General features: G+C 37.9%; 2 protein-coding genes and 2 long non-coding RNA genes across 4 annotated transcripts; all 4 read left to right on the forward strand.

Annotated features, from left to right (window-relative positions):
- Positions 1-5614: 5614 nt before the first annotated feature.
- Positions 5615-7081, forward strand: LOC110889092 (probable xyloglucan endotransglucosylase/hydrolase protein 33). The gene is made up of 4 exons (XM_022136597.2): positions 5615-5846; positions 5966-6066; positions 6195-6403; positions 6605-7081. Exons 1-4 carry the CDS (start codon positions 5615-5617, stop codon positions 7017-7019), a joined length of 957 nt encoding a protein of 318 aa, XP_021992289.1. The 3' UTR covers positions 7020-7081.
- Positions 7082-22962: 15881 nt separating this feature from the next.
- LOC110889095 lies at positions 22963-25746 on the forward strand. Its single transcript, XR_002563394.2, has 3 exons — positions 22963-23091; positions 24325-24408; positions 25641-25746. It is a non-coding gene; the product is annotated as an uncharacterized LOC110889095 (long non-coding RNA).
- Positions 25747-28845: 3099 nt separating this feature from the next.
- LOC110889096 lies at positions 28846-31621 on the forward strand. Its single transcript, XR_002563395.2, has 3 exons — positions 28846-28974; positions 30208-30291; positions 31516-31621. It is a non-coding gene; the product is annotated as an uncharacterized LOC110889096 (long non-coding RNA).
- A 23610-nt stretch (positions 31622-55231) lies between these two features.
- Positions 55232-56818, forward strand: LOC110889093 (probable xyloglucan endotransglucosylase/hydrolase protein 33). Its single transcript, XM_022136598.2, has 4 exons — positions 55232-55511; positions 55638-55738; positions 55837-56045; positions 56318-56818. The coding sequence occupies exons 1-4, from the start codon at positions 55280-55282 to the stop codon at positions 56730-56732; spliced, it is 957 nt and encodes a 318-aa protein (XP_021992290.1). The 5' UTR covers positions 55232-55279; the 3' UTR covers positions 56733-56818.
- Positions 56819-65852: the final 9034 nt, after the last annotated feature.

Raw genomic sequence — 65852 nt, forward strand, 5'->3', positions numbered from 1 at the left:
CTATAAAAAAAGTTTACGTCGGAATGTAGAAGAAATCATATTTACACATACCCGTACATAAAATATGCACGTAAAAAATAGTTTTTAAGTAAAGAAGTATAGGGGTAAACCGAAACAAAAAATTAGTAAAAAAATTTAATAGGTTAAAAACGTTCGTAAAACCGTGCCAAGTAGCACCAATGCCACAACCACATCGAATCTCAACATCGTAAAAATAAAATAGATAAAATGGTAAAAATTACACTGAACGAACAGACTAAAATCGTTGAACCACACACACCCGTTACAGTGTCTTAATACGAAGAAATTAACCAGAAACGTAAAACGTAGAAAATAATAACTTAGTCGATCTACGACTCACCCTTTGCAGCGAACTTTTCAAAATGGGAAAAATGGACGCGTTGCGACGGGTCTGTCAAATATGAAAAATAAAGCAAAAACGTTGAACCTCACATGAACGCTACGATATGTTAACTCGCAAAATTTCGAACGAAACGTAAAACGAAAAACTTGCGAAAGATAAAAAGCATGGGATACGAAAGTTGTAAATAATAAAGTGTTGTGTTAAATTATCAAAGATGAAAAACTTTGGGTTAAAAGTAAAAAAAATGAAAAGGGGTTAAAATGTAAAATATGAAAGGTTTGGGTTAAAAGTAAAAAAATCAAGTTTTTTTTGAAACACTCCCTAAGCACAAGGTACAACTAATGATGCACATAGTTTATTATAATTGGACTTTTGAGATGCAGATTACTGGTTTAGCATTTGATGTAGATTACTGGTTTATCAGGGATGAAGATGACAATATTTGTGGTTTTTATGAACAACATTAAAATGATAATTGAAATGACATTAATACCCTCACATGCAATGTATGTGAGGGCAGTTAACTAAGAAAACAAACGTCGTTTATGTTAAAGGTTATATTCTGTACCAAAACATGAACATAAAGGTTGGGTTTTGTCGATTTCATAGTGAAAGCTATGAAATACAAGTTGGGTATAACATAAAGGTTGATTTGTGTAATTTGGTCTTTTATCAATATACCATCCTTGGGAACAACCACCACATAGTGTAACCATATGTAAACCCATCTTATATATGTGATAAAGTAACAAGAGAGAATTCAAATAATATTGATAAATGATATTTTCAGTAATTATAAACGTAAAATTATATAAATATAATAATTCAACTATATTCAAGGGTGGGGTTCGGCTATAAAGTTCATTTTTCCTACAAAGTGTACAAAGTCATAAAACACCACAATTTCAGCCATAAAACACACTCAAAACCCACAAATAACAGAGTGAAGATCACTAAAACATAGTATCCAAACCCTAACAGTTCATAAAAACTTCAAACACACCATCGTAGGGGTGAATAATCATTATGTTGATGGGTTACACGTGATGAACCAAAAAATAATATACATCTATTGGCGTTGAACACATCGATCATAATTAACCCTAACACACATAAAATCATGTAATTCGAAGACAACTTGATCGTGTAAAGTGTTTAAGTAAATGGGTTGGCATTTTCTAAATGGTTAGATGAGTTGTAATTAAATTGTAAATTGGTCTCTTACACTAGTTGGCAAACTGTAAAAAGTTGTGAATGGGTCGTAAATTGGTTGATAGATTGGTTTATATATTAAACATATTTTATCCTATTTTAAAAGAGTTGACAAGTGAACCATCTGTTTATTAAATGAATTAAACAAGTTTAGCCAATAACCATTTGTTTCTTAAACAAGTCAAACCGATTAACTCAAAATCTCTTTATAGGACTTTGCCATTGGAAAAAAGTTAATTAGGTTAACAACTATTGCAAATGTTAAATCACAATACTCTTTTTAAACATTTTATTATTCTATATAGTACATCCCAAAATCCTTAATTATTCAGTGGATATGGTTAACGAATCCAACAAGAGAATTTTAGGCACCCTAAGTCACCATAGACGTTAACCTAAAACACGATATATTTACAAATGCAAGCAAGGTGTCTGGTTATGTTCGTTTCTACTTCAAATTATTTAAAACAGAGATGATTACAGACTAATTAATGGCAGGTAGATAAGCAACAAGTTGCGCCGCGACCTACCTAAACACAAAATTCTGCCCCTTAACATGCGCGGTGTTACTGCTTACCACCTGCTGAACCCGCTTGAGGAACCATACCGCGTCAGGGGCGAGAGCGCCAAAGGTATCAAAAGCGAACGGGACGAACACGTGCTGATTCTCGATGCAAGCTTTTTCGTGCTTAGCTACTTTGCCCGCCTCTGCCTTGATTATCGCCTGATTCTACTTTTTCGTGCTTAGCTACTTTTTCGTGCTGATTCTACTTTGATTTACAAATATTTTTATTATCTTTAACTCATATTCTTGATGTCGACGTACAGTGCAAACGTGATGATATATTCATATCTTGCCTTAATTTGCCCATTTCTAGCCACCAAAAAACAGAATGTGCAAATCGTTTAAGTGTCTACAATTTAAACCTTAATGATTTAGAATAACAAAATAGTAACAAAGATTCATTTTCATTTCATCTAGAATAACTAAAAAAACTATTTGAGTTTCAAATTTCAATACTGCTTTATCGTTATGATTTTTTTATATAATGTAACAGTTCTGAAAGTTCGTTAATATATATTGACTTGCTTTTTTCGCATTTATCAGTAACAAAAGCACTGACGTCTCTGATAATTCACGTACCCTGTTTGAACCTGAAAAATGTGTCATTCCGTAATGTTTTATTATTATTTTTTTTAATTCAAATTAGTATTGAGCCCAGTAAACCTAATGTCAAGTGGGTTAAATTCTAAACGATAAGAAATGATTTGTAAATGGGCCTATATTGGAATTGTTATGTGTTTACTATTAAAAAAATTGAACATCGTACAATGCCCCTTAGCGTACGCTGCGTACGCGATGACAAAATCACACATTATGTTACGAAAAAAATGAAAATCGTATGTTACAGAAAAGATGAAAATCACATACATTAAGAAACTAGAAATCGCATGATAAATTTTTTTTATACAAATCACATGTATATCAAAAAAACTGAAATCACATGTATATAAAAAGATAAAAGTCGCATGTTATAAACCAAATTCGCATGTTGATACTGCCTCGCGTACGCAATGTACGTTAAGGCATTTTGTACGTTAACCGGCCTCTATATATATATATATATATATATATATATATATATATATATATATATATATATATATATATATATATATATATATCGGATTTTTTTTACAAATCACGTTCCCCTCGAAATCACGGGCCTTATGCGGAAGTCCTCCCCGCCTATGCAGTTAATAGCGGCGTTATAGCGGTGCTATAGCGGTTAGCGGACACCTGAGCTTGTAGCGGTCCAAATAGTGGTTGGTTATAGCGGAACCGCTATTAGCGGCGCTATAGCCCGCTATTTGAAGACCTGTATAGTGTCTACTGGACCGATTTTAGCGGTCAGCCCAAATTTAATGTAAAGCCCACTTTTATTAATTAAACCCATAACAATAAAAGGCCCAAATGTTTTATCAAACCTAGATACGACCAATTAAACCTAAATTAATGATGTACGATGACCAATGTTCTGGAGCGCACACTGGTTTGAGGTCGCTGGAAGCACTTCATCATCATAAAGCTTGTTCATAATCCGAATTGAAGCTAAATCTTTCAATTGAAATGATAAAACTATGAATTTTGATATTACTATTAATATTTTTCAAAGACGTATATATATATATATATATATATATATATATATATATATATATATATATATATATATATATATATATATATATAGGGGGCTGCTAGAATGAGAACCACCTCGAGTTGTAAGAACCGCGAGAACTACACCCCACGGGTGGGCGTTCACCATGATTTTTTTTTACAACTAGATGTGTGTATTATAAACACAGCCGTAAAAAAAAATTTTAAACGCCGCGGCCGAGGGGGTAGTTTTTTACACCACAAGTTTGGTGTTTTTATTTTTTTTCTTTTTCTTTTTTTTTTTCACCAAACTTGTGGTGTAAAAAACTACCCCCTCGGCCGCGGCGTTTAAATTTTTTTTTTTACGGCTGTGTTTATAATACACACATCTAGTTGTAAAAAAAATCATGGTGAACGCCCACCCGTGGGGTGTAGTTCTCGCGGTTCTTACAACTCGGGGTGGTTTTCATTCTAGCGGCTCCCTATATCCCTATATATATATATATAAGTACATAAATTAAGCATGGTATAAAAATTACCGCTATATCACCGCTATACCACCGCTATAACCTATATATCGTATAGCAGACCTTGACCGCTATCCGCTATTTTACCGCTTTAACTACTTAGCTCCTCGCACACCATCAAAGACGTCACTGTTGAAAAGATTAACCAACTAAATAATAATCAAGGTTTAGACCATTTAATTAGAGTCATTTAGAAGTATATCCACAACAATAAAATAGATCTGAAATTTAAGTGATTTTTATTGTTAAGAAACGTATGACTTTACTAGAATAATTTTTTTTAATGAGATAACTTAATTACTTCTAAATTACACCAAATTATTTCTAATCTACATCTTGTTTAAGATTGAACTCAAAACCTTCCACAAAGAGAAAATAGCCTCTAACAATTTAGCTAACCCCATATAAACTTGTTTCCTAGAGGAGATATTCCATGATGGAGTTGTTTCTAAAATAAAAATAAAGCTTACACATAATTATACATATATTAAAAAATGAACCTTATGAACAGTACCCGTCTCTCCCTGGCACATATCTATTGGGCCGCACAATATACACAAAAGACACACGTACTCTTCTATCCCTCCCCAACCTCCTCTCATCAGTTTTTCACCTTCAAATTCATCAGAGAGACAGAAACGTTTGAAGGAGCCGGAGAGCAGTACGGGAGTTCTATTGAAAAGTAAAGTATATTAAATTAAATTAAATTAAATAATTTCATAAAATACTGTTAAAAAACCTTCATAAAATAAAATCTTTATTTATATTTATGTGTGTGTTCGATTGTCTTAACTAAAACAATGATAATCTCTTACTGTCAGATCATCTCCAGATTCTACGATCTGGACATCTGGTTACATTCGAAGCCAAATATTTTAAGTACATAATTAGGGCAACTTGAAGCTCAATTCATCATGAACTAATGGTCAAGTATCTTTTTTGGTATATATTTAGTTTAAATTATTTTTTCGATGATTCATTCTCAACATGATTGAAGTTTATTTATTTATTACTGTATTATTTTTTTTTAACATGAGTACCCACAACTCAGAAGTTTTTTTTGTTACATGGATATTTGAGAGAGAACATTCCTTATGCATGTCTCCTACATACAAAATAAAATATGAGTTTTTCAAGGTGTCGCATATCAAGTAAAACATAATCTCCAATCACCTAACATTAATCAATTAAGGGATTCACTATCTTTAGAAAGATACATCCAGCTTTGCAACAACCAAACAATAATTACCAAACAATTTTATCACTCCATGCACTATATAAACCTAATCCAGACTTCTAAAAATACACACATCTTATACCTTCTTCTATCTACTCCCCTAATAACCTTCCATGGCTTTTCTGCAAGAAATGTTTCTTCTTTCATGTCTTGTTATCTTTAATAGTTTGCTCTCCCCGGTTTTGTCTCGAGGTCCAGTTTATCGGCCACCGCCAGTTGAGCAATTAACAGATCGTTTCCCTCTTGTACCCTTCACCCAAGGGATGTCCATATTATTTGGTGCATCAAATGTTCATTTGAAAAACAATGGATCATATGCTGATATTATTTTAGACAAAACCTCAGGTAAGAACTAGTTTTTATAATCACTTATTAATTTCTATTACTTAACTTATGAAGCTATACAAGTTATGTGTGTGTGTCTATGCTGTAGACTTGATTCTTATAGTGTCTTATGTACATAGGTTCTGGATTAGTTTCAAAAAACAGATACTACCATGGATTCTTTAGTGCTGCAATAAAGCTGCCAGCAGGTTTTACCTCAGGAGTAGTACTAGCTTTCTATGTAAGTCATATTCCTATTCTTTTTCATTTGCAAATTAACATGGTTTGTAATTAAACTATGCATGTAAACTAGTACTTCTCTCAAGATGGCATGATTTAATTTTCTGGCATGCATGCATGCCTTTTCAGATGTCAAATGCGGATGTATTCCCCCATAACCATGACGAAATCGACTTCGAATTGCTTGGATATGCGAAAAGAAGGCAATGGGTTCTTCAAACTAATATGTATGGAAATGGAAGTGTCCATACTGGAAGAGAAGAAAAAGTTTATCTCTGGTTTGACCCCACACAAGAGTTTCATCAATACACCATCCTTTGGAACAACCACCACATTGTGTAAGTTTTTTGTAAACCTAAACACTTCCGATAATGATGAATAATATTATGTATGTGTTGAATTACTCCTACGAATAATAACCTGTTTAAACAGAGAAATTACAACCAAATAATTATATAAGTAAAATATATACATATTTTAATGTACAATCATATCCAAATATTTCTCTAATATTATAGATGTCATGTAACATATTTCAGGTTTCTAGTAGATAATATACCTGTGCGAGAGGTAATCCACAACCAAGCGATTTCGTCTGTGTACCCATCGAAGCCAATGTCTCTTTACGCAACCATTTGGGACGCTTCGGAGTGGGCAACCAATGGAGGAAAGTACCCAGTTGACTATAAGCATGCGCCATTTGTGGGATCATTGGGAGAACTGGAAATTGTTGGCTGCTCAATGCAGAAAACAAACTCAACAAAAGCTCCGGCTGGGTGCTTAAAGAATACAACGGTTTCAAGCTTGGATCCTGTGGATGGGGAAGAGTATGCAAGACTATCGAAGCAACAGATGGCTGGCTTGAACTGGGTGAGGAGTAAACATATGTATTACTCGTATTGTAAGGACACAACACGATATAAAGTGATGCCGGCAGAGTGCAATGCTCATTAATATTTTGTAACTGCATAGTCATTTTATTTGTTTCTGTAATTATTTCAAAGATATATATTGAAAGGTGCATAAATAAACAGAACCTTGGATCATGGGGTTGGGACATAAACGAACTCTTAGCATAATAATATTGTCATATATTTAGAAGATATTGTATAGTATTATAGATAGAGATTAATTTCCATTCTTATCATGTATTCTTTCCCCTATAAATAGGGTATTGTGTTCCTTTGAAAGATCATCAATAATATCAAACCATAAACCACTTTTATGGTATCAGAGCTACGGCTCAAACCCTAAATCTCTTTTTTTCGATCGGCAGCCTATCGCTTGCATCCGATCTCTGTTCTTTTTTTTCTTCGATCATGAATAAAGATGCAGCAGCCTCTGACTTGTCGGCCAAACCCACACCCCTCCATCCCGCTTACACCGTAACCAATATCAACACCAAAATCCGAACCCTAGATGGAACCAAAGTGACCTACACTGCCTGGGTCAAACTCTTTCGTTTACACGCGCGAGCCTACAAAGTTTTACATCACATCGATGGCAGTGACCCTCTGGTCCAGACCGATGCCGAGTACCCCATGTGGCTCGAACTTGACGCGTTGGTGCTACAATGGATCATCGGCACTGTCTCAGATGGCCATCTGCCTCGTTTAATGGGTCAGGTTTCGACCGCCCGTGCCGCGTGGCTCAAACTAGAGAAGATGTACCTGAGTAACAAAAAGGCTCGGGCAGCCGCCTTAGAAACACAGTTCTGTAATCTGACTCTTGCAAGTTGTTCGTCTGTGGATGATTATTGTGAGCGGCTCAGTGATTTGGCAAACCAACTGGAGGATGTCGACCAACAGGTCACCGAGTCTCGTCTCGTGCTACAGCTTGTCAGGGGACTCCCACAAGAATACGACACCACCGCGTCTCTCATCCACCAAAACAACGCGGATTGGGATACCGCTCGGACAATGTTACAGGATGAAGTTATACGCATGGAAGCTCGTAAGTCCGCTGCCTCCTCTGTCCTTCTTACTCAACAACAACAACAACAGCCCATTAACGCCTCTTTGGCCACAAACCACCCGAGCCCCAACCCAAACCCGAATTCGTATCCTACTTCTCATGGGACGCGAGGTAGGGGGAGGGGACGGGGTCCGGGATATCGATCCAATAGAGGCGGACGTGGACGCGGGACAGGGAGAGCACAATCCGGATGGGTTCAACAAATGCAGAATTATCCTAACTGGGCTTGGTGGGCTCCTCCGCCTTGTCCGTACCCTACTCAACCCGCCTGGCAGCAGTCTAATTTCAGCCCACCGCAGCCCATGGCCCAGCAACCCTTCGGATCAGCCTTCTCAGGCCCGTCACAGCCCAACAGTAGCCCGCAGCAGACTGTTCAGGCCCAGTACAGCGGCTTTATTCCTGCTCAGCCTTCGGACCCTTCCGGTTATGGGTATAATGCCCTCTGTCCGTCCGAATTAAGTGCAGCACTTTCCTCTTTGCAGGTTAATTCACAAGATCCAACAAAATATATGGATACCGGAGCCGAGGCACATGTTACACAAGATCAAGGTATGATTCAAATCCCTTCATCATCTACTGCAAACACTAAAATTTTGGTCGGTAATGGTTAATGTGTTCCAATTGTTCAGTCCGGTACTGGTTTTTACCCACTCCCAAACCGAACCTATATTTTACCAAACCTTCTTTATAGCCCCCAAATTATTAAAAATCTTATTTCGGTAAGACGTTTTACTTGTGATAATCAAGTTTCTATAGAATTTGATCCGTTTGGTTTTTCTTTGAAGGACCTTCACAATGGAAGAATTCTATCCCGCCACAATAGCACCGGAGACCTTTATCCAGTCACACCACTGCAACTTCCTCCTCAAGCTTGCTACCTCACCACTGTCTCTCTTCCCTGGCATGACCGTTTAGGACATCCAGGCTCTCAAGTTTTAGACATTCTTAGTCGTAATTTTAATTTCTCATGTAATAAAGACCATGTGTCTAGATTTTGCAACTCTTGTCATATTTCTAATAGCAAGCGTTTACCATTTTATGCTTCTAATTCTTATACCTTTGCACCTTTTGATATTGTCCATTGCGATTTATGGACCTCACCTGTCACGAGTAAAACTGGCTATAAATATTATATGGTCTTAATTGACAATTTTTCCTATTTTGTTTGGGTCTACCCCCTTAAATTCAAATCCGAAACTTTCCCCACATTTGTTAAATTTCACCACTTAATTGCCACTCAATTTAACCGCCAAATCAAAACTTTCAATGTGATCTTGGGGGCGAGTTCGACGATAATGCATTTAAAAACTTTGCTACACAAAATGGCCTTCTTTTCCGCTTCTCATGCCCCCAAACGTCCTCTCAGAACGGACGTGCGGAACGTATGATTCGTCGCCTAAACGACGTCATACGAGCCCTTCTCATCCATGCAAACCTGCCTCCTTCATTTTGGGTGGAGGCCCTTCACACCGCCACATACCTTCACAACATCCTACCCACCAAACGCCTTAATTTCTTCACCCCTACCTTCGCACTATACCTTCGCCACCCAACTTATGAACACTTACGAGTGTTTGGGTGCGCCTGCTATCCAAACACCTCCTCAACCCAACCGCTCAAACTGCACCCTCGGGCTATTCGATGCATTTTTTTGGGTACCCACCGGACTTTCGGGGGTACCGCTGCTTTGACCCGTCTACGGGCAAAGTGCACATATCTCGTCACGTCACCTTTGACGAGTCTTCCTTTCCATACACTATCCCAAACACCATCTCCTCATATGGCTTCTTAGACGATGACCTCCCACCCTCCTTCACATTTTCTCAAAACCCGACCATGCCTAGACCCACACAGACTGCCGGCCCAGCCCCTTCTCCTGGCCCAGCCTTCCCTCCGCCCCACCCATTACCCACCTCACGTCGAGCCCCTTCTCTGACTTACTCTAGACGCCCTAAACCAACCCAGCCATTGGCCCACATACCACAATCCTCCACTGTCCCACCCGGCTTTCCACCTCGGCCCAACCCACCCACTACAGCCCAACCTCATACACCCACTAACACTCACCCAATGACTACCCACTCAAAAACCGGCTCACTTAAACCTCAAACACCATTAAATTTACACACTTCTACCATCTCTCTTATTCCCGATACCTATGCCAAAGCCTTAACCGACCCTCATTGGACACATGCTATGCAGGCCAAATTTAATGCTTTGCAGGAAAATGATACTTGGGATTTGGTCCCAAGGCCTTCTGACTGACCCGTTATTCGCTGCATGTGGCTATTTCGCCACAAATTTCGGTCAGATGGATCCTTGGAGCGCTATAAAGCGCGTTTGGTGGTTAATGGGAAGTCACAGACTGTCGGGGTTGACTGTGAAGACGCGTTTAGCCTAGTTGTTAAACCGGCTACTATTAGAACAGTTTTGTCTTTGGCTGTTTCGCGCTCTTGGCCTATCCATCAGTTGGATGTCAAGAATGCCTTCTTACATGGTCATTTGCAGGAGACAGTGTTCATGCATCAGCCTCCGGGATTCGTTGATAAACATTTCCTGAATTTTGTGTGACGTCTGAAGAAATCCCTTTATGGTTTAAAGCAGGCACCACGTGCGTGGTATACTCGATTTGCCACTTATATTTTGTCACAGGGGTTTCAAAGCAGTGCTTGCGACAACTCACTATTTATTTTTACAAAAGGCCCACATACCGCTTACTTGTTACTATATGTGGACGACATCATTCTTACGGCGTCTACGGATGCTCTTCTTCAGGAGATTATTAGTGCACTCTCTCAAGAGTTTGCCATGACAGATCTTGGGCGTTCGCATCATTTTTTGGGCATTACGATTACTCACACGTTGAATGGATTGTTTTTATCACAGTCTCAATACACTAAAGACATCATTCAACGGGCTTCGATGACTTCTTGTAAGCCTTGTACCACACCTGTGGACTTATCCGCGAAATTGAGTGCCACAGACGGCCCCCTATTTCACGACCCTACTTTGTACCGGAGCTTGGCAGGTGCCTTACAATATTTAACTTTCACTCGGCCTGATATTTCTTATGCAATTCAACAGGTGTGCCTATTCATGCACGAGCCTCGTGACTCACATTTTTCTTTCATGAAGAGGATCATTCGGTATTTACAGGGGACCATTCATTATGGTATTCGGCTTACCAAATCACCTGTCAACTCTCTTGTGGCTTATTCTGATGCCGACTGGGGCGGTTGTCCAGACTCGCGCCGTTCCACCAGTGGTTACTGTGTTTTTCTCGGTGATAATTTAATCTCCTGGTCTTCCAAGCGTCAACCCACTGTTTCACGATCAAGTGCGGAAGCAGAGTACAGGGGCGTTGCAAATGCCGTGGCCGAAGCAACATGGATTCGAAATCTCTTACTTGAGCTGCACGTCCCTTTTTTGCAGGCATCCGTGGTTTATTGTGATAATGTGTCTGCAGTTTACTTGTCTAATAATCTGGTTCAGCATCAACGGACGAAACATGTAGAGATTGACATTCACTTTGTTCGCGAAAAGGTCCGCATTGGTCATATCCGTGTTTTACATGTCCCTTCCACTTCTCAGTATGCTGATATCTTCACAAAGGGATTGTCTCGCGAGTTATTTCAGTCTTTTGGGTCCAGTTTAACCGTTTGCTCCGCGCCCGATCAAACTGAGGGGGAATCTTAGCATAATAATATTGTCATATATTTAGAAGATATTGTATAGTATTATAGATAGAGATTAATTTCCATTCTTATCATGTATTGTTTCCCCTATAAATAGGGTATTGTATTCCTTTGAAAGATCATCAATAAATAGGGATTGCCATCGTATTTCGTTTTGCAACTGCAAAGTAAAATGATAATTTCATCCTTCTTGTTTTAAAATACAGATGAATATAGATTGTTTCAACTTACAACCACATCTCCTTCCTCAATGATATATGGAATCTGGCAATCCGCTGTTGGATTATTCGGGTTTGTTTACGGGTCACGGGTCGGTGCGTTATCGGGTCGTGGTTTAACGGATTACGGGTCGAAGTTTAATGGGTCACGTTTCATCAATAATTTGCATGTGAAATGAGTTGGTCAAGAGTTTGACCAGCATGTTTACATTGGAGATCATGGATGTGAATGTTTCTAATTTGTTGCTGATTTCATGGAGATTTTATTGAGACGTGGACTAAGTTATTTGCATGTGATGTTATTGTTTTATTATAAATAGTGATAGTTTATTTAATGTACACCCCATCATTTTCTTTCGTAACAGAATACAAAGAAACCTTCTTCAGTTTTACCTTCTTCAACTGTTACATTCATATAATTTTGTGTCTTGTGTGAGTGTTTAGGGACCTGAACCAACATTTGGTATCAGAGCCTGGGCTCGTCGAGAGGCGGGTTTGAAGATCGGGAGAAGCCTTGTAACACCTCGAAAATTCATGCCCAATAAAATAAAGACACGTGTCATGTGAGATAAACGTGTCAGGAACCCGGATCAAATAAAGATGTATGGTAGGATTTAAAAAGGGGCGTCATGTTATTAAAATACCTCTGAACGACCCAAGGGCGACATGTTATTAAAACACCTCTGAGCGACCCAAATTAGAAATCCCAAGATCCTTAAATCATTATGATAAACATCGAATATATATATTTAGTCGGTTGTTTCTAAATAAATAAAAATTCCATTCTTATGGAAATCGGATCCTTAAAATATCTCTACTTCAATCAGGAAATTAGGCTCTTGATTAAGAGAATTGAATTTAAATTGATGCATGTCCAAACAAATCGTCTTGAAATTTCCGTCACTACAAGACTTGCCATAAGGTGCCAAAAGGGTGTAAGTGCATGCAAAGCATGCAAGGTCTGAGTATCTAGTCCCACAACTGAAAAGCATTGCATAAGATTCGGATTGGAAAGAAGTGCATGGTCAAAGCTTAAAGTTTACAAAGTTTTGTCCTCAGTCCATCGGTTACGAACCGTATGGAATAAGGCTTACGGTCCGCAAGGATCGGTTACGGACCGCAACCAGATTAAGCATACGGCCCGCAAGGAGCATATCTAGGCGTATCAGACCAGGGTCGGTTACGGACCGTAACCGTATAAGCATACGGTCCGCAAGAGAGGCATACGGACCGCAAGGGTTTTGGCTTACGGTCCGTAAGCCTGTCGCTGGCAGCAGAAAATGGACAGCTGCCTGTTCAGCCTGTTACACCGCCTTAGTAATATGGTTTTAGAAATCAGGGACATGATAGGCAGTATATAGCATCTTAGGGACACCTGGGATGATCTTGTAACCATCATAGACTACTTGGGCATAATCTTGAGCAATGGGGTTCACTATATAAGGAGTTGAAGTTGTGACATCTTTACTTGCTCACTTGGAAATTTTGTTCAAGACTTCTCTGGAGCTCCTGGACAGCAACCAACTCTTCTTAGGCTCCATAAGCATACTTAGGACTCTTGTAAGTGTCCTTAACCTCCCTTAATCTGGTTTAACTTAGTTAATTAGCTAAAAGTCAAACCATCGTAATTAAGGTTTGACTTCGAGATTAAACAATAATTACTCAGTCAAATCTCGAATTAAAAATACCTATAAGTAGGTAATTATGTGGCTAACAAACCCTTAAAAGGGTATTTCCAGATTCCCACTCTAACTATGCAAATTGTCGAGTCAAAGCTTACTTTAAAAAGTCAACAGAATGCTTAATTCCAAATTAATACATAATTAGCAATGTAGGATATATGAAACCTGTTTGATCATTAATATAACTTGGTAATTAATGTAAGAACATGTCTAAACATGTTCAAACTCGACAATTTTTAGTTTAGACCCGGTTTGGAACCGAAAGTCGCATAGTTTGACTTTCGCTTTGACTTTCAGTTCTGACCCGTTTAAGCCAAGTTTAGGATTGCCTTAGAGCTTCTTTTGGACCTAGTTACATTTTAGTATAACCCTCTGTGTTTATACGACTTGGTTCACTAGTTGTCTAATTATTATGCAAGTTTCCGTTAAATGCTCATATGTTGACCATTATGCCCAAATGACCTTACAATATGATTTTTGAAAATATAAAAGAGTAGACATCTTAGTTACTGAATTATGAACTTGTACCCAAACTTTGACATCAGTTTTAGGTTTAGATTAAGAGTTATGCTCCTTAGCATAATTAGAAGCATTCTTAGTAATTAATTGGCATAATTAGCATATAGCCTATCTAAACCCAAATTTTAATATCAAACTTTATACCCACTGATATATAATAATATTTTGGGATTTTTGGAGATTTTTATTTATTTTTAGGCGGAGCATAACTTAGAGTTTTAAACTTATTTCGGTTATTGCCGGTTTTACCCTTTTTGGCTATAAAATGAGTTTTATAAATCCTTTTGACCTCAAACCTTTTTCTACTGATTTATTATGTTAAAATAATTATTTTGAGCCTTCTGGAATATTAAAAATATCAGCATTTGATACAAAACCCGGAAATGGCTCCAAATCGCCTTTTTAGGTATTTTTACGACATAATATGTATCAAAACTAGTTTATATGTATAAGGGTTGATACCTACTGATATATTCAGTAAATTTTTATATTATAACAGTAGACTAAAGTTTTAAACTCAGGTTTCCAGTTTTGACCTTTTAGGCTTATGTGAAATTACCAAAAATGCCCTTTCGGTGCATATGATGGTTATATTTAATAAAAATTCACATATATATGATACCCTACTGTTATAACATAATAGATTAAGTATATTTACTGATTTATTCAGATATGTAACTCAGGTTACTAGTTTAACTCTGTTATACCCTTTAAGATGATTAAAATACCCTTTCGGGGCATAGTTTGAGTTAAAAACCACTCTGGGCATAATAGGAGATACCTTACTGATATCACAACATATTTAGTGCATATAATCCCAGGAAACTTGTATATGATTATTATGGTTACTCGTTACGCACTTTCGCGTTCGGATCGGCTTATGTAACTAGTTTACACATATTAGCCGAAACGGGTCAAACCATATCATTTTTGTCTCAAAATCCAGAATGCGTTTGAGTTACCCATATTAAACAAGCATGCAAGCTTGTCGGGTCAAAACCACATTCTAAACCGGTCTTCGCCTTTCATGCGATTAAACCGTATTCATCCTTGAAAACTAACCGGTCTAAGCTTAGGCTAAATTAAAGACCCGTTAGGATTCTAATAGGTTATTATAAACCTTCGTTCCAGAATAGGAGATCCAGTAAAAGATACTTGCACTTGCTTGTTGTGGTTTGTACTTGCTCAGGTAAATACTTTTAACTTATTTTCCCTTATACGGGCTTGGGGTACGGTATATAAAATACCGCTTGGCCGGGCATTTGACCTTAATCGATTAGTGGTTAAGTATTATCAAGATGACCCGTTTGAAAATTTGTTTTGTTTGTTTTACGCCTTTGGGAGTTTAATGACCATGTCCCGGATATCCTTGGCATCATTCATGAAATGGCCATGACCTTGACACGCGGGTGTAGGCGTACACCCGCCAATGTGTCCATATTTATTAAGGTATAACCGTTGGTTTCCCGCCGCGGGTTTATACTATGTGGTGTGTCTATTAATCTTAAACCCGACACGAACCAGGCGACTAAACGCATAACAAACATGTAATTCTTTTACAAGTTTAAATTTGATTAATTATCCCAAGTTATAAAAAGTTTTGTGCCATGTGCATTCAAATCAATTTTTAAAACGTTTTCAAAATGAGTCGATTAAATTGTATTTACCAGGGTTCGGATACCACATGGGAATCCGAGGAGGAGATGCAACGGCTCTACCCCACATTATTTGGTACGTAATTCGGTTTCGGGGACGAAAGCCTCTTTAAGGGGGTGGACTTGTAATAGCCCAGAAATATAAAACCTTATAATTAGAATGATAAATTATATAATCAATTAACCAGGAATTTATAACCTAGTTAAATACAAGACTTGAGGTGGCATACAATAAGGTTAAATCACTTCGATTATAAATTAAACAAGGTTTAGGGACCAATCCTGCCAAACTTGAAACTTAATTACTAATTAGTAAAGAATCACACCCAAACACACACTCTTGTGTGTGCTTGGATCGAACAGAAGGCAGGGGCGACCAGGGGTTCTTTCAAACCCTAGTTTTCACACAAAATCCCTAAATTGAAGCCTCAAATCTGTCCTAAATCAAGTCTTGAACATAAATTAGTGATCACCTCGTTGTAGGGATCAAAAGGTATGTAAAATTTTGGTATTTTGTTTCATCTTGAATTCTAGGTTAAATGTGAGAAACTGAAATTGAGCTTAAATATGTGATGCATGAATGAATCTGAAGTAATATGATGTCTAGAGTTAAACCCTAGATGATTTCTTGTAAAATCTTTGCATGATACTTGAGAAGTTTATAATCACCATTGTAGGTGATTAATGAAATTGTAGAAACTAGATAAACACTAGGATTATGATTTCTATTCTAGTGAAGACTGAATTTATATGATAAAATTCAGTAACTTGATGCAAAAAGTGTGTAAATTGCTTAATTGAAGTGAATTTAGATGTAAATAACATGTCAAGAACCTAGCAATGATTATGTAGAAATCTGACCCGCTAGGTGTTCGTAGAAACGCCTAAGTGAAGATCAAAGTATTAATAATCGGACAAAAACGCAGATTAGATTACCATAATAAATTGTCCGTTATTGATTATAAAAGAGTTCTAAATTGATTGCAAATGGAACTCGTTAGGTAAAGAATCCGGGTCGTCAAGTGGACAAGCCGGGGGTGATACACGCTTAAAGGGTGTGCCTTGAAGGTACGAAATTTACCGTTTCGTTACATTAAGTTATTTGTTAGTCTTATGTCATCATTTTGAAACATGGAAAACAAGATAGACCAATATGTCACGGATGTGACTAAGTGTCTTAAACAAGTAAAACGGGTCAAAACAAGTGACAAAGATGGATTTTTGAAATGTCCTGAAAGGTGCTTAATTTCAGCGCCCAACCGTGTCAAAACAAGTCGTGTAGTAAACTTTGAAGCTAGATACCATTACTTGATGTATGGTTATAAACAATGCGTAAGCCGCGTAGCGGACACGCTGAATTAGTTGAGAAATTTAACCCCTAATACAGGAGTTAAAGTTCTAAATTTTAAGCATGTCAAGTAGTATAAAAAGGGCAAGCTCGATATCTTGAAAACAAGCATGTGGATTATGGCGTATGCAATCCCTTAAGAGGGAAGCGAATGTCATAGTTGGTAAAGATCTAGACATGAGTAATTAGCCTTGGTTATGTGATAAACGTGTTCGAAATGAAATTAAGGTGACATAGGAGAGGAATCGGCAAAACTGCAAAAACAAGAAAAGAAGTACAGCAACTACCGTAAATTACGGTGGCTACCGTAATTTACGGTAGCGAGTAAAACATTACGGTGGTTTCCTACTGAGTTATGGCAGACCACAATTTCCCAGGGGCCACCGTAACTTATGGTGACTACCGTAAGTTACGGTAGCGCCCAGTCACAAAAGTTGATTTTTTATATTTTCGGTTACTTGAATTTGTTTTTGAACATGGTTTCGATTATGTTAATATCCAAGGACTTTAATACTAACGTTTATCTAAAATTTCAGTTTCTAGGTAATACATGTATGGGGGATGCTGATCAAGCGAAAACAATCGAACCGAACACACCAATCAACGCTTCCGCACTTGATCTATTTTGTTTTATGACTATGTAAACACTTTTAATTGTGTCATGAATGTTTGATTGTAGAATTTTTAGTTGAATATTGGGATCATATATGGTCCTGAAAACACAAAGTCTTTTGTAAACTCTAAATTTTTGTACTAAATGCAAGTTACTTATCATTAATCCTGTTAGTTAAAGTTGGGTGTTACAATACGGGCTTGGGGTACGGTATATAAAATACCGCTTGGTCGGGCATTTGACCTTAATTGATTAGTGGTTAAGTATTATCAAGATGACCCGTTTGAAAATTTGTTTTGTTTGTTTTACGCCTTTGGGAGTTTAATGACCATGTCCCAGATATCCTTGGCATCATTCATGAAATGGCCACGACCTTGACACGCGGGTGTAGGCGTACACCCGATAATGTGTCCATATTTATTAAGGTATAACCGTTGGTTTCCCGCCGCGGGTTTATACTATGTGGTGTGTCTATTAATCTTAAACCCGACACGAACCGGGCGACTAAACGCATAACAAACATGTAATTCTTTTACAAGTTTAAATTTGATTAATTATCCCAAGTTATAAAAAGTTTTGTGCCATGTGCATTCAAATCAATTTTTAAAACGTTTTCAAAATGAGTCAGTTAAATTGTATTTACCAGTGTAAACTGACGAATTTTCCCCAAAAAGATTAAGTGCAGGTTCTACACGTAATAGGCTGGCCTCTCCTTAGCATCGTTTAGAGTCTCGCAAGCTTGCATGCAATAAATCTGTTGAACAATTTTCCTTTTGCTTGATCCGCCTGTGGATCTATTTCAGCTACATTGTGATACTTGAATATTACAATTTGTTTGGTTGAAATAAATCTATCTTTTTTGCTTCCGCTGTGCATTTATATTTTGTGTTGTTTGACTATGACGATATCAACTACGTCACGGAACCCCCACCGGGCCCACCGGTGACACGTGGAAAATAGGGGTGTGACAGGTTGGTATCAGAGCTAACACTGAGTGAATTAAACACTAGCCTTTTGTGTTTAATCTCAGTGCACAAATTGCACATTCCTCGAATTCCGAGTCTAGACAAAGAACATAGGACAAACTCTGTTTTGTTTTTGTTTTATTTGGTCTTTTATTTTTATATATGTTGGTTGTTATCTTAACCATGCTTGAAGGTAAGAATGCCGCCAAGGTTTTTGAGAGGAAGAGGCAAGGGCCCAATTACGGGCCATGACCATGAAGCCGGGCCTTCACACCGGCGTACCCCATCTATCACAATGAGCACTAGCCCCCAGGAGCCGTGGAGGGTTTACGTTGAACCAGGGAGGCGATCAGTCTCCTTAAGTTCCTCACCGTCCTATTTGCATCCTTTCGGGCCGCAATCCGAAAACGAGCCCGACCACCCTCCGCCTTCCTTCATACCGTTGCAGCGGCCAAACTCACACCATTCTTTTGGTGACCCTACCCCTGTTTTCCAGAGCCGGTTCAACCCGACTAACTTTATTCAAGAACCCATGGGTTTTAACCCACTAGGACCCGAGGATCACTTCTCGGGTGAAAATGACATGGATGAAGATACGGATCCCATGGAGCCTGCCACTGGGACCCCGGACCACCCCATCGAAATCACCGATGGGTCATCTTTTCATGGATCACCTTACCGTGGTCCTGACAGCTACGAGGCGAGGTTCAGGCAGATTGACTGGTATTTCACTCCCTCTCACCACTCGTCTCCTTACCAGCAGCAGCAGCAACAGCAGTAGGATCCTTCCGAAGATTCTCGATTTGTGGCAGTCACTCCGCCACCACCACCACCAGTGGAACAGTAACCGCCTCCAGAGCCACCGAGGCGGAGAAGGTCAAACGCACGGATGTCCGTGCAAGGAGGAGTCCGCATCAGCACTCCTCAGCCCTCGAGTGGCAGTCATTATCCGCCATTCCAAGAAGAAGAAGACCCGCAGATGGGGGGTCCATCAAACCCCATCCCAGAGATCAACTCTGCGCCTATGGCGCCACTATTGGGTTTTGATAACCCAATCCCTGCCTACGCCGGTTCAGCGGCGTATAACCCTTTTGAGCAGCCGGCTCATACCCATTACGACTATGCCAATGTAGACCCATACCAGGAGGCATGGGACTACAATGCTCGTCACCCAGAGGGACCCTATGGTGGTCTTTGGACCACCGGTTACCCAACTTATGGATACCAACGTCCGCTACCCCCTCAACCTCTGTATCAGCCGCCGCAGCCGCAATTGATCCCGCCAGAGCGCCAACTAGAGGTCCTTGAAAGATTGGACCGATGTGAACAGGAAATTCAAACAGAGCGCAGTAACACTCGAGGCTTCTTCAAGGGGTTGTCAGACTTGATCAAAGGGAAGTCCAAGAGAAGGGGTCATTGAAGACCTTTTGTTGTTTACTTAGTTGTAATCAAGTCCCTGCGTGGACTTTTTGTTTCTGTACTCAGCCTCTGCGTAGGTTTGTCTTTTTATACTCTGCCTCTGCGTGGGTCTTTTGTTAACCCCTGCGTAGGTTTGTTATTTGTTTCGCCCCTGCGTGGGCATTTTATGTTATTTTTTTTTTGTAGAAGTCCCGTTTAGGGCAAAAGTTGTACTTGTTTGAACCTTTATGAGATGTTTTAGTTTAAATTTTCATTTTATTTATTATTAATTATGTGCATGAGACATAAAATAAATAAAAATAATTAAAGGATCTACCATTATATTAAAATGGCAAAAATCTAAAAAGGACAAAACCTAGCCATATGTCATCTCAAGACAAGGCTAAGATAGTAGTTCCATAATTTGATTAAGATCCAATTTAACATCTCAAATTAGGACTATTCTGCGTTAATTATTAAAAGAATCTTAGAGGTAAAACCTAGCCAATGTGTCGTTGCAGACCTGGCCAAGATGGTAGAATCCACACAAAAGATTCCAATTCTTGTTAACATCTGTAAGTATGTTAGCATTCTTGGCAAACTGTGAATCGTTAAAGTCACACAGGCCATCCTTTAAAAAGGGTTAATTTAAATTCCCTCAATTATATAACCGCCCCTTGTGGACGAAGTGCCTGTGGGCAATAATTAAATGTCCTCTGGGACTAAGGACAGTGGTAGCTTACGACTCCCTGTCAAGAAAAGGTGATGAACTGTGGTTCAAACCTAAATACCTGGATACTGTAAAAATCCTGGTTTATAATTAAATTAAATTGTCTGCGTGACTAGGCCTTATGTGCTATTATTAACTTAAAATTTAGGATATTAATAAAGATCCTACATTTATAGCAAATTAACCTAAATTGGCAATTTAAAACCATGGTTAATAGAATATAAAATATTGTAAAAGCTTCTAAATAAAACCTTGCCCATTGTTTCTATATGTAGCAATTGAAGCTACATGGCTGGGTCGGATGAAGTAAATAGTCATCCGGTGGAAAACCACGATAACGCTAGAATACAGTTAACTGGTGCGGAGCTGCAAGCGCTAGTAGATAATGCCGTTACAAAAGCTTTGGATAGGCAGAACAGTGAGTCCTCTGGGACCCGAAGTAGAACCCTGTCTACACCACATTCCAAGCCTAAGACCCATTCTGAGGCTCTTAGCAAACCACCCTCTGTCCAGCCTAAACCTAAGAAAGATGATGATCGACATTCTTCAAATGAGAACAGTGTTCACCCCAAGAAGATAGTGTTCGATAATGTACCTCGCGCTAAGGGATGCACGTACAAGTACTTTGTTTCATGCAAGCCCCGAGATTTTACTGGGGAGAAGGGTGCGGTGGATTGCATGACTTGGTTGGATGAAATGGACACTGTTGTGGACATTAGTGGTTGTGCTGAAAGGGACATTGTAAAGTTTGTATCCCAGTCATTTAAGGGTGAAGCCCTAGCATGGTGGAGATCATTGATTCAAGCTTCTGGAAAAGTTCCATTGTACAACATGTCTTGGGAGCAATTTGTTGCTCTTATCAAAGAAAATTACTGCCCTCAGCATGAGGTTGAAAAGATAGAATCTGATTTTCTATCTCTAGTCATGAAGAACCTGGATTGTCAGGCTTATCTCACGAGCTTCAACACTATGTCAAGGTTGGTTCCTTACCTTGTGACCCCGGAACCCAAAAGAATCGCACGTTTCATTGGGGGTTTGGCCCCAGAAATAAAAGCAAGCGTGAAGGCCTCTCGGCCCGCTATGTTCAGGTCCGCAGCTGATATTTCCCTGTCCCTTACGTTGGACGCGGTCAGGCAAAGATCACTAAGGAACTCGGACGCTGAGAAGAGAAAGCAAAATGATGACAATTCACGCCGATCAAACAAGAAGCATAAAGGAAATCAGGATCACAAAAAGGGGTCGGGATCTAAGAAAGGTGATCAACAATCGGGTGATAGACCCAAGTGCAAGATTTGCAAGAAGCACCATTTTGGGAGGTGCAGGTATGAGCAGAAATCCCAATCCCAGCCGAAGGCATGTGGAATTTGCAAATCCTCTGAGCACAGGACCCTTGATTGCAAAAAGTTGAAGGATGCAACTTGCTATAGTTGCAATGAAAAAGGGCATATCAAGACCAACTGCCCAAAACTGGCAAAGAAAGCTGAGGAAGGGAAAAAGACCAACGCCAGGGTCTTTCAAATGAATGCACAGAAGGCTATCCAGAACGACAATGTCATAACCGATACGTTTCTCATTAATGATGTTTACGCAAGAGTATTGTTTGATTCTGGAGCAGATAAATCTTTTGTAGATAATAAGTTTTGTGAGTTGCTAAGATTGCCTGTTAAAACCTTAAGTGTGAATTATCAGGTGGAATTAGCTGATGGGTCCATGGAAACAGTTTCGACTATGTTGGATGGATGTGTCATATCCATTAGGAACCACTCTTTTCCCTTGTCCCTCCTTCCATTTAAGTTAGCCGGTTTCGATGTAGTGATAGGTATGGATTGGTTATCGCATAACCAAGCTCAGATTGTGTGCAACATGTAACGCCCCAAAAATCTGAATGTTAATAATTGTTGTATGTTATTACATGACACGTCAGGAAATAAATAACTAGGCTATTTAACCTAGTTAAGAGTATGGTTGAAAGTATTAAATGATTTTAGTAGTGTCAGTTATGTTTTAAAAGTAAACCCGAGGGGCTAAAATGGAACAAATGAAAGATTAAGTTATAAAATAACTTAATAATACACAAACACACACATACGTGCGTGTTCAAGAAGGTTCAGGAGACTCCATGGAGCCTCAAACCCTAGATCGACTTTAAGCTCAAATTGGAAGGAAAGATGAGGCTGAAATCCATAACCGAGCATGAATTAATGATCACCAACACGAGGGGATCATAAGGTATGTCTTAAATCTAAGTTTGGTGATCATGGGTGAAGTGGGTTATGTCCTAATCCGTGAGTTATTATGAAATTGATCATGTACAAGGGTTAGAATCCTTGTGTAGAACATGGGTTATGAATGGTTTGCGTTAATTTGATGTTTAGAGGTGACACCCATTAGTTAGGGTGAAGATGATGACTAAAATCACCTCCTATGTTCAAGTTTTGTTGAATGATTGATGTATTATGTGGGTATGATGAACTATTGTTAGAAGAAAGTATAGGAATATGATGATGTTATGTTAATGTTCATTTGGAATGATACATGATGATTAGTAGTTGTTTTTAATGGATTATGTATGAGATTAGAAGAATATGTATAAATTAGTTGTACATTGTGCATTAAAGGGTGTACGCACACCAAGTGTTTGACGAAATGTCTAGGCGAAGCTAGAAAGTAAAATTATTGCAAGAATTTGGTAATTTGGTGTAGAATGTGATAATGTTATGTTAGATAGTTAAGTTAGCATGAGATACGTGTTTTGGATGGCATACATGTGAGTAGTTAGTTGATGAGATGGTTCCGTGAAAGTATGCATTAGGAACAAGTATCCGATGCTTGAAAAGTGGTACACACCATGAGACGGACTAGTAGCTTAATGGTAATTTAGGATGAGCATGTACTAAGCGAAGAAGTTGTGAGCTACTAGTTAAGTATGATGTTACGTTTCATTAAAATGGTTAACTTGGTATGTAGTTGTCAAATGTAGGATTATGGAAATGTAAGTATGTGTAACTTGATTTTTGTGTAACTAGGTGATTGTGTGTTTGATGTGTCATATAACATCATATAAGTTGGAGGTTATATGCTAGAAGGTTGACTTTCTGAAAGTCAACCGATGATTTATAACATGATAAAGTATTTGACACAAATATAGGAGGTCAAGTCGAAAGATCATATATAAACCATTGACTTCTGAAAGTCAACTAAGCATAAGAAGCGTAACTAGACATGTTGCCATAATTGTAAGCTTTTAGGAAGTCATATGGTCTATGTTATATCAATACTTGCTATATAGAATGACATGATGAATTATATGAGCTTAAAAAGGATGTGATTTTGAATATATGCATATGTTTGTTAGAATTGACTAATGAAGGTCAAATGTGAGATATGCATTTGTTATGATCATTGATATGTAATATCTCGTATGCTAACAAGAATGTAAATGTGGTGACATGTATGGATAAGCATTTAGTCAAGGAGACGTAAGCTCGGAAGGCACAAGGGTTAAAAAGGACACAAGGAAGCGATCGCGAATGCGGACGCAAAAAGGTAAGTGATTCCGACTCACTTCTTAGTGTAAATGTAGAATCCTAATATTTTTATGTGTGGATAAGAATGGTGCAAGGGATATGTAATGATTGTGAGTTTTAAGTTAAGTGTTATTTATAACGAAGGAATTGTTATAACAAAGGAGATTTGATGGTACTAAACGGGTCGAATAATCATGTATACGTATAGTAGCAATGATGAAGTTCGTAAAGATTAAGGACCCGGGGTAAGGATTCTTAGTATAAGATGTAGGGAAATGTTTTACGGACAATTAGAAACAAGTTCCAAGTGATTCGGACGCAAAACGAATGAGTTACGCGAGTTTTAGTATTTTAAAAAGGAAGGCTGATTCAGGGGCCACCGTAAGCTACGGTAGCCACCGTAGCTTACGGTGGGAGCTGGGAATGTTGTTCTGCCGTAAGACAGGTTAGGGCCGCCGTAAGGAATTGGAGGCCACCGTAAGCTACGGTAGCCACCGTAGCTTACGGTGGAGGTCTGATGTAATTGTTTTGTTTGTGTAGTTTCTTCGTTTTGCTTCGAACGCGGACCCCATGAACCCATTCCAAGCCTTGTTAAGTCTTTATAATGTTCCTTAACCCTACCAAATGGCTTGGTTAGTTACGGATGAGTATGAAACTCATCTTTAAGATCCGAGACATATCTGAAAGATATATTAAAATGCGTTGTGACATGTGATTCAGTTCGGAATGTGTGAGCATGTACGCAGGGTAATGAATTAAGTATGTGAGTAGGTATGCTTGTAGGGATTAGTGTATGTATGTATGTATGTATGTATGTATGTATGTATGTATGTATGTATGTATGTATGTATGTATGTATGTATGTATGTATGTATGTATGTATGTATGTATGTATGTATGTATGTATGTATGTATGTATGTAGGTATGTAATCACCTAAGTAGGCAAGTCGTATGCCGTATCGTATGCATGTATGTAAGTATGCGAGTAGGTAAGTTTATATGTATGTAATGCATACGTAGCTTCAATACCCTTAAGTATTGACGATATTAACAGTGTGCCTCGAGAATGAAATGTGGTGCAGGTTCTCCATCGAGGTTCGCTAAGGATTAGGCACCCGGAGGGAATGACTACATCTAGAAAGTTAACGGATGGAGAGTATATGTGGATAGAACAAATCAAGACCACACAATTAAGAATCTTGTTTGTAAATAATATATGCTAATGTTTTGATTGTATGTGATGGGTGCAGGTGGTACGAGTCACAGATTTTCATTCCAAGGAGTAACGATCAAAGACCGAGTCACAAGTCGGATTGTACGGGAATACTTGATTATGTAAAATGATAGTTTTAAGTTATTCTTTTATGTTGCAATATGTACGAAAGATAGTTTTGTTGTAAGAAGGTATTTTATATTGAAAGAAATTTTATAGTACGAATTTCCGCTGCGTCTTTTCAGTTAAAGCGTGTTAGGGTGTTACAAGTTGGTATCAGAGCCCTGGTTTGAGAGAATCAAGTAGAAGGAGGTAAATGCTTGAACTCAAACCGGTGTGCTCTCGTGACTAAGGACCCGTACAATCTAAGACTCGATCAAGATCTAAGGGCAAGAACCAAGGTAAGTATGTGCTTAAGTATGTGTTTGAAGATAACTAACAGTATGCTATGTGTAAGGTCAGCATGATTGCTTGGAAAGGATGGGTTGTAAATGCGGTCTAACGATAGCACCAAGGTATATATAATATGACATATTGACCGAGGTACGTGGATTTAACTTATTGGTGCATGAAATGGTATGTTTAAGCAAGTAAAAGAAAATTTCAAATAAAATATAATAATGACAGAGTAAGGAAATTTTGAAAATGTTACACGTGCCGAAACTTAATTCTGCGGACGTAAGGTGGCGATTACGCGAAGGCACGAAACTAGTATGTGGATTGTGTACCTGGCCAGTACACAAGAAACATATGACGTTCGTGAGACCGTGATAATTGTACAGGTATGTCCGTTAGAATTAGGTATTAGGTGGACGTGGGTGGGGAGATGAAAGGAAATGTAAGACTTTCAGGAATGAAGGAATGAATGATATGATGGGATCCGCGAGACGGATTTGAGGCATGAAAGGAATGAAGTATGAATGATCTGTTGAATCCGCGAGACGGATTCAACGCGTGTAGGAATGAAAGATATGAATAGAATGTTTGAATCCGTGAGACGGATTCAAGAAATAAAAGGCTCGAATAGAATGTTTGAATCCGCAAGACGGATTCAAGGAATGAAATGCAGGAATGATATGCTTGAATCTGCGAGACGGATTCAAATCGTAAAAAAAAAAAAGAAGAAAGAAAAAGTATGAATGGTAGGTTAGAAACCGCTAGACGAATTCAAAATATACAAGTAGTAAAGGCTAAGTTTTAAAATGAAAGAAAGAAGTTTTAAAACCCGTTATGTGTTAAATGTGTTAGTGATCGACCTGTAGGAGTCATAATGTAAAGCGGGCTATGACCCAGACAATAATTTAAGTATGAATGAAAAGGGTAAGCTTGGTCATGAGTACCGAAACAACGTAATGACTGATTTTGTAAGTAAGCATGAATGGAAAGAAGTATGAACGTATACCTCAATACATATACAATAAATAAGAAATGTTAGTTGGCCTTGAAAGATTAAATTATGAAGGGTGGCGAACTAAGTAACTAGAATGAAAAGTTTCGTGTAAGAAATGAAAAGTACTAACTGATAAATTTCTTGATGGTAATGTTAGAATCTTTGGTGTGAAGAAACCAACAAAATTGATGAAGGGATGTGTTCGAATGAAGGCACGCTACATGGATGAATGGAATCTAGCCTGGTTTGGCTAGTACTCGCGAAGAAGGCGGACAGATCTGATTTATAGATCGTTGTAGTATGGAACGAAATCGAGGTAAGTAAAGTGTTTTAATTTATGACGGATAAGTATGAATTAGCAAATCGAAATCGTCCTGCAAATTTAGTGGTGAAAGGAGTATGGGGTAGTATGGAATAGTTAATTCCTTATAATTAATATAAGGAGAGAATCATGTCATTGAGAATTAGGTTCTATAAGTTATGAGCGAAACCCTCGGGTATGGGGTAGACTCTCGTATAAAGAACCTATATGATGCGCTTGTGTAGGCAACTTTAGTGATGCGTGAATTGAGAAGAATAGAATGTAGGACAAATGAGGTAAGTGGAAGATAAAGTATGAGAAATATGAACTTACTAGTAAGGAATGGTAATGAGGTTATGTCAAATTTTTAGTTTTTGAATATGATTGTCAACTATAGTATTTCGAATATGTTAGTGTGAGTTGAAATGGTGATACATGTGCATCTATGTAATTAGTTGATCATGTACTTATGTACATGTGTGTCTTTCACCATGATTATGAAATGTAAATAATATCATTGGTGTGGCCGACTAGGTTAGATGAGTACATGATCATATGATGAAAGTATGTAGGCAAGATGATTGACTTTCTGAAAAGTCAACAATGTATGAAATTATACGACATGTTTACTTAAGTAGATTAAGTAATGCAGGAATTAAGGATAGTTGTAATGTCAGATGAATGGGATAATCTGAAGGTAACATAAAGGTACGTATGATACAAATAACTACAGAAAGATAAAAATGATGCCAAGCTGGTAGCTAAAATATGTATAGGTGACTATGACATAATAGTTTTGTTGCGATAACAAAACAAGAACTAAACGTTATAGGATATACGTATAGAATGTAATTTTAAGAAATGAAATGAAGGTATTAGACCCGTCATGAACGGATCATATGAATGAAAGTGTTAGTATAAGTCAAGCAAATATGAATATTGGCCTGTTACAAACGGCCAAGGAAATGAGAATGTTATGTGAAAGTATTGTATGGATAGTAAGAGCTTATTAGGAATAAGTCAGTTATATGAATGATTTATGAAACAAGGACGGGTAGTTACCTATCATAATGAGGTACCAGTCAAAGTTAGACATATATGTGTGTGTATAAATTGCGAAATAAGGTTGTATAGTTGACGAAAGTAATAAGAATGTTGTAGTAAACAAGGAGATATATAGTGCACATGAAATATGGGTATTAGAATGATGAACGAACCAATAGCTAAGAAATGGGTTGGAAGCTAGCACTGTTAGTGTTTAATAGAAATGAGAAAAAGGTTTCGGGGACGAAACCTTGTTTAAGGGGGGTAGACTTGTAACGCCCCAAAAATCTGAATGTTAATAATTGTTGTATGTTATTACATGACACGTCAGGAAATAAATAACTAGGCTATTTAACCTAGTTAAGAGTATGGTTGAAAGTATTAAATGATTTTAGTAGTGTCAGTTATGTTTTAAAAGTAAACCCGAGGGGCTAAAATGGAACAAATGAAAGATTAAGTTATAAAATAACTTAATAATACACAAACACACACATACGTGCGTGTTCAAGAAGGTTCAGGAGACTCCATGGAGCCTCAAACCCTAGATCGACTTTAAGCTCAAATTGGAAGGAAAGATGAGGCTGAAATCCATAACCGAGCATGAATTAATGATCACCAACACGAGGGGATCATAAGGTATGTCTTAAATCTAAGTTTGGTGATCATGGGTGAAGTGGGTTATGTCCTAATCCGTGAGTTATTATGAAATTGATCATGTACAAGGGTTAGAATCCTTGTGTAGAACATGGGTTATGAATGGTTTGCGTTAATTTGATGTTTAGAGGTGACACCCATTAGTTAGGGTGAAGATGATGACTAAAATCACCTCCTATGTTCAAGTTTTGTTGAATGATTGATGTATTATGTGGGTATGATGAACTATTGTTAGAAGAAAGTATAGGAATATGATGATGTTATGTTAATGTTCATTTGGAATGATACATGATGATTAGTAGTTGTTTTTAATGGATTATGTATGAGATTAGAAGAATATGTATAAATTAGTTGTACATTGTGCATTAAAGGGTGTACGCACACCAAGTGTTTGACGAAATGTCTAGGCGCAGCTAGAAAGTAAAATTATTGCAAGAATTTGGTAATTTGGTGTAGAATGTGATAATGTTATGTTAGATAGTTAAGTTAGCATGAGATACGTGTTTTGGATGGCATACATGTGAGTAGTTAGTTGATGAGATGGTTCCGTGAAAGTATGCATTAGGAACAAGTATCCGATGCTTGAAAAGTGGTACACACCATGAGACGGACTAGTAGCTTAATGGTAATTTAGGATGAGCATGTACTAAGCGAAGAAGTTGTGAGCTACTAGTTAAGTATGATGTTACGTTTCATTAAAATGGTTAACTTGGTATGTAGTTGTCAAATGTAGGATTATGGAAATGTAAGTATGTGTAACTTGATTTTTGTGTAACTAGGTGATTGTGTGTTTGATGTGTCATATAACATCATATAAGTTGGAGGTTATATGCTAGAAGGTTGACTTTCTGAAAGTCAACCGATGATTTATAACATGATAAAGTATTTGACACAAATATAGGAGGTCAAGTCGAAAGATCATATATAAACCATTGACTTCTGAAAGTCAACTAAGCATAAGAAGCGTAACTAGACATGTTGCCATAATTGTAAGCTTTTAGGAAGTCATATGGTCTATGTTATATCAATACTTGCTATATAGAATGACATGATGAATTATATGAGCTTAAAAAGGATGTGATTTTGAATATATGCATATGTTTGTTAGAATTGACTAATGAAGGTCAAATGTGAGATATGCATTTGTTATGATCATTGATATGTAATATCTCGTATGCTAACAAGAATGTAAATGTGGTGACATGTATGGATAAGCATTTAGTCAAGGAGACGTAAGCTCGGAAGGCACAAGGGTTAAAAAGGACACAAGGAAGCGATCGCGAATGCGGACGCAAAAAGGTAAGTGATTCCGACTCACTTCTTAGTGTAAATGTAGAATCCTAATATTTTTATGTGTGGATAAGAATGGTGCAAGGGATATGTAATGATTGTGAGTTTTAAGTTAAGTGTTATTTATAACGAAGGAATTGTTATAACAAAGGAGATTTGATGGTACTAAACGGGTCGAATAATCATGTATACGTATAGTAGCAATGATGAAGTTCGTAAAGATTAAGGACCCGGGGTAAGGATTCTTAGTATAAGATGTAGGGAAATGTTTTACGGACAATTAGAAACAAGTTCCAAGTGATTCGGACGCAAAACGAATGAGTTACGCGAGTTTTAGTATTTTAAAAAGGAAGGCTGATTCAGGGGCCACCGTAAGCTACGGTAGCCACCGTAGCTTACGGTGGGAGCTGGGAATGTTGTTCTGCCGTAAGACAGGTTAGGGCCGCCGTAAGGAATTGGAGGCCACCGTAAGCTACGGTAGCCACCGTAGCTTACGGTGGAGGTCTGATGTAATTGTTTTGTTTGTGTAGTTTCTTCGTTTTGCTTCGAACGCGGACCCCATGAACCCATTCCAAGCCTTGTTAAGTCTTTATAATGTTCCTTAACCCTACCAAATGGCTTGGTTAGTTACGGATGAGTATGAAACTCATCTTTAAGATCCGAGACATATCTGAAAGATATATTAAAATGCGTTGTGACATGTGATTCAGTTCGGAATGTGTGAGCATGTACGCAGGGTAATGAATTAAGTATGTGAGTAGGTATGCTTGTAGGGATTAGTGTATGTATGTATGTATGTATGTATGTATGTATGTATGTATGTATGTATGTATGTATGTATGTATGTATGTATGTATGTATGTATGTATGTATGTATGTATGTATGTATGTATGTATGTATGTAGGTATGTAATCACCTAAGTAGGCAAGTCGTATGCCGTATCGTATGCATGTATGTAAGTATGCGAGTAGGTAAGTTTATATGTATGTAATGCATACGTAGCTTCAATACCCTTAAGTATTGACGATATTAACAGTGTGCCTCGAGAATGAAATGTGGTGCAGGTTCTCCATCGAGGTTCGCTAAGGATTAGGCACCCGGAGGGAATGACTACATCTAGAAAGTTAACGGATGGAGAGTATATGTGGATAGAACAAATCAAGACCACACAATTAAGAATCTTGTTTGTAAATAATATATGCTAATGTTTTGATTGTATGTGATGGGTGCAGGTGGTACGAGTCACAGATTTTCATTCCAAGGAGTAACGATCAAAGACCGAGTCACAAGTCGGATTGTACGGGAATACTTGATTATGTAAAATGATAGTTTTAAGTTATTCTTTTATGTTGCAATATGTACGAAAGATAGTTTTGTTGTAAGAAGGTATTTTATATTGAAAGAAATTTTATAGTACGAATTTCCGCTGCGTCTTTTCAGTTAAAGCGTGTTAGGGTGTTACACAACAAGAGGCAAGTGGTGATCAAGACTCCATCTGGTGAACCACTTACCATTCAAGGAGATACTCCGCATGGATTGCCTGAGCAAGTGGCTATGCTAAAGGCATCCAGATGTTTGAAGAAGGGTTGTGTCATTTATATGGCACAGGTGACCATTGATGAGCAGAAGCCCAAGATTGAAGATATCCCCGTTATTTCTGAATACCCCGAAGTTATCCCGGAAGAACTACCTGGTTTGCCACCGGATAGACAAGTAGGGTTTAGAATCGACATCATTCCAGGAGCAGCGCCTATTGTAAGAGCACCATATAGGTTAGCACCAACAGAAATGAAGGAATTAAGGACACAGTTAGATGACTTGCTAGCCAAAGGTTTTATTAGACCTAGCTCGTCTCCATGGGGAGCACCAATCTTGTTTGTCAAGAAGAAAGATGGGTCGATGCGTTTGTGCATTGATTACCGTGAGCTTAATAAGGTCACTATCAAGAATAGGTATCTTTTGCCTAGGATCGACGATCTGTTCGATCAGCTACAAGGAGCAAGCTACTTTTCCAAGATTGATCTGAGGTCAGGCTACCATCAGTTGAAAGTTAAAGATGAAGATGTACACAAAACTGCATTTAGGACTCGTTATGGTCATTACGAGTTCCTAGTGATGCCTTTTGGGCTCACTAATGCACCTGCCGCATTCATGGATCTCATGAATCGTGTCTACAAGCCCTATTTGGATAAATTTGTCATTGTCTTCATCGATGACATTCTCATCTACTCAAAGAACCAAGCTGATCACGAAAAGCATCTTCGATGTATTCTTAAGCTGCTTCATCAGGAAAAGCTCTATGCCAAATTTTCCAAGTGTGAATTTTGGCTTCGAGAAGTCCAATTTCTTGGACATGTTGTAAGCAAGCATGGTATCCAAGTAGATCCCGCTAAGGTGGAAGCTGTCATGAATTGGCAGGAGCCGAAGACGCCTACGGAGATTCGCAGTTTCTTAGGATTGGCAGGATACTACGTACGCTTTATTGAAAACTTCTCAAGAATTGCAACACCCCTGACTTTGCTGACTCGCAAGAATAGCAAGTTCGAATGGGGGCCTAAGCAGCAAGAGTCATTCGATATTTTGAAGCAAAAGCTGAGTAACGCTCTAGTGTTGACGTTACCTGAAGTAATTGATGAGTTTGTGGTTTATTGTGATGCATCACACACCGGTATGGGATGTGTGCTTATGCAGAAAGGCAAAGTCATTGCCTACGCTTCACGACAGTTAAAAGTGCATGAAAAGAATTACACCACCCATGATTTGGAGTTGGGTGCCGTTGTATTTGCACTAAAACTTTGGAGGCACTACTTGTATGGAACCAAGTGTGTGATCTATCCTGATCACAAAAGCCTTCAGCATCTGTTCAATCAGAAAGATTTAAATATGAGGCAGCGACGTTGGATGGAAACTTTAAATAATTATGATTGTGAAATAAGATACCATCCACGCAAGGCCAATGTAGTCGCAAATGCCTTGAGCAGAAAAGAAAGAGTGAAGCCGATAAGAATTAATGCCAAGAGCATTGAGATCAAGCACAGTTTAAATGAAAGGTTGTTAGCTGCACAGAAGGAGGCTGTGTTGGAAGCTAACTACCCTGATGAAAAGCTAGGGGTGACTGAAGAGCAGTTATCATATGGCAAGGACGGAATCCTGAGATTAAATGGAAGAATATGGGTTCCTGTTTATGGAGGATTTCGAGACGTCATCCTTCAGGAAGCCCACAGTTCCAAATATTCCGTTCATCCTGGAGCTGACAAGATGTACCAGGATTTAAAGGCAAATTATTGATGGATAGGCTTGAAGAAGTCTATAGCTGCCTATGTAGCTAAATGTCTGACGTGTGCTCAAGTCAAGGCTGAGCATCAAAAGCCGTCAGGTTTGCTACAACAGCCAGAAATTCCCACTTGGAAATGGGAAATGGTGATGATGGATTTCATCACCAAGTTGCCAAAGATGCAGAAGGGAAATGATACTATATGGGTCATAGTTGACAGACTGACTAAGTCAGCACATTTCCTACCCATTAAGGAGACTTATAGCTCCGACATGTTAGCCCAACTGTACGTGGATAAGATTGTATCGTTGCATGGCGTACCAGTATCTATTATCTCTGATAGGGATACTAGATACACATCTCATTTTTGGAAAAGTTTCCAACAGTCTCTGGGCACGCAGTTGAATTTTAGTACGGCTTACCATCCTCAGACGGATGGGCAGAGTGAGCGTACTATTCAGACTTTGGAAGACATGCTTCATGCATGTGTAATTGATTTAGGTGGTAGTTGGGATAAGCATTTGCCATTGGTCGAGTTCTCCTACAATAACAGCTATCATACCAGCATTCAGGCTGCACCTTTTGAGGCACTATATGGTAGGAAGTGCAGAACGCCCATCTGTTGCGCAAAAGTAGGAGACACTCAATTATCAGGTCCTGAAATAGTCTTTGAGACGACGGACAAGATTGTCCAGATTCGTGACTGCCTGAAAGCTGCCCGGGATAGGTAGAAAAGTTATGCCGATAAAAGGCGAAAACCTCTCAAGTTTGAGGTTGGTGATAAAGTTCTGCTTAAGGTATCACCTTGGAAAGGGGTGATGCGATTTGGTAAGGAAGGTAAGTTAAGCCCAAGGTATATAGGACCATTTGAAATTATCGAATGTGTAGGATCAGTGGCTTATAAGTTAAACTTACCTGAAGAGCTCAGTGGTATTCACAATGTGTTCCACATCTGGAATCTGAAGAAATGTCTAACTGATGAATCACTAGTCATACCAGACACAGATGTGCACATAGATGAGAGCTTGAAATTTGTGGAAAAACCTGTGTCGATTGAGGATCGACAGGTAAAGAAGCTTCAAAGGAAGCATGTGCCTATTGTCAAGGTCAAATGGGATGCCCATAGAGGTCCCGAATATACGTGGGAGTTAGAATCCACGATGAAAGAAAAATACCCTCAATTGTTTCAGTAAATCTCGAGGTCGAGATTTCTTTTAAGGGGGTGAGGATGTAACACCTCGAAAATTCATGCCCAATAAAATAAAGACACGTGTCATGTGAGACAAACGTGTCAGGAACCCGGATCAAATAAAGATGTATGGTAGGATTTAAAAAGGGGCGTCATGTTATTAAAATACCTCTGAACGACCCAAGGGCGACATGTTATTAAAACACCTCTGAGCGACCCAAATTATAAATCCCAAGATCCTTAAATCATTATGATAAACATCGAATATATATATTTAGCCGGTTGTTTCTAAATAAATTAAAATTCCATTCTTATGGAAATTGGATCCTTAAAATATCTCTACTACAATTAGGAAATTAGGCTCTTGATTAAGAGAATTGAATTTAAATTGATGCATGTCCAAACAAATCCTCTTGAAATTTCCGTCACTACAAGACTTGCCATAAGGTGCCAAAAGGGTGTAAGTGCATGCAAAGCATGCAAGGTCTGAGTATCTGGTCCCACAACTGAAAAGCATTGCATAAGATTCGGATTGGATAGAAGTGCATGGTCAAAGCTTAAAGTTTACAAAGTTTTGTCCTCAGTCCATCGGTTACGGACCGCATGGAATAAGGCTTACGGTCCGCAAGGATCGGTTACGGACCGCAACCAGATTAAGCATACGGCCCGCAAGGAGCATATCTGGGCGTATCAGACCAGGGTCGGTTACGGACCGTAACCGTATAAGCATACGGTCCGCAAGAGAGGCATACGAACCGCAAGGGTTTTGGCTTACGGTCCGTAAGCCTGTCGATGGCAGCAGAAAATGGACAGCTGCCTGTTCAGCCTGTTACACCGCCTTAGTAATATGGTTTTCGAAATCAGGGGCATGATAGACAGTATATAGCATCTTAGGGACACCTGGGATGATCTTGTAACCATCATAGACTACTTTGGCATAATCTTGAGCAATGGGGTTCACTATATAAGGAGTTGAAGTTGTGATATCTTTACTTGCTCACTTGGAAATTTTGTTCAAGACTTCTCTGGAGCTCCTGGACAGCAACCAACTCTTCTTAGGCTCCATAAGCATACTTAGGACTCTTGTAAGTGTCCTTAACCTCCCTTAATCCGGTTTAACTTAGTTAATTAGCTAAAAGTCAAACCATCGTAATTAAGGTTTGACTTCGAGATTAAACAATAATTACTGAGTCAAATCTCGAATTAAAAATACCTATTAGTAGGTAATTATGTGGCTAACAAACCCTTAAAAGGGTATTTCCAGATTCCCACTCTAACTATGCAAATTGTCGAGTCAAAGCTTACTTTAAAAAGTCAACAGAATGCTTAATTCCAAATTAGTACATAATTAGCAATGTAGGATATATGCAACCTGTTTGATCATTAATATAACTTGGTAATTAATGTAAGAACATGTCTAAACATGTTCAAACTCGACAATTTTCAGTTTAGACCCGGTTTGGAACCGAAAGTCGCATAGTTTGACTTTCGCTTTGACTTTCAGTTCTGACCCGTTTAAGCCAAGCTTAGGATTGCCTTAGAGCTTCTTTTGGACCTAGTTACATGTTAGTATAACCCTCTGTGTTTATACGACTTGGTTCACTAGTTGTCTAATTATTATGCAAGTTTCCGTTAAATGCTCATATGTTGACCATTATGCCCAAATGACCTTAAAATATGATTTTTGAAAATATAAAAGAGTAGACATCTTAGTTACTGAATTATGAACTTGTACCCAAACTTTGACATCAGTTTGAGGTCTAGATTAAGAGTTATGCTCCTTAGCGTAATTAGAAACATTCTTAGTAATTAATTGGCGTAATTAGCATATAGCCTATCTAAACCCAAATTTTAATATCAAACTTTATACCCACTGATATATAATAATATTTTTGGATTTTTGGAGATTTTTATTTATTTTTAGGCGGAGCATAACTTAGAGTTTTAAGCTTATTTCGGTTATTGCCGGTTTTACCCTTTTTGGCTATAAAATGAGTTTTATAAATCCTTTTGACCTCAAACCTTTTTATACTGATTTATTATGTTAAAATAATTATTTTGAGCCTTCTGGAATATTAAAAATATCAGCTTTTTATACAAAACCCGGAAATGGCTCCAAATCGCCTTTTTAGGCATTTTTACGACATAGTATGTATCAAAACTAGTTTATATGTATAAGGGTTGATACCTACTGATATATTCAGTAAATTTTTATATTATAACAGTAGACTAAAGTTTTAAACTCAGGTTTCCAGTTTTGACATTTTAGGCTTATGTGAAATTACCAAAAATGCCCTTTCGGTGCATAGGATGGTTATAATTAATAAAAATTCACATATATATGCTACCCTACTGTTATAACATAATAGATTAAGTTTATTTACTGATTTATTCAGATATGTAACTCAGGTTACTAGTTTAACTCTATTATACCCTTTAAGATGACTAAAATACCCTTTCGGGGCATAGTTTGAGTTAAAAACCACTTTGGGCATAATAGGAGATACCTTACTGATATCACAACATATTTATTGCATATAATCCCAGGAAACTTGTATATGATTATTATGGTTACTCGTTACGCACTTTCGCGTTCGGATCGGCTTATGTAACTAGTTTACACATATTAGCCAAAACGGGTCAAACCATATCATTTTTGTCTCAAAATCCAGAATGCGTTTGAGTTACCCATATTAAACAAGCATGCAAGCTTGTCGGGTCAAAACCACATTCTAAACCGGTCTTCGCCTTTCATGCGATTAAACCGTATTCATCCTTGAAAACTAACCGGTCTAAGCTTAGGCTAAATTAAAGACCCGTTAGGATTCTAATAGGTTATTATAAACCTTCGTTCCATAATAGGAGATCCAGTAAAAGATACTTGCACTTGCTTGTTGTGGTTTGTACTTGCTCAGGTAAATACTTTTAACTTATTTTCCCTTATACGGGCTTGGGGTACGGCATATAAAATACCGCTTGGCCGGGCATTTGACCTTAATCGATTAGTGGTTAAGTATTATCAAGATGACCCGTTTGAAAATTTGTTTAGTTTGTTTTACGCCTTTGGGAGTTTAATGACCATGTCCCGGATATCCTTGGCATCATTCATGAAATGGCCACGACCTTGACATGCGGGTGTAGGCGTACACCCGACAATGTGTCCATATTTATTAAGGTATAACCGTTGGTTTCCCACCGCGAGTTTATACTATGTGGTGTGTCTATTAATCTTAAACCCGGCACGAACCAGGCGACTAAACGCATAACAAACATGTAATTCTTTTAAAAGTTTAAATTTGATTAATTATCCCAAGTTATAAAAAGTTTTGTGCCATGTGCATTCAAATCAATTTTTAAAACGTTTTCAAAATGAGTCAGTTAAATTGTATTTACCAGTGTAAACTGATGTATTTTCCCCAAAAAGATTAAGTGCAGGTTCTACACGTAATAGGATGGCCTCTCCTTAGCATCGTTTAGAATCTCGCAAGCTTGGATGCAATAAATCTGTTGAACACTTTTCCTTTTCCTTGATCCGCCTGTGGATCTATTTAAGCTATATTGTGATACTTGAATATTACAATTTGTTTGATTGAAATAAATCTATCTTTTTTGCTTCCGCTGTGCATTTATATTTTGTGTTGTTTGACTATGACGATATCAACTACGTCACAGAACCCCCACCGGGCCCACCGGTGACACGTGGAAAATAGGGGTGTGACAAGCCTCCGCCGTCGGCGGGTGTGTCGGTTGGTGGAGGGCAGGAGCGAAAAAAGGTGACGAAGGTTCGAGACGGCAGGTGGCTGTTTTCGGATCGATTAACAGCAGAAGACCGAGGCGTTATGGTGTTTTCGGTAGGCCGTTGTTGAGGTAGACGTACCGGTTAAGACGACGGTGGTGACCGGTGATAAACACTTGTGTCCAGTGGCTGTTAGTTGTGATGAAAGGAGGAAGAACGTGGCTGTTTTGGTTGATGGTTGCGGGTTTGCACAGTGGGAGTACAACCAGTGACAACAGCGGAAGTGTTATGATGGTGCCTTGATCGTGTTGTTTCGTGATAAGAGGAGACCGACGTGTTGCGTGAAAAACGGGCGTAAGGGATTCGTCAAAGCAGGTGGCTTTGGATTCGGTTCGTTTGGCAGTTGAAAGAAAACGTTATAAGTGGGTGGCTTTGTTTTCTTGGTTGGTGGAGAGGCCTCTTGGAACAAGTTTGATCGTGAAAATGTATGGGTGTCAAGATATTAGCGTTGGAGTTCAAATCGGGTGACTCGGATGTGACCGGGTAGAGGTCGTTGATCCGTGATGAGTCAAGATGTTAGTGAACTTTTCCAGCGGGATGCCATGTGAGATGTTGCAAGTGTAGAGAGTTTTATACGGGTTGCACCGAGACATTGGACGTGATCATGGTGAAGATCGGGTGTCCGTTAGATGTCATAGTAGTTCGAAACCGAGGTAATTCGGTGCTGCGGTGAAGGCGTAAACAAACACCGATTAAGGGGGTGATTGTTGGATTATTCGGGTTTGTTTACGGGTCACGGGTCGGTGCGTTATCGGGTCGCGGTTTAACGGATTACGGGTCGAAGTTTAATGGGTCACGTTTCATCAATAATTTGCATGTGAAATGAGTTGGTCAAGAGTTTGACTTGCATGTTTACGTTGGAGATCATGGATGTGAATGTTTCTATTTTGTTGCTGATTTTATGGAGATTTTGTTGAGACGTGGACTAAGTTATTTGCATGTGATGTTATTGTTTTATTATAAATAGTGATAGTTTATTTAGTAATGTACACCCCATCATTTTCTTTCGTAATAGAATACAAAGAAACCTTCTTCAGTTTTACCTTCTGCAACTGTTACATTCATATAATTGTGTGTCTTGTGTGAGTGTTTAGGGACCTGAACCAACATCCGCCACTGGATTTCTAATGCATTTCATATATTTAACATGTAGTAAATGGAAAGCATTTCAGGTTTTCAACCAAGTCACTATTTTATAGATACAAAACATAAAATTACATTTGTTGAGTTGATCAAGTTGAAAAATTGTTGGACATAATTCTCTACTTAAGCGTATGAGCCGGGTTGGGCCGATCTCGGCAATTTAGGTTGGGTCGACTAATTCGATTTATGGATTAGTACAATTATTTGGTTAAGTTAATTAATGATATATTAAATGAGTTATATTTAATTTATAATAGATAAGACAGATAAACATGGGGGTTTATTACTCTATACCCAAAATCTTGTCCTATATAACCTGGTCAAAGTTTTGATTAAGCTTAAGAGTAATCAGCTTTGATTTATTTTCTAACTAAGAGTTATTCAATTTAAATTCTTATTCTTCAACTTATTTATTCGTTTGATTATCGATTGGGACTTGAATTGGTATCAGAGCCTGTTTCAAGCAACCTGAACTCGACAGAGAAATACACATGCAGTTAGCCAAGTAGAACAACAAGATTAGAAGTTGCTAATATGCAAGTTGTGATATTCTTCGTGGCGCAAAAGACCCACGAGCAGAAGGCAGTTGTCAAGAGGTGTTCAACGAATGTAGAAACCCGATTTCAAGCCGGAATCGAAGAAGAATTGATCCAAAGAACTCGATCAAGGACAAAACAGAAGACCAAACGAGTTTAGGACCGAAATTCAAGGTGTAATCAGAAGTTGCTGATTACTATGGAGTTTCAATTACAACCGCGATCAAGCGTTGATTCCTGTGGAGTTTCAAATACCACCGCAATCAAGAAGACGATCACAAAGCTGGTCAGATTTATATTGTGTTGCGACGATCTGACCCGAAATTGGAAAGCGGTTTTTGCAATGGGTTAATTTGTGTGGTGGCAGCAAGTTCATACCAGCAGAGAACTCGGGAAAGTGGGTTCCGATCACGTTTTGTGACACCCGACATTTTTAGGTTAACACCGTTATCTCAAACATTCACTCATGCATTTCACTTGATTAGGCTAATTAAGTTTATTGGATATAACAAAAACACTCATGTAATCGAAGGATTACTGAATCACACACGAGTCTGTTCCCGAACTGTGGTGAACAGTCATAATAATATTCTCGGACTATTGACTATATATAAATCATGTGAATGTATATGTTATGTGAACTATGTGTTTATTTTGTGAACTTTCATGAAACCGCGAATAATTACACATAACGTGTTAGTGAATTCGATGCAAATAAATCTATGTGGATACACGTTTCTTACTTTAAGTATTTTTTTATGGTTTTAAAATATAACAACTTACGACACGTGCAACGTGTCGTTTAACCGACAACTTTGGTTTAGCGGTATTGATTTAACATATATATGTTTTTAAATATATATATATTCTAGATATTCGTTTTAAGCGGGTTTGTATATACATAACCGCTTGATATATTTGGTGAGTTAACAGATAATTTATTTAACAAGACGTGAGGCGTTTAGCGGGTTTGTATACGCGGTGCACACCTAACCCACCCACACCAAACCTTAGGTATATAATCATCTTATTCTCCTTCCCACTCTCATTCTTCCCCTACACACAAACCCTAGCCCCCATATCCCTTCACTCTCTCATCTCTCTCTCAGATCTCTCACACTCGACATCTCTCTCTCGGTAAACCTATCTCACTCTTGTATTGTGTATATTGTGATTTGTTGATTCGTATGATGTTAGAGCATCCGCAATAGGTTGTTTTTTGGTGTTTTTAAGGAGAGAGAAGATGATGTGGAGGAGAGAGGGGATGAGTTGGAAGAGAGAGAGTGTGAATATGTATGTGGTGAATAATGAGAAAAAATGAGAGCCTCCACAATAGAGGTATTTTTTTGTGTTTTTAAGGAGAGTGAGTGTGAGGTGGAGGAGAGAGAATGTAGTGGTGTATGTGAGAAAAAATGAGAAAAAATGTAGGGAAGAAAGGTTTGTGAGTGTGATGTAGGAGAGAGGAGAGAGAAGATAAATATTTGATGGATATTTTGTTTTTGAGAGGGCAAGAGAGAGAAATTTATGGGCAGGAGAGAGGAGAGATGATAGAGAACTGGTGTTGTTATGGTTTGTGAAAGGGTCATGAGAGAGAAATGATCTTATTGGTTGGGTAAGCGCACATGTGGCACTTAAAAACATCATCTAAAAACATCCTTATTGTGGATGCTCTTATGTATATATGTGTAATCGGTTGTGTAAACACAGGGCCGGTCATGAGAATTCGTGTACCATGTTCGAGCTCGAAAAAACATGCCCTTAGACTTTAACAAAATTGGGTATTGGGCTTATTAAAGGTTTAAACCTAATGCAAATGGGCTCATTAAAAGTTTAAACCTAATGCAAATGGGCTAATAACTAATCTAAATCATAGGAATAATTTTGTAAGTGGACCTATTTTGGTGTTTGTATAGATATACCCTATTAATTTATTTTTTTAATATACATATCGGATTTTTTTTTAAAATAACGGGCCCTTTGAAATATCGGGCCCTGGCCGGTGGTCCTCCCCGCCCACCCCCAGGGCTGCCCATGGGTAAACATGATTAGGGTTTTGACTAGAAGCATGATTTTGATGAGATATGTGTTAAATCCGACCCACAAGGGCTTATGCATGCTAAAATGGCCGAAAGTATGTTAATAATGATCTTGTACACGTTTTTGATAAGTGCAGTAGGTTAACAGCTTCTTCTGATCAGAATTTTGTGTCTACTTGTAAGGGCCATATCTCGGCCAAAACAAAATGAAACTACGTGATTTTTTACTCTAAAGTTAATTTCAAAGAATTTACCTTCAAACCGTACTGGTTTCACATTTTTACGATGAGTTTTGTTCATTCAAAAGTTTAAATCGAAACCAAAGGTCAAAGTTGAATTTCTGATCAGAAAATGAGATTTATGATGAGGGTTATAACTTGGTCAATATGTAGAGTTAGGACTTGAAATTTGTACAGTGGTTAACCATAGGAGGTTATGAGATAATCCAATTAGAATTTTGTCAATCGGGTCGACGAATATTTTTCTATAAATTAAACGGTAAACTGTCATCAGAAGATGATAGTTTTGACCTTTGTATAAAATATATTTTTTCACGAATTTTCTATAAGTATTTAGGACCCAAGAAAATTACACAAACCAATAAGGACTCTTTGCCACGTCTTATAAAATATTTATAATTCTTCTGACCCGTTTGGTATTATAAATAAAATCCACAAACCGGCTAAAAATTTGATGTTTAGCTGAAATTGCAGAAACTTTGGGTTAACATGTAAGAGCGTATCTAATGGTTGTTGCAAAGTGTTCTTGGAACGTGTAACCTGAATAAATATTATTGAACATGTATATGTGAATACATGAAATGTGTATACATGAAACTTGCCCTTGATCTTGTTGTAGAATGTTCAGCATGGTAGCATACGTGTGTAACATGAAAACTGGTAAAGTGTGTACGTGCATGTAATATAAATACCTACGTGAAACCACATTGTGATATCCTAATAACTTAACTAACAACAACATGGTAAACATATCAGGACGTGTTTGATCCATAACTTCCCCTAGCTACTTAACACTTACTGAGCAAATCTAAAGTGAGTGTCACTACTTTTCTAATGGCATGCATTCCTGGTTTGGGACTACATTTATTCTTGGGAGGAATACTCTTTCTCTTAATGCTTTAGTTTAATTTCATGTCTATAGTAGACTAAACAACATCTATCTTGAAAGTCCCTACTTTATACCAAATCAGTTACCGGGGGCAAATGGGGTATTAGTTGATAGCGGCATTAGGTTTGACAAACCTCACACTGTGCTAGGAGCCAATTGTGAAATTTATCTCTTTCTTTACATCAATGTTGATATACATTGATGTGGGTACAACATTTAATCAGACAGTTTTTTGGTACTTCACGTTTAGTTGCTTAACCGTAGGTTAACTACCCATGACATGCTTTTATAAGTTTTGACATTTACATTTACCGTCGTTAAACTAAACTAGTGAACTCACTAACTTTATGTTGATACACTTAAGCATTCTTTTTCAGGACGCTAGGTATGATACGCTTGGAACATGCATCTTGGAGTGTCATTTTTTAATTGAACTGTTTTCTTTTAATATATAAATGATTATGGGTTTTTGCTATCTCAGGATTTTTATACTTTAAGCTCCTGCTGATAAACTTAAACTTGCATTTCAAAACAATTAAAATATTATCACTATTCATGTTGAATGTGACATTTAAGTATTTATCAATTAATTATGAATGGTTCAACATGATTAGTAGCTGGATCCTGGTTTGTCACACACCTTGCGTAAAACCCCATGTGTGGAATTTAAGGGTGTGACATATTTTCTTTTGATGTGGTTTTCGTTTTGGTGCAAACTATGGCTTTCATTTTGGTGCAAACTAAAGTCAGCCAAAAGGTTGTTTGTTTGTTGAAGAGGGTTCTTTGTTCGAAAGGTTTTTCTTAAATGGAAAATTTTTAACAACTTAGTTCCATCTTTACCTTACACTTGCAAGAATTTGAACGAACAACTTTATATTTGTAAGGGGATACCTATCACTAGACTAATAAATCATGAGTGAAGGGATTTAATTCTGTGTTTAAAGGAAAAAGAAAGCGTCACAAAAGTCAACAACTTGAATTGCCCTTGGAAGGTAGGTTACGAAAAACAAACAAAATTATTCTTTTAAGCAATTAAAGGAATTATGGTAGGTTATGAAAAAACAAACAAAATAATTCTTCTAAGCAATTAAAGGGAATTATTTTAAGCAACTAAAGGGTTGGTTTGTTGCACAGCTATTCGGGTTTTCCGAAAGGTATTCGTGAACAGGTTTGAACAGGTTTCTGTGAGTAGACGGTTCAGTACTAATAAGTTATTCGGTGTTGATCAGTTGGTATTCGTTCCAATGGATTGGAGCGAGGGGGTAAAATTGGTACTCACTAAAAAGTCAGTTAGAGTCAGTATCTAAATCAAATTAGCTTCTTGACCAACAAGTTATTGTTTTTGTTACATTTGTTTTCAATTAACAAAGAGGATGAATTTTGGTGTTGATTTAAACGAGTAACATTTAAAGTATTTGGTTAAACGAGTTGGTTTAATCAATGAATACTGTTCAGGTTGAATGAGTAGGTGTTTGATCGAGGTTTGAATTGGATATGAGTCTAAAATTCCAAGAGAATGTGTTATAATCTAAGAAAGCTAGTGTTTGCTCATGATCACAGCCGAGTCAATGGTGGTACATTTTCTTATGGCCAAAGGACTAACCAAGTACAGGGTTGTGAGAATGTTCGAGTTAGGAAGGACCTTAAAAACACAACTATGGATCAAGAAGAGTTCTTTGAGAATCAAGGCATAGAAGACATGTTGGAGCCTACACATTTCGAGCCAGATAAGGGGTTGATTGTTGAACGTAATTCCCTACTCAAGCGTATGAGGCAGGTTGGGCATATTTCTAGTAATGGGGCAGTTCAGGTTGGGTCAACCAATTCGATTTATAGATTAGTATGATTATTTGGATAAGTTAATTAGAGATATATCAAATGAGTTTTATTTAATTTATAGTAGTTAAGTTAGATAAACATGGGGGTTTCTTCTATTGTCATCTAATTAGGAAGTTGAATCCTACTCTATACTCAAGTCATGTCCTATATAACCTAGTCATTTGATTAAAGTTAAGAGAAGAGTAATCAGTTTTGGTTTATCTTCTAATTAATAAAACTGAGAGTTATTCAATTTAAATTCTTATTCTTCAACTTTTTTATTCATTTAATTATCGATTGGGACTTAAAAAATCATAAAGCGTAAAAAATTAACATTTGTTTAATTTCATCTTTTTTTCTTAATAAATGTTTTTAGCATGAGTGTAACACCCTAGTGTTTCGGAAGTCAAAGTCAAAGTCAAGATTGAAGTCAAAGGAGGAAAAGATTGCTAATTGCAATCTGTCTCTCCTTGCTCAATTCCTGTTTTGACTTCTTTGACTTATAGTTAGTCTATTTTATGTTTTATGCTAGTTGTATTATTATGTGGAGTAATTAATTAGAATCGCAGTAATCGACGTATACTTATCGCTACAACTCGCTTTACGACTGTGAACAATAGGAAGTAACAATGCGATAAAGTCAATTAAACGCTAATCGAACTAATCTAATCAATATCGCGCTCGCAACTCGAATTTCGCATTTTGGTTATTGTTATACGTGTGTGTGCGCCTTATGTGTTACTTGTGCATGTTTAAATATGTTATGTGTGGTAATCAATCGAATCGCAAATCGAACTCAATCGCAATCGCTAAACGAATACGAAATAAGGATGGTTGTATGTTGATATAGTAGGATAATTAGTGGAGAAGAGATAGCGCGAGATATGAGTAGTTGGGATTAAAAGTAATTTGACTAGGAAACTCCATCGCATCGCATCACTCGCAATCGAAATCGAAACAGCAAAACTCGTCGCACCAAACACTCGAACCAGACGACGGATCGATAAGGCAACCAGCTGATCGACCAGCCGTCCGCCCGGACTGCCGTCCAATCGGACAGGCTGTCTGATCGAGCTGCCTGGCCGATAGGCCAGCCCTTTCCTCTTTTGGAACTCTATAAATACCCCAGTCACTTTCATTCTTTCTACTTTTGGAAACTCTCTGACCGGCCAGCTCGTGCTCCTCACCTTTTCTTCGATTTCTCTCAATTCCGGTAAGATCTCGTCCTAAATCTTGTACTTTCTTGATCTACACGCACTCCTACACCTTTCTATCTTTTGAATCTTAACTTTTAACCGTGAAATCATCAAGATTCAAGGTGTTCTAGGATGACGTCATCATGCGTTCTTGAAGAACTTCATGTTTTAGCCTCAATCCACCAAGAACAACTTCAATCTAACCGATTTCCACATAAACAACAAAGATCTTTCAAAGATCTAAACATATTCACGGTGAGAAGGATTAAGAGAATGTTTTCCAACTTTCTTTCAACTCTTTTACACTCAATGCACTCAAAACCAATAGAATCGGGGCTTGTACCGACTTCCTACTCATTCTCGTGGTTGTGTTGGTTCAAGATCCGGATCCTATCGACAAGGGTTACCGATTACGGGTTAAACTTGGAACGCCGTCTTGAACAGTTAACTGACCGGATTTGGGTGATTCCTGTCCGATCAGGAATACCAAGTATTGACGAGGTTTCTGTTGCTTAACACGTTATCAAAAACATCTCGATAAAACGACAAACAATCAAAACAACCAAGTGTAAGACGAACAGGACGACCAGGACGAGGTGCCGTCTGATCGGACTGCTGTCCGAACGGACAGTCATCCGAACGACCGGTCAGCCGAACGGCTTACACCTTGGGTCCCACACTTAACCAACTTTATCTGAAGTTTGAGTACTGAACGAATTGCTATCCGATCGGACTACTATCCGACCGGATTGCCCTTCGGATCATGAGATACTTGGACTTTAACACTTAATCGATTCTTCAAACATGTTCAATGCACTAAGGATGCCACCCGACCGGACTGCTGTCCGATCGAGTGACAACCTGCTGTGAACTTGTTCTCACTGAAGTGTCAACCTATTGGATTGCCGTCCGATCGGACGACCGTCTGATTGACCGACCTGAAAGGTAGAGATACTTCAATGTTTTCAGAAGGCTACAATAAAAACTTCAAAAGTCAAACCATCGTACACAAACACATCCTTCCCAAGGGAAGAAACAATCCACTCGAACGACCATCCGAGCGAACAGCCGTCCGAACGGACTATCAACCGCACGATCAGCTGTCCGATCGGACTACCAACTGATCAACCAGCTGCTCGGACCACCAATACTTGTTCTCGTTTTACGCTTTACTTTTCGTTATGCTATCGAACTATTCAGGCTAACCTTACTCTCAAGCGCTCCCTTCAATCCATCAACCGCTGTGAGTATACTCAATCCCTTTTTGCTTTCGCACTTTTGGGTGTTACATACGTTGCTTTTTACAAAATCACAATCGAACACACTACGCAATACTTTTAAACATTAACCGTTACCGCATGTTATACGTGACCTAAGGAATGCTTGTTTGTTGTGTTTACACATGGAATGCTGTCTACCTGCCTTAGCAACGATAGTACTATAGTTTGGACTCAGCACCCGTTCACACGGGGGTTGTTAAGGACAATTACTTGCATGGATTACAGTGGTGATCATGTATTGCCAACTGCCTTGGGTAGTCAACCCGCAGTCATTTGTATCGATAGGTTCACGTCGATAACTAACATGCTTCGTTTTCCTCTGTGTACGTGCTGGTTATGCGTAAACTATTTCGAACTCTATATGCTATTATCAAACTTGTATACTCACCTTTACACTATGTGTATTGACTTTATTTTAACGTATGTGACAGGTGTTTAGGATGCTTATCTGCTAGGAAAGCGAGGCTAGAATAAGGGTCCTAGAGGCCAACAAATAGTTGTCTGTACAAATGAAAGCTGAGTTGTCGGAACAGAACTATTTGCCTAGATTTTGTCTCTAATAATTGTACTATCTTTTATGACATGGTATGGGACATGTTTTTTTAAGTAATTGATAAATATAATTGTTATGGAAACTTCTGGACAATCTGTTTCGCTCAGTGCCACGCCCTGATGTTTCCGCCATCGGTTGGGGTGTGACAATGAGAGGCCTTATGTAGCTTGATATGTATTTAATATTATGAGCTTCACAAATTGACTTATATCTTTTCTTTTTAATATGAATCGAATCAACTTGAATTCAATCCGTATACCCCGAAGTTGAATTGGTTTTCTTTAATCTGATTAGAATTATCCGAATTTAAAACCATGTGTAGTGGTGCTTGAACTTCAAGCCCCGTCCGTGGGCATTATCCAATACGTGGCGTCCTAGTCAGCAAGGGACATTATAAGGCTTGAAGTTTAAAATTGTTGTAGCGGGTATAATGTCATTCGCAATGATTACCCAATTACTTATTTTTAATTTCTATTGGATCATACATCAAATAATATTACCCTATTGGACCACTCAAAAATCACAAGGCGTTTTAATAATCACGCCTTTTGTTTTTATGATCACTTCATGCCCGTGAGGCGATGGTGGGGAATTATGAGGTGTGATTGTGGCCTCTTCACGGCAGTTCATTTTACCACTACACATGATCTAACTTCAAAATTTCAAAACTCAAATAACTTGATTCCGTTAACTTGAGTAACTCTGTGACAACCTGAAGTTTCAAGGTTAGTATTACCTAATTTCACAACCCTCTTAGTGAACATCATTATGTTTCTCGTGCCATGTGATGTTGTTATCGTTTACGTTTGCGTTAATTAGTGTAGAAGTGTTGAGTTAAGTCAATTAATCGCACACTTTTGTCGGGTCTTACATCCTCTCACACTTGCACACTTGGGCACTTGTGTTCCTCGGCCCAAACCACTTGTTCTCCTCGGCCCACCCCACTTGGAGTCTAATCCGAGCCCACATACTCCGAGCCCACATACACACGCACCAACTTATATAAAGTTGTGCATGTTGTTATTGTAATCCCAAATTTCACTCAAGGCACCTAACCCTAATATTTTTCCCAATATTCCTGGACGTCGTGGCAAACCCCCCTCTCTCTCGTAACTTTCTCCTCTACCTATAATCCTCCGATTGGTATGTTCCTCTCACCATATAATTTATATTAGTTGGTTGTATTGATTATGTATGATTTGTGAATATGTGGGGGGGGGGGGTAGTTGCACGGACCTCCCATCCGCCGGAGTATTGCAACTCCGCAAGCTAACAACGTCCCAATGTTGCCTGGCGGTGAGTACCCACGGTGAAGAGCCCCAACACCCCAATAGGGCATTGTCGGGAGTCGAACCGGTGACCTCAAGAAGAGGCCTGGGTGGGACTGGCCAACTGGGCTACCCCAGAAGGTTGAATATGTGCTGTTGTGTTAGACTAAAAGCATGATCATAGGAATTGTTTGTAAATTGTATTAAATCTGGACATACACAATTTATCTATGATAATAAACAAAATTGATAGAGGAAAATCGTTTGAGATGTTAGTCTATGATCCGTGAGGATTTGTATATTGAGATGGGTGGTTAATTCTGAATAGTATACAAGTAAGGTAACGGCAAGATCGGTATGATATTATAATTGCATGATTTGTTGATGTAGTGTATAAAGGATCCGTATAAATGATGATTCTAAATGTTAAACTCTACGAATGCCGGTTGACTCGTATGATGTTTAAGTCATGATTAATGATTGTGTAATATTGAGAAACCGTACCATGATTTTGTGAAGATATTGATTGTTATTAAGGGTTAAGAGTTGTATGATTTTAGGGAAATAATTGTGATATTATTGGGCCGAACCACACACAAACTGCATGTCCATGTCTTGTATAATGTTATTGGGCCGAACCACACATAAACAGCATATCCATAGCTTGGCCACACACTCTTCGGTAATTGCACAGTTAAATGGGCCACTATTTAGTCTAATGTAATACACTTGAGGTGGGTCTTTGGTTGAGTGGGCCGGTAGTGTTTGGGCCGAACACGGTTAAGGGGTGAATCAAACAGGGATTAGTGAATAAACTTGGATACAAGCTGAATGTGTAATATGTATTATTGACTGTTATACACTGTATGCACACTGTTGATTTCGTGACATATGGACATGTGAAACAGATTATAATGATAATTGTGCTAGGACTTGATTGATCATTGTGAAACAAAGTAGTATAACATACCGAGCAATAAAAAGGTGAGTTCATTCCTCTTGAGTATGCGTCCCGGTGGTTGGGACAGTCATTGGGTATCCCTGAGAGGGATGGGTTTTCGGGTAAATCAAATGGGTATTCCTGAGAGGAATACATCTTGTGAGTAAAATCGGGAATGTTGGATAATGTATTTATCCTATCACCTTTAAGTCCCATCTTGTTTGTTACCTGAGAGGTAACAGAGTATTAGTTGGCAGCGCTATCTAGGTTTGGCACCCTCACCCCATACCTGAGAGGACGGGTGTGAACTAATGACTCAGTCATGCCCAATGCTTTGATAGGAGCATTGGGGAACGGGCAAAATAAATCTGGAGCCGTCTTGTATTCGAGTTATTATCAACATTATAGACAATGAACTGAACTAAACACTTGGTAACCAACGTTTTCACAAACTATGAACTCGCCAGCTTTGTCTGATACACTTGTTGCATGCTCACAGGTCGTTAGATTACTTGGTTTTGGAACTTGCTGTTTGAAGTAACTGGAGTGGTCATGGGTCGAGCTGGTTGGATACTCATGATGTGATTGTTGATATTACATATTTGCTTTGAAACATTTAAACTTGATTTACTTATTGCTTCCGCTAAACTTATTGAATTTTCATTAAACTTATTGATGGTACATTTCATAATAATTGACATTTTCATTTGGAAACTTGTTATGGGTTCAACTTTATTAGTGGCTCGCTATTGGTATGTCACACACTTAATGGGGTTTCCATGGGTGATATCTTGAGGGTGTGACAAACTCAATTTGTATTCGTTGAGAACTAGTTTTTACAATTTCATCTATTACATACTCGTGACTTAGAGCAAGTTATGCTTTTTTAATGTTAAAAACTTAAAACCCCTAATAAACTATTTACCTTTGTATGGCTGGTTCAAGTATGATTTGAACAATCTACGTGTGATATTTCCCTACTATAAATTAATAACATATGTTGGCTTCATGTTGTTGTACACTATGTTTAGGGGGTATTTTAAAAAAAAAGATTTTTCACTTCTAATCCAAAACATCTCATCTTTACAATTTAACCCATTTGTTTTTTTTTTACTTTTAACACAAAGCTTTTTATGTTTTGCAATTTAACCCCAAAACTTTTTTTACTTTCAACTTTGGCCCCATATCTTTCGCAAGTTTTTCATTTTGCGTTCGTTCAAAATTTTGCGAGTTAACACGTCGTAACGTGCGTGTGGAGTTCAAAGTTTTTTTGTCTATTTTTTTCCGTTTGGCAAGTTCGTCGCAACGCGCGGGTTCTAGACCGACTTAGTTATTTTTCTATGTTTTACGTTTTTGCCTAAATTTTTTCGCATTAACACACTGCAATGGGTGTGTGTGTTTTAACGATTTTACATCTGCTTTTCGTTTGTTTTATTTTTTCCTTTTCTATTTATTTTGTTTTTACGAGTTTTTCGGTGTTGATCGCTGACAGTAATGTGAAATTGGCGATACTTTACATGGTTTTACCGCCGCAACACGGGGCCTTAATACTAGTTATTCTGAATACACAATAATGTTAGTGTTCAGTACACAATAAAATGAAGTACAACAATAGTGGAAAATAACTAACGCAAATTTAATTATGCATTAAAGCCAATAATCTCTAGATCAAGTAGTGGAGTACTTGTATTTCTCTTGAGAGATGCATGTTTGACTCTCACTTGGTGCAGAGTGAGGCACTGGTGAGCAATGATAGGAGACCCAGGGAAACCTGAGTTGGATCCTTGAGCCAAACGGGTTTTACCGGTATTTTCACCGCCGTGCCTACGGACGGGTGGGTTACCGGGTTTTCCCCGGAATTGGTGGTGGACTCGGGTTACTCTCGGAGTACTCTGTTTGTCCAGTGGGTGCCCCGAGAGTGCTCGGGATTGAGTTTGTTGGCCGTTCAAAAAAAAAATTATGCATTAAAATTTTAGAAGGAACTAATAAAGAGTTAAATGTAATTTTAGTCCCTGTGGTTTGGGTCATTTTGTCAGTTAAGTTCAAAGGTTTCATTTTTCATCTGTGGGTCCAAAAAGGTTCCGCAGTTGCCATTTTAGTCCACTGGGTTAACTTCATCCATTTTTTCTGTTAACGAGAAGGGCAATTCGGTCATTTTATATGGCCGAATTGCTCTTCTAGTTTTCAGAATTACAAATAAAATGACCGAATTGCCCTTATCGTTAACAGAAAAAATAGATGAAGTTAAGCAAGTGGACTAAGTGGCAACGGTGAAACTTTTTTAGATCCACAGGTGAAAAATGAAATATTTGTACTAAACTAGCAAAATGACTCAAACCACATGAACTAAAATGACATTTAACTCTAATATAAATAAGTAAAATATTAAACATGCTTGGTAGTGTCTGTTATTAAATAATCAACACATAACTGTGTCTATGTACGACTTAAATTAAATTCATGCTTCAGGACTAATAATTGAATAGAGTGATTCTGAGAATTATAGAACTAATTTAAAGGATTACTTCTAATAGTAATAGTCAATGTCGTAAAAGTAGGTGTAGAAGCATGACTACTTGCCTAGTAATCGCTATAAAGTATTGTGCCGATGCAGTTTTTTTCAACTTCGCCTAATTACTTGGAATTGATCAAAGGCGATCAAACTCGGCCATAATCCGATTTATTCGGTCAACTTGGGACGAGTTTGACTAAAAAAATATAATTTCTATATCTAAAATACTAATGAATGAATATCAGGTTTTGAAATACTTTAGTATTTGAAAGTGCATATTTTTTTTATTTATATTGATATTGACGTATTTTTTTATAAATATTAGTAAAATTATGATATTTGATATATATATATATATATATATATATATATATATATATATATAGGGGAAGGATAAATCGAAAACTCACTTGAGTTGAGAAAACTCAGAAAACCTTTGTAAAAAACCAATTTAAACTCAAGAAACATTTTTTAAAAAAATAGGAAATGTAATATACATATATTTGAACATTTTTAAAAAAGAAACACAAAAAAACACCGAGTAGTTTTTAAAAAAAAAATGTTACAAATTTCAGGTTACATAATATCTATGCCCAAAAAAAATGTAACATACAATTTTTCAACATTTTTTAAAAAAAAAAACTAGTAAACGTTTTTTACATTTTTTTTCATAAATAGGTCCGTGTACATTTATATTACATACCCTATTTTTTTTAGAAAAAAATAAAAATGTTACATAGGGTTTATTTGGGTTTTCTCAACTCACATGGGTTTTCGATTTATCTTTCCCCTATATATATATATATATATATATATATATATATATAGGGCTAGGATTATTTTAGAACCATAAATATTTACAGAACTCGCAGAACTCCTAATTTTATATATATATATATATATAATTAATTTCTTAAAAATTAATTTCTTTATAATTAAACACGTCCGATTACTCTCCGCCTATACCGAGTACTACCAACTCCTCGCTCGACCGATCTGGGAGCGCAAAATAGTGACTTCTACAACCATGGTAATAGTATAGAGCCAATTAGATGTAGCTCAACTAACGTTGGAGGAGAAATAAAGATTTTGAGTGATATGCCTAAAAGGATAACTGCACATGTTATATCGATCAAATACAATGAAAAGGAATATGGTACCAATATGTTACCCAGTCGAAGTTAGTTCGGCTCATCAGGGTAACTTCACAGTGCTGGCAATACGTGACACTTGTATAGCCAGTGATACCAAAGGAACAGTCTATCTTGAATATAATTCCGTTGTCAAAATAGAATTAATTACACCAAGACGTTAAGAAAACTAAATTAAACACAACCACAAATTCAACTTTAAAAACACGAATTCATGCAACTTTAAAAAATTTGGTAGCGTATAAGAAGAGTTATCGAAGGAAAGTGAAATTAAATAAAAATTAAAAATGTAAAAACAAGTAAATATGAAAAATAAAAAATACATTTATGTTTTACTATTCAGGCTCAACTTTTTTAATATAAAAATATAATATAATGTGTGTTCATTTGTCTTAACTAAGATAACGATAATCTTCCCAGATTCTACAATCTGGTTACATTCCAAGCCAAATATTTTAAGTACATAATTTGTGCCACTTGAAACTCAATTCATCATTAGCTGATGGTTACGTATCTTTTATGGTATTTTTTTTGTTTAAATTATTTTTTTGATGATTCATTCTTAATCAACATGATCGAAGCGTGATTTTTTTTTCCTATTTCTTTTTTTTTTTTTTTTTGTAACATGAGTCTACCCACAACTTTGAAGATTCTTTCTTTTGTTACTTACATATCTACAAAAAGTCATAAGTTTATTTTTACATAAAAATTTTAAACGATCTTCTGTTAATTAGTACATACCATTATGGTTAATTTTGATTGATTGCAAGTTTAAATCTGAAACTTTAAGAGTAATTTATGGTCATGAACACTTTTTGATAGTTTGAAAATTTGAATTCAAACAAATCATGTAACATCCAACCCGTCGTACCAATCAGTATTTATGTTTGACACGAGTAGCTAACGGATCAAAACTGAAAACACGTTAGATGATATTTGAGACTAGACACTCCTTATGCCCCAACATCTCTCAAATAAAGTAAAAAATAATCTCCAATCACCCAGCATGAATCAGTTGAGGTAGTCACTATCTTCAAAAAGATACATCCAGCTTTACAACAGCCAAGCAATATATAATTAACAAATAATTGCACCATTCCATGCACTATATAAAAACCTAATCCAAACTTCCAACAATACACACATCTTATACCTTCTCCTAATTACTAACCTTCCATGGCTTTTCTGCAAGAAAAGTTTCTTCTTTTATGTCTTGTTATCCTTAACAGTTTACTCTTCCCAGTTTCATCTCGAGGTCCAGTTTATCGGCCACCGCCAGTTGAGCAATTAACAGATCGTTTCCCTCGTATACGCTTCACCCAAGGAATGTCCACATTATTTGGAGCATCAAATGTCCATTTGAAAAGCAATGGATCATATGCTGATATTATATTAGACAAAACCTCAGGTACTTGCTTAACCATATGGAAATAGTTTCTATAATCACTGTATTAATTTCTATTACTTAACCTATGAAGCTATACAAGTTGTATGTGTATCTATATATCTTATAATGTCTTTTGTACATATACAGGTTCTGGATTGGTTTCAAAAAACAAATACTACCATGGATTTTTTAGTGCTGCAATAAAGTTGCCAGCCGGTTTTACTTCAGGGGTAGTACTAGCTTTCTATGTAAGTATTGTTCCTATTCTTTTTCATTTGCAAATTAATATGGGTTGTAATTAAACTATGCAAGATGGCATGATTTAATTTTTGGCATGCATTTTCAGATGTCAAATGCGGATATATTTCCCCATAACCATGACGAAATCGACTTCGAATTGCTTGGATATGCGAAAAGAAGGCAATGGGTTCTTCAAACAAATATGTATGGAAATGGAAGTGTCCATACTGGAAGAGAAGAAAAAGTTTATCTCTGGTTTGACCCTACTCAGCAGTTTCATCAGTATACCATCCTTTGGAATAACCACCACATTGTGTAAGTGTTTCGTAAACCCAAACACTTCTAACATCCATTGTCTCCTAGTGACGGAACAAGAACTTTTTAACCAGGGGTCATCATAAATTCCCTTCCATGGCCAACTCATGTTTTACTAAAAAAATATACATAAGATTTCATATATAAGATAATAAGAATTTAACAAATACTGGTGACCGGGGGTTAGCAGACCCTCTTGACCTCATTGGTTCCACTCCGGCCTTATTGGCCTACTGCATAACACCTTATGAACATCTTGTAATCTATATCAGGTTTCTAGTAGACAATGTGCCAGTGCGAGAGGTAATCCACAACAAAGCGATTTCGTCTGTGTACCCATCGAAGCCAATGTCACTATACGCAACCATATGGGATGCTTCGGCGTGGGCAACCAATGGAGGAAAGTACCCAGTTGACTATAAGCACGCACCATTTGTGGGATCATTGGGAGAACTTGAAATTGTTGGGTGTTCAATGCAGAAAACAAACTCAACAAAAGCTGCGGCCGGGTGCTTAAAGAATACAACGGTTTCAAGCTTGGATCCTGTGGATGGAGAAGAGTATGCAAGGTTATCGAAGCAACAGATGGCTGGTTTGAATTGGGTCAGGAGTAAACATATGTATTATTCGTATTGTAAGGATACAACACGATATAAAGTGATGCCAGCAGAGTGCAATGCTCAATAATTCTTTGTAATTGCATAGTCATATATTTTGTTATTGTTTTATTTATTTGTTTAAAAGATATAAAGTGATTGTTCCAGTTTACAGAATCTGGCAATTTGCCAATGGATTTCAACATTAAATAGTCTTTTAGTATACAGAAAATATTTCAACCAAGGCAGCATATTATAAATACAAAACTAATTAAAATTACATTTGTTGGAATCAAGTTCAAAACCATAAAGGTAAAAAGGGTAATATCGGTCTTAATTTAGGCGTCTCATCAGGGTCTCAAACAATTATTTTATTTCACATTGTTCATAACAATACTTTTAGCATAATGATCTCCCTTATCTAGCTTTGTTACTAGCACTAGTAAACTAAAAGTTTATAATTGACACAGTTAAACAACTATTCGTTCAGTAGGTAATGGGCCAAAAGTACATTGATTGTAAGCAAATAAAAAGTTGATGATATAATGATAAAAATAAATAATGTAATAAATAACAGTGAAGCTAGGATTACTTTTATGTCATTCGGCCTGTTAGAATATAGACAATTGCTGTTGCACGTAAGATCCAATTATAAGCTTCAATCCAAGCTGTTGAAACTTGGCCCAACAAACAACTAAGTGAAAAGGAGGCTCATTTGTTTTTCTAGCGACTAATTTTAAAAGCCCAAAGTAGCGAATACCTGATAATCTGATGCAGACATAGAGGTGTAAAAGTAGCGAACACCTGATAATCTGATATAGACATACATAGATATGATGTGTACAAAACCCAGTTTGGGTCCAAACCGGTCCAATTCTTTTTAGTTTGGTCTCAAACTGGTTTGGCCTAAACCGGATTGGGCTAAGAACCGGTTTTAGAGTTGAAAATCCCAACCCACCTAAACCGATTCAGATCAGGTTCAAAACCAGTTTTAGCTTTTAAACTGGTATTTTTTTAATTTTTTTAAGCGGACAACCGGTTCGGGTGGGAACCGATTGTCAACACAAAAATCCAAAACCTGTACCAAATTGCTCGGTCGGGTTGGTCCCAAACTGGTTTGGGTCAAACCGTTTTTTACAGGGTTGGGGCCGGACACGTTTCTATTAGTCTAATCTTGTGTAGGTTCAGGTAAAAAGTGACCGACTTACAAAGACTCGGGTAAAAAGTGACCGAGTCACAAACTTAGGGGTTTTTTTGAGTTAGTTTCTTAATCCTTATTTGAGTCAAACTAGGTTTCTTTGTTTAGGTTTATATAAAAAGGAATTTATGTAACCAGATGTATCAATTCAAGATTTAATAAAACAGAGAACGTGCTTTGATTCAAGTTTCTTGTTCGCCAGTTCTATACCAGTTTTCTTTCAATTGGTATCAGAGCTTCTTGGAAGAACGATCGAGAGGGAGACGAGTCCGGCAAGAAAGAATCAATCGACGAAGGCTTGCGATTGATAAGATCTTGCGACGGGTTCCGGCGATCATAGAAGGCGGCGACAGAAGAAGACTTGGCGCCCAAGTCTGAGACGTACTAATCGAAGAGCGGTCGGAATCACAGGTGACCGGTACAAAGGAGGCGGTTGCAAGCCTGTGAAGAAATCGATAAGAGATTGGAATAATAACCAATACGATCGAAGAAGGAAGATAAGAACCTGCAATCAATTTTCTTTGAAGAAAGTTTTACGTTGACTTTTGGTTATCTAAAATTCAAAGTGGTGTTGGTTTGTTGAAGCAATCAAAAGGAAGATACAAGGCTGTTGGTTTTTTTTTTACTTGAAGCCATTAAAAAAAAACAACAGAAGCTATTTAGGAGAGTTTTTTTTTTTTTTTATAAAATTGCTTCAAGTCCGAGTACCCCAGACGAAACCGAAGGATGGGTGATAACGTGAATCGGGTTCCTCCCGCAAAGGAACATCTGCCTAGTCTTTCATGTCCAATGCTTACGAGTACGAATTACGCTATTTGGGCTATGAAGATGAAGTATATCTTCAAGGTTTATAAGGTTTGGGAGGTTATTGATCCAGGAACGACAGTAGATGAGAACAAGGACTCAATTGCAACTGCCTTACTATTCCAAGCGTTACCCGAAGAGCTAACTTTGCAAATCGGTAACAGTGATTCAGCAAAAGAGATGTGGGAAACCGTAAAGTCCCGCAATCAAGGAGCTGATCGAGTAAAAGAAGCGAGACTTCAAACCTTGATGTCTGAGTTTGAAGCCTTAAAGATGAAGGAACCTAGCACCGTTGCTGACTTCGCTGGAAAGATTTCAGGGATGGCTTCTAGATCTGCTTCTCTTGGAACGGTGATTGAAGAAGAGAAACTGGTTAAAAGGTTTCTACATGGCTTACCGAAAAGGTTTATTCATATGGTTGCTTCTCTTGAGCAATCTCTTAACCTTAAGACAGTTGGATTCGACGATGTCGTGGGTCGTCTTATAGCCTACGAGGAACGGGTTAAACTTGAAGAAAATGATCAACCAACTAAAGATGATCAATTACTTCTTACTTACGAAGAGTGGGAGGCAAAGAAAAAAAAGGAAAAGGGTTATCGGAGGGGTAAAACGGGAGCCGAAACTAGTCAAGGTGGTCGAGGTCGGGGGCGTGGTAAATCTGGGGGGCGGGGAAAGGGTAAGGAACCGGAACAAAAACAACAAAAAGACCGTTCTAAATTGAAGTGTTTTCGTTGTGACGGTTTAGGTCACTTCTCTTCAGATTGTCCCACACATAAGAAGACCGAAGAAAGCAACCTTGTACAACAAGATGGTCCTGTACTCTACATGGTAAGTCACGAGAAGGAAGTCGTGTTATTGAATGAAGAACGGGTCGATCCGAGGAAGTTTGCATCAATTCCACATGAAGATGATACATGGTTCTTGGATAATGGGGCCAGTAATCATATGTCGGGTAACCTCGAGTGGTTTACTAACCTCGACCGTCACACGGTTGGCAAAGTAAAGTTTGGGGATGGTTCGTGCGTTGAAATAAAAGGCCGAGGAATGATCATCTTGGAAGGAAAATCTGGGGAACAAAGGGCGTTGCACGATGTTTATTATATTCCATCACTAAAAAATAATATAATAAGCATCGGTCAACTTGACGAGATTGGGTACAAAATCACGATTCAACATGGCGTACTTTGGATGTTCGAAGAGGATGGAACATTATTGATGAAGGTACCTCGTTCACCGAATCGTATTTATAAATTAACTTAAAAGTTGTGTCCCCAGTGTGTTTAGAGGTTAAGCTAGACGACGAGGCTTGGATTTGGCATGCTCGTCTTGGGCACCTTAACTTTGAAGCACTCAAATCTTTATCCAAGCATGCAATCGGGTTGCCTACAATATCACATCCCATGCAAATATGTGATTCTTGCATAATGGGGAAGCAAACACGAGCCGCCTTCCAAAAGAAGAGTCTTTACCCTGCGACCGACTCGTTGCAACTATTATACGCGGATGTTTGTGGTCCAATCACACCGAAGACGAATGCGGGAAATCAATACATACTTCTTGTAGTCGATGATTTTAGTCGCTACATGTGGGTAACATTGATAAAAACAAAGGATCAAGTGCCGGGTGTTCTAATCGAGTTGATTTCAAGGATTGAGAACGATTTTAGCAAGAAAGTTAAAGCATTACGAACCGACAACGGGGGTGAGTTTACGTCACATGTCTTGGGTGATTTTTGCAAACATAAAGGAATTACGCGTCAGTTTACCGCTCCTTACACCCCGCAACAAAACAGGGTGGTCGAAAGGAGAAATCGGACGATTTTGGGCACCACACGAAGTATGTTGAAGGCGAAGGGGCTGCCACAAATTTTTTGGGGTGAAGCGGTACATCACTCGATTTATCTTTTGAACCGATCACCGACGAAGGCTTTAGAAAACTCGATTACTCCGTATGAAAAGTTGAAGGGTAGAAAACCATACCTCTCCTACTTAAAGGTATTTGGTTGTTTGGGTTTTGTGAAAGACTTAACTACCGGGCTGAAAAAGTTGGATGATAGAGGTGTGTTAATGGTGCATTTGGGGTCTCAACCGGGGAAGAAGTACCGTATGTTCGACCCGATTAAAGGAAGGGTACATGTAGCTAGAAGTGGAGATATAAAGTTTGATGAAACGAAGAGTTACAAGTGGGAAAAGTACTTAAAGGGCTTTGATACAAGTAAACCGGGATGGAAAGAATTTATTATTCATGCTGAAAATAGCGACCAAACAAATCAGTCAGCAACAGCAATTAGCGACCAGCCTGATCAGTTAGCGACAGATCAGACATTTAGCGACCAGTCTGATCAGTTAGCGACACAATCTGACCAGTCAGCGACAGATCAGACTTTTAGCGACCAGTCTGTGACAAACCAGTTTTTCAGTACATCGACAGGTTCAGAAGGCTCGTATCAGGTCCAGAACAGTCCAGAACAGGTTCCAAATGCAGCAAATGATTCAAATGAGTTGCGCAGGTCGATGAGACAGACCGTAGTGCCTAAAAGGTTCGATGATTTTATCGTAGAAGGGTTACCAGGTTCTTCAAGTCAAAGTTCAAGTTTGGAAGAAGGAAATTTGTTACTTTCAATTGATGACGAACCAATGAACTTTCAGGAAGCAATAAAAGAAGATCATTGGAAAAAGGCGATGGATTGCGAGATAGCTTCAATTGAAAAAAATAAAACTTGGAAGTTGGTTAACCCTCCACCAAATGTAAAACCCATTGGGGTGAAGTGGGTATACAAAGTAAAAAAGGATGCAAAAGGGTCGATAATAAAGTATAAGGCACGACTTGTGGCTAAGGGATATGTCCAAAGGTTTGGGATTGATTACGAGGAGGTTTTTGCACCGGTCGCACGTATTGAAACCGTAAGGCTTATGCTTGCTTTGGCGGCTAACCGGGGTTGGGAAGTACACCACTTAGATGTTAAGTCGGCCGTCCTTCACGGTGAGCTAAAAGAGGATGTTTATGTTCATCAACCAGAGGGCTATGTGAAACGGGGTCAAGAACGCCAAGTTTATAAGTTGATAAAGGCTTTGTATGGGCTTCGTCAAGCACCGAGAGCATGGAATACACGACTCGACTCGACGTTAAAGGAACTCGGTTTTACTAGGTGCAAACACGAGTAGGCGATTTATAGACGGGAAAGGAACCAACGTTTGTTGTTAGTTGGTACCTATGTTGATGACTTAATTGTGATCGTAGCAACAAATCAAGACATAGCTGATTTCAAGAAACAAATGGAAGCTCGCTTTGAAATGAGTGATCTTGGTTTACTCCATTATTATCTCGGGATCGAAGTTAGTCAAGGTATTCAGGGAATCAGCATCAAGCAATCCGGGTATGCAACTAAAGTTCTAAAACAGTTTGGTTTATGGGAAAGTAACTCGACCCAGTTCCCACTTGATCCCGGATTAAAGTTGACGAAAAAGGATGAAGCCAAGAAGACTGATCCAACCGAGTATCGGAAGGTTGTTGGATGCCTACGCTACTTAACTCACACACGACCGGACTTGTGTTATTCGGTTGGTTATGTTAGTCGTTTTATGCAAGAGCCAACACAGACTCATGCTCAAGCCGTGAAGCAAATCTTGAGGTACTTGAAGGGGAGTATCGACCTCGGAATTTTCTATCTAAAAGGTGGAACCAAGACGTTACATGGGTTTAGTGATAGTAGTCACTCGGTGGATGACGACGATGGGCGAAGCATAACAGGAATAGTCTTTTATTATGGTGATGCACCTATAACGTGGAGTTCTCAAAAACAAAGCACTGTTGCATTATCATCTTGCGAGGCGGAGTTCATGGCAGCTACCTTAGCCGCGTGTCAAGCGTTGTGGCTTCGAGGATTGCTATCGGAGATAACCGGTGAAACGGAGAAGGTGGTGACACTAAGGGTGGATAATTTATCGGCTATTGCTTTGATGAAAAATCCGGTATTTCACGGAAGGAGTAAGCATATACATACGCGTTACCACTTTATACGGGAATGCGTTGAACGGGAGCAAATTAAAGTGGAACACGTGAGCAAGGATTTACAACGGGCCGACATCCTCACTAAAGTCTTGGCACGGTTGAAGTTCATCGAGATGAGAGGACTCATTGGTGTCACAAGATTAGGGGGGTGATTATTAGTCTAATCTTGTGTAGGTTCGGGTAAAAAGTGACCGACTTACAAAGACTCGGGTAAAAAGTGACCGAGTCACAAACTTAGGGGTTTTTTTGAGTTAGTTTTTTAATCCTTATTTGAGTCAAACTAGGTTTCTTTGTTTAGGTTTATATAAAAAGGAATTTATGTAACCAGATGTATCAATTCAAGATTTAATAAAACAGAGAACGTGCTTTGATTCAAGTTTCTTGTTCGCCAGTTCTATACCAGTTTTCTTTCAGTTTCCAGGTTGTCGGCCCCAAATCGGCTTTTTTGTGCGCAGTAAAAGGACCAACAACCATCCCATCTTAAATGAAAGTTGTATAAGAAATCCATCTAACTACTTATGTTTATTTTTATTAAGATTGTGTTATGAGACAACACCCCATGACATGTGTTTTATTCCATTGACCCAAAAAACATTTCACATGCATATCCACACATTCCAAACTCATGACCGTTATCATACTTATGCCTTAGCCCTTGACGCTCTTTGAGTACGGTGTTTGGCGCCCCTATGGGTTGACATGGCAATGAGAGCCAACGCACTACACACAGTCTAAGGTGATTAGTTTATTAAAACTGCTTAATAATCCACTTAATATTTAATAATGCCTATTAATTTTCATTTATATCAAAATGCCCCCATATATATAGTTTTTAAACATCTTAGTATTATTTGATTGTTACATATATAGTTTCTTAGATGACCTATAGGATTTGATATAGGTAATATGTGAAACCAATTACATACTTGCATGACCTATATCATTTTAGTATAAGATGAAATCAAATCAGTTGAGTTACTTTCTTAGTTCTTATATATGCTCTCAACAACTATATAATTCTAATAAAAAATATTAAAACCATAATCTATCTAGCGGAATGTTATAAATCTCCCACTCTCATTCGGACACTCATTACATTCAGTTAACCAAGCCACTTTCAATAACATACAAAACAATTGCATTGTAATTTGAAATTCAAAGCAGTTTATAGTAATGCATATATGATATGAAATGAAATGGTAGACTAGTGATCGGGGTCTACGACATAAAGAGTGGCATGAAAGAAGATGGCATGTGGAAGCATGTGCGTTCCGTTCCCACCACCAAAAAGGAAACACCGTTACAGGCCGATTTCATTGTCATTCCATGTGTGCACTCACTCTACCATTCAAGGTGTCTTTGTATCACATCATCATTTCATCCATAAACAACTCATTTTCTTCATCCCATTCTTCATACATTTATTAATGTAGGGATGCGAACAAGAGCTTCAGCTTATATCATTAAACTTGTGAGAGCTCGAGCTCAAATTCTAAAGCTCGTACTCGACTCGTGAGTTGTTTTTCAAGCTCGGATATTATTTATCTATACAAATTTATAATTAATTGTTTTTATATGTATCTGTAAGTTTTTTTTTATAATATAACACATACTTTTAGTCATTCTTATCATAATTCTAAATACAATAATAAATATTATTGTAGATATATGTAATAAATTATATAAATAATAGGCCTATTTAGGTTCGTGGGCCTACTTGTGCTCGATAAGCAAAGCTCAGTCTTGTTTATGCTCAGCTTGATTCGAGCTTTTAACAATTCGATTTCAAGTACAAGAGTGGCTTGGTCCGTTTACGCCTCTTTATGAAAATAAGATCGTTGGTTGAATGCCATAGCTGAAAATAAACTTTCTATATAAATATATGGGCTACACACTTTATACAAGTACCTCATGCCTACCTTTAACTATTTACTTGATTCGTTTTTGGATGGATTATTGGTGAAATTTTAGTTTATTTTCCATGCATACGTGTGTGTATGGATATATCCTAAAAAAATGAAAGTAAAAGTTATCGACAAGACAAATATGTAACCTAGACACTTTTGTGGGATTTGGGACCATGCCATACATTCGATAAAACAATATTTTAAGCTTATCCAACTTGTTGTTAACTGTATGATAATCATTATGTAATGTGTGTATACTTTTAGTAATGTGACTGTTGACATGCTATCACCTCACATTTAACCTTTAATGGCTTAGAGTATTAGAGCAACACATTAGCACACATGTCGTCACACTCTTTTACCGTTGTGTTCTCAACGCTTAACGTGTTGTTCTATAACATCACACTTCACATACTAATAAGTTTGTGAATTTTTTGCAAAAGTAGGTGGATTGAGCAAGAAAAGAGTGCCTTTAGGTGGTCAAACTTATTGTTTTCAGATTTAGGTAAGTTGTTGTTTCATACAGCGACTTTGAATTAGTTTTCTGCATAAAGTACCTGCCAAACTGCAAAAGCTGCAAAAGGTGCAAAACATTAAGAAGGTTGCTGTTTGATACAGCGACCTTGTGAAAGTCGCTGATTGAAATCACAACCTTGTTTAAGGTCGCTGATTGATATCACAACCTTGAAGAAAGTTGCTGTTTCATCATACAAAGTTGCTGAAATTTGTTGAATGGTGTTACAACCTTGTTTAAGGTCGCAGAATGGTAATACAAGCTTGAAGAAAGTTGTTGTTTCATGTTACAAAGTTGCTGAAAGTCGCTGTTTGGAATTACAACTTCAAAGAAAGTCGCTGTTTGAATTGAATATGTTAAATTAAAGTCGCTGTTTTTTTTTTTTTTTGAACAGCAAACACATATATATATATATAAAAGAGAAAGTCGCTGTTTGTATATGATACATTTAAGAACATTGCTGTTTGGAATTACAACATTAAAGAATCGCTGATTGGAACTAATATGGTAAGGTGTAGAGAGTGGTTAGACACTTGAAAGTGGTAAATTTCAAAATTAACCAATGAGAGTGTGCCATGTCATTCAATGAAAAATGTCTAAACAATGCTCAAAAGTGTTGGCAATGCCGTAATGGTTACTTTATGAATTGGTAAACTATTTAAAAAAAAAGGTGTGATTGGTTGAGATGGAATGAACCCCACCCCACACGCCCCTCTCTCTCTCTCCTACGCTCCCTCTCCCCGCATCGGCGACCTGTTACCGCTTCCAAACTTCACC

The sequence above is a fragment of the Helianthus annuus genome, chromosome 17 (genome assembly GCF_002127325.2).
Source record: "Helianthus annuus cultivar XRQ/B chromosome 17, HanXRQr2.0-SUNRISE, whole genome shotgun sequence".
NCBI classification, from domain to species: Eukaryota; Viridiplantae; Streptophyta; class Magnoliopsida; order Asterales; family Asteraceae; genus Helianthus; species Helianthus annuus.

Coding starts and splice junctions, on each gene's coding strand:
- LOC110889092 (XM_022136597.2), top strand. CDS start 5,615: ATGGCTTTTCTGCAAGAAATGTTTCTTCTTTCATGTCTTGTTATCTTT. Junction 5,847..5,965: donor TATTTTAGACAAAACCTCAG/GTAAGAACTAGT, acceptor TTATGTACATAG/GTTCTGGATTAGTTTCAAAA. Junction 6,404..6,604: donor TGGAACAACCACCACATTGT/GTAAGTTTTTTG, acceptor AACATATTTCAG/GTTTCTAGTAGATAATATAC.
- LOC110889093 (XM_022136598.2), top strand. CDS start 55,280: ATGGCTTTTCTGCAAGAAAAGTTTCTTCTTTTATGTCTTGTTATCCTT. Junction 55,512..55,637: donor TATATTAGACAAAACCTCAG/GTACTTGCTTAA, acceptor GTACATATACAG/GTTCTGGATTGGTTTCAAAA. Junction 56,046..56,317: donor TGGAATAACCACCACATTGT/GTAAGTGTTTCG, acceptor AATCTATATCAG/GTTTCTAGTAGACAATGTGC.